This window comes from Stegodyphus dumicola, chromosome 7 (assembly GCF_044657685.1).
Source record: "Stegodyphus dumicola isolate Sdum_Otavi_A_Nest chromosome 7, ASM4465768v1".
NCBI lineage: Eukaryota > Metazoa > Arthropoda > Arachnida > Araneae > Eresidae > Stegodyphus > Stegodyphus dumicola.
Genome location: NC_140774.1, coordinates 116,844,039 through 116,916,127, shown reverse-complemented (window position 1 = coordinate 116,916,127; position 72,089 = coordinate 116,844,039). Strand labels below are relative to the sequence as shown.

The following is a 72,089-nucleotide window of genomic DNA, read 5'->3' as shown; positions in this document are numbered from 1 at the left end:
AGAGAATAAACACTATTATATCCCACATCACTTCGTGTTGAAGGACTCTAGCTTAACAACAAAATTGAGAGTTGTTTTCGATGCGAGCGCTAAAACAACCACAGGTGTTTCTTTAAATGATACACTAATGATAGGCCCAAAAATACAAGATGACTTAATTTGTATTTTACTAAGATTTAGACTTCATAACATTGCAATAACCGCTGATATTAAAATGATGTACAGACAGATAAAGGTTCATGAAAAAGATAGAGATTTTCAGAGAATATTATGGAGAGATAGCCCGTATAAGCAAATACAAGTTTGTCGTTTGAAAACAGTTACATATGGAACTGCAGCTGCTCCATATCTTGCAACCAAAGTTTTGAGTCAGTTAGCGATTGATGAAGGATTGAACTTTCCAAAGGCAAAAAATATAGTTTTAAGAGATTTTTATCTTGATGATATGTTAACTGGTGTAAAAGATAGTTCGGAAGGTATTGCATTGATAGACGAATTGCAACATCTGCTAAAAAGTGGTGGCTTTGAGCTTCACAAATGGTCGACAAGTGAACCGTCGTTGTTAAAAACCTCTGGCTTAACAAACACAGATAGTGACAATATTCATCGTGTAATAGAAGACAAACCATTGAAAGTTCTGGGATTGGAATGGCATCCGGAAAATGATGAATTCAAATGTAATGTCGGTGTAATAGAGTATCAAAGTGTTCCGGCTAAAAGAATTATTTTGTCATTCGTAGCAAAACTATTCGATCCATTGGGGTGGATAGCTCCGTTTGTAATTCTCGCTAAAATGATCCTTCAGCAATTGTGGAAATTACAGTTATCATGGGATGATCCTGTAACAGAAGAGATTGATCGAAATTGGAGAAATCTATGTAGAGAAGTTAAACTTTTGAATTCTATAAATATACCTAGGAAAATTCTGCTACCTGATTATTTTCGATGTGAACTTCACGGATTTTGTGATGTGTCTGAAAGAGGTTATGCAGCAGTTATTTATATCAAAACTTGCAATAACCCTGACATTAATGTTAAACTCGTAACAGCTAAAACTCGTGTAGCACCATTAAAATCTATTACGATTCCAAGACTGGAATTATGTGCAGCAGTGTTATTGGCACGCTTGATTCAGTCTGTAAAAGCTGCATTAGTTATAAATTTTGATTTAGTGCAAGCTTGGAGTGATTCACAAATCGTGTTGTCATGGCTAAGGTCTGATCCTAAAAAATGGTAAGTATTCGTATCCAATAGAGTTTCTGAAATACAATCCATCTTACCACCTGAGAACTGGAGTCATGTTGATGGAAAGGAAAATCGCGCTGATTGTGCTTCACGTGGATTATTTCCTGCAGAACTATTATCTCATCAGTTGTGGTGGAATGGTTCTTCTTGGTTAAAGTGCAGTGATATTGCCTTGTCTAAAAATATTCTTATAGATGAAGAGGCATTACCAGATGCACGTAAAACAGTCTCATTTGTAGTTTCTGAACCTGTACAGGAACTTGCTATTATATCAAATATATCTTCATTTCCAAAGTTACAACGCATATTTGCTTGGATATTAAGATTCATATCGAATTCTAAAGTAGCATATCTAGAAAGAAATACGTCTTTTTTTTATCTAGTAATGAAATTCAAGCTGCAACTTTCTGTATTGTCCGAATAATACAGCGATTTCACTTTTTTAAAGAAATTCAATGTTTGGAGTTGGGAAAGGACTTACCTACAAACAGCAACCTCCTTAGTTTGTGTCCAATTTTAGATGACAAGAAAGTGTTACGTGTAGGGGGAAGACTGAAAAAGGCTCAACTGTCAGAAAATGAAAAACATCCAATCTTATTACCTTCAAAACACAATCTGACAGAAATCATAATTAGACACTTTCATGTCAAATATCTGCATGCAGCACCGGAACTTCTTCTATCTTTAATTAGACAGCAATTTTGGATCATAGCTGCTAGATCTGCTATCCGAAAAGTAGTAAGATCTTGTATCACGTGTTGCAAACTTAGAGCTAAAACTGCAAGTCAAATAATGGCTGATCTACCGGAATCTAGAGTAACACAATCGCGACCATTTCGTCGAACTGGAATAGATTTTTCTGGACCGTTCATGATTAAACATCGTGCAGGACGTGGACAAAAATCATTTAAATATTACGTATGCTTATTTGTGTGTTTTGTAATCAAGGCAGTACATCTTGAAGTGGTAGAAGATTTGTCAACAAAGGCATTTTTAAGTGCATTGAAACGATTTATTGCAAGAAGAGGGAAACCATTTGAGATTTATAGTGACTGCGGTACTAACTTTAAAGGTGCAGACAAAGAAATCAGAAAATGTTTTTTGCAATGTAAGCAAAATCAAGAAATTCACAAATTTTTGTCTTTAGAGGAAATAAAATGGATATTCAACCCGCCATCATCTTCCCATTTTGGTGGACTATGGGAATCGGCAGTAAAGTCAATGAAATTACATCTAAAAAGGACTGTTGGTGATACTCTGCTGACCTATCCGGAATTTCAGACCTTGATAGCGCAGGTTGAGGCTTGTCTCAACTCTAGGCCATTGTGTCCAACATCGGCTGATCCAAATGATTTAACTGCATTAAAACCTGGTCATTTCCTAATAGGAACGTCTTTAACTGCCATACCTGAACCAGACCTAAATTATAGTTCCTTCAATCACACTGACAGATGGCATGTGAGACAGTTTATTTTTCAGCAAAGATGGAATCGAGAATACCTGTCTCAGCTTCAACAAAGACCTAAATGGCAAAAATGTCAAAACAATTTAGAAGTCAATGACTTAGTCCTCATCAAAGAAGACAACCTTCCGCCTCTTAAATGGAGGTTAGGAAGAATAATTGCTGTTCATCCGGGCTCAGATCGAAGAGTCAGAGTTGCTAGTATTAAAACTGGTCATGGTGTCCTAAAACGACCAGTCGTGAAATTGTGTCCTCTTCCTATTCAGACTAAAAAACTATGAACTGCTTCGCATATAATATTTTGTATTATTTTTCTTATGTTTATCTTTATTACAGAATAAGAAGTTTCAAAATCCTCCAACTGTTGAAATCCCCTGGGATTTCAACGAGGGCCAGGATGTTTATGTGAGTATCGTTTGCTTCATTTTATTGTTGCAAACAGCGTAAATTCCTTTTGTTTTTCTTCTTTTAGTTTTGAACTTTATGTGTGGCAACAAGATTAATTGATTGATAGAATTGTGTTTGTGACAGCCATGTAGAATGCCATGCTCATAAGAGAGCATTTTGTATCAATTATTTCGCATCGCTGACAAGTGTAATAAAATAAAAGTGTAGGAATACAGTCCATTTGTTGATTGATTATAGTTTGTGAAACATATTAAGTTTAAGAACATTTATTACTGGTATTAGCGTCGATATTTGGCGTCAATCTAAGGGGCACCATTTTCTACACTACAGTCTATCCATTTTGTGTATGTTTATAAATAAATGTTTTTGCTTTGGTGTATAAGGAGCTTCATTTATCCTAATATAGCTGTTAATTCATCGGATAGATGACGATTTCTTATGAATCCAATTCCTGAGCTAGCCATTGTTTTGAAATAAAATGCATTGCGTATCATTGTCTGGCGCCCAAACGTGTGGCACAATAACAACTAAAATACATTGAAAATGGAATTTACATAGCTGAAAACCTAATGAAAATGTCTAAGCACTTTCTATGCTTCATGTGCAAACGAAATTGATGAATAACGTAAATCAGAAATTCCAAGTATTAAGTCATTTTCAGTTCTGGAATTGCAGGCAAAAGCCAATTACCAATTTGAAAACTTGATCAATCTAGAATTGCAGCCAAAAGCCAATTTTATCAATTTGAAATCGTCAAAAGGAAGTGTCATCGATAATCCTTCAATGTAAAGATGCTGAAAAGCTGTACGAAGATTTCATTTCGTTTGAATGCTATAGAGATAGATATTTATTTAATTATGTTCTCAAATCAAAACTGTGTTGACGAATCCTTTACCTGCTGAATTACCCGAGAAGTGGAAGTTTAAACTGCCTAAGATCGAGGTAAAGAAATTTAGCAGCGAAGCAAAGGAATTTTTAATATTTTGGGAGCCAGGTCTCGAAGATTCATGAATATCAAAAAGAATGCAAATTCCACTGCACTTGCACTCCTCAGTGCACAGCCGCGCGATAAGTAAAGAGCTTTATGTCAACGGTGTCAAATAATCAGAAAGCAATCTCCTAACTTCGACAGAGTTATGGAAGAAAGGATTTACTTGCACAGATATAGTATGAAATGACCTTTTAAGCATGGTTATGCGTAATGTAAGCAGTGGACGCATGAAGACGGATCTTTCTACCTTCTAGGATGATTAAGAAATGAAGAGTAGAGCTTTAGAATGTGTTGGGAGAACTCGAGAGAAGTATGGTGATTTCTCAACGCCCTTTAGTTGAATCATGTCAGCCCAAGGAAATATTGATTGATCGGGAGTGAGAAGAAACTTAAAAGAAGCACTTCAAACTGATGATCGATCCCTTTGGAATTTGATCAGTTTTGTAAAACAAGAAGTGACAGGAGAAGAAATAATTGTGTTAGCCCGCAATGGGTTTAGTTCTCATCATATTTCTAAGAAAATGGATATATTAAATAAAAATGGAGATTCCGCCACCGCAGCTGCACTAGTATATACACTGAATTCTGAAAGCTCAAGTAAACACAGACTTAACTGTCTCTTTTGTGAAAAAAGGAATGTAATTAAAGAATGTTTTGGTGCTAGAAATATGACATTAGAAGCGGAGAAAAATATATTAATTGAAAATTCTGCCTGCTTCGGATGTTTCAGATTGGGACACACTTAAAAAATATGTCGCGTAAAAATGTTTATATGTACAATAATAAAAATCACCATTCTTTAATACATCCCAATCGCCAAAAAATTGACAAATGGAAAAGCTAGGAGTGATGTAATTGAAACCAGTACATTAACTTATAACTGTCGAATGGTAATGACTGATCTTTAAAATTAAGTTTAAAATATTGAACTTTTATATGCACAATACTGGATACAGCTTCTCAGTATTCCGGGGGGGGGCAGAAACTCAAACAAAAATTTATATGTTTATCATTTGTTATTTCGGCATTAGATGAATCTTTCTCCTTTCAGATCGAAAAACTTTCGGAAAGTAAAATTTCTGGCACAGTACCACAGAAGTATAACTGTCAAAGATTTTTCTTAAAGCCAAGAAAAAGTAGAAAAGTTTAATTCTCAAAGAACTGAGAAAAAGAGGAGTTGTTTTTGATGGTGATTCTTCAGATTGTGAAATAGGTCTTCTCTTGGAAGCGAATATTACTGGCTCTTTGTTTACTAATAAATCTGTTCCGTTGGAGTCAGAACTGTTTTTATTAAAATCTGGTTTGGCACATATGTTGACTGTGAAACGTGAGTCATTTGGCAACAGCAATGATGATGTTATTTTTAAGGTAATTTCGTTATATGTTTGTAACTCTTCAAAATTTGAAATAAAAAAACTTGTGTTCTTAACAGTCCATCGGGATTTCAGATCCAATAGAAAATAATAAAAACAATTAAAATATAATATAGTTTTGGAAAAGTTAAAAGTAATGTGAAAATGTTTTCGGAAGGTAGATAGAAACTTCGTCTACTTCTAAATCTGATGTGACAAATTTACCGATAAATAAAGATTTGGCTTAGAAGCGGCATAAAAGTATGTGCCAGCGAACACAGGGTAGAGAATTTTTCGAAGAATATACTACGATTTTCCAGGAATAGGAAAGATTGAGTATAATTGAAACGGTAACTGACACTTTTTGCTTCATAGGCCAGTAGTTAAGATGGACAATACTACTACAAAAACCAGAGCAATCTTTGACATAGTAGCCCGAAAAAGTGGTAAATGCTCTTTTGAACGACCTTATCTATAAGGGCCTGAACTTACTAGAAATAATTCCAGATATAAGTGATAAGGTTCGAGTTCATCCAACAGGGTTATTCTCATATATTGAGAGAGCATTTCTGATGCTAATAGTGTAGCCCCTCAATAGAGAGATTTTTTTGTATCCTTTCGAGAGTGAATAGACTGTTTACAGACATCGCAAAGTGATACATGGGGTAATGTCACGTCCATTTTTATTAGCAGCTTCGATTACACATTTATTAGGTAATGTGCTATTTGAATTTCGTGCTTTAGCATAAAAACGGAAAATTTCGTTTTATATACACAGTTGCGTTTTCGGCATTGCGAGATTTAAAGATGAGGAATATTTTATTCCTAACTCGAAAATAAAATGGAAGATCTTCGACTACGTTCCCAAAAGGAATATTGTCTATTCACAAACAACAACAAACTTCACAGCTTATATATAAAACTTATACTTAAATATTCGAGTAAAAAGACTTTGCTTTGGTAGAAGATGATATTTAGAAAAGACAAAACTGGACTCTAGTTAGGGTTATACGGTATTTTCTGCCTCCTTTTCTCATGCCTTCGTGATAAAACTAGAAGCACACCTTAAGCGTATTCGGGAGATCCGGAGTTCGAATCCCATGGAGTTCGCTGCTCATTTTTCACGTCTCCAGCACCCAAAAACCCTAATAACATTAACGGGTTACGAAACTGATTCCTGGAAAAGACGGCAAAGAACAGTTAGATTAAGAACGCAGTCTAATAATTTAGTACGTCCGATACAACGAGCATTCATCTAGAAATCCAAGAAAATGATATGTCCATCTTATCCTAGTGATCCTCAAAATCATTAGTCTTCAGTTTCCAGTAGTGCGGACGACTTGCCAACTCCCCATCATTTAGAAGATGCCAGTTAAACTGAACTTGATAAGCTTTACAGTTTTGAGTTGCTATCCAGCAACTTACGGGGGAGGATGTTCGGAATGGCATCACTAACGCCAAAAGACTGACGTCACTGAATGTGATGTTCTGTTCCGAGACCGAAAACAATTTTTTTTTCAGTTGAATGTTAATATGCATTTTCTTCCATTTTTGCATATGTACATAAATATGGACAATTTTTTAGTGTTAAAACTACATTAAGTGTTCCATTTATCACATGATAGCTGTGAATTCATGGTATGTATGAGGATTTCTTATAAATCCAATTTCTGAGCTAACCATTGTTTTGAAATAAAACGCAAATAAACTCGAACATAGTTCTAAATTATATTCACTCTTTACATTAAAACATATTAGCCATTTGAGCTGCTGTCATCTATCGTATTCGAAATATAGGGGTTTAAATTTAAAAGCAGCATTGCCTTTTAACTCAGGATTTAACTTTTAACCTGTTGCAGCATTGCCTTTTAACTCAGGATTACGTTACTGTACGGAATGCTACAGAGCTGGATTTTGTCAATGCTAAAATAATAAAGTGTGATATTTAGCATCATTATACCATACGTCACGCGTTCAGACAAGTATATGTCAAACTAACTTTTGGTTACCTTTGAGCTGACTCACATATCAGTAAAAAGGTAAAATCCTCCTGAATTATCTAAACGGAAGAAGGAAAAATGAGTTACAAAAGAACTAGAAGATTGTTTCATTACCAATGCATGTGATGGACATGGAGAAAATTGGAAATGCGGTTTATTGAGTTGCCTCTTGCAACTAATAAGCACTTCGTATAATAATGGGAAAATGAATAATTCCATCAGAAAGAAGCAAAAATATATTACTTTGTTAATGGATTATTTTACGATTGAAAAAGCTAGCACATGTAACACACATGTGTTTGAATGACTGCTTTGTAATGCATGTAAAATTCATTCCTCAGTAACATCAGATAATACTCAGAACATGAATCCTTCAATAACTAAAATGAAAGAGATAAAATATCAGTATTTAATTATGAAGTCTGTCAGCGAAATCAATAACATTGTTTACTGCATGTTGGCCACACATTAGCACGCGACTATAAATGTATTTAGTACGTATTGAAAGAAACAAGAAATCAATTTATCTACCACTCAAGCGTTTTATTTTTGTTATAGATCATTCCTGAGAAGCGATGCAGCAGGCAACATTCTGAATTGGTAAGAGCTTTATCCAATTAACTTCAATTTATTTTTCTTAATAAATAACTCTTTACTGGATAATTGTTTAACAATGAGTATTTACTTTTGATAATTACTTATTAATGAAAAATTTATAATAAATTTTATGGGAAAAATTTAAATCATCATAGTTCTAAACTATTTGGCAGTTCCATGATCTGCGACTTCAGCAAAATTTAGTTATTTTTTAATTGCAATGAATATGATAATTATCATATGCGTTGATGTTTGACACTGAGTGCATTATTTGCTTTAAAATGATTGAATTATGTTGTTCTTATGTCCGGGTAAGGTTTTTATGCCTTTAAATAATCTGCATGCAATATTTGCAGAATTATTAATAATTTAAAAGTTGTTTAAGGGCTCCTAAGCCTATTTTTTAACCATAGCAGCCATAGTTCTTTACATTTGAAACTTAGAAGAATAGTGAATTAAGTATTTCTGCACCTTCATTGTCTTTTTGCTGGTTTGGACCAAAAGGAAACTTATGTCCAAACCAAAAGATTGTACATAGAAAACCAAAAGATTGTACCCCGAAAAATCTGCCTTCTTGACTGCTTGCCGAATTGCTTGTTTTTGCTTACAAACTGTAATTTTAATTGTAAACATTGTTTTTTTAATTGTTTTAATTGTATTTGATGTTATATGTTTTTCTATATCTTTTAATTTTTAATTAAAACATTTTGAGTTTTTATGTATTTTTGCCTTGCAGCGAAATGAGAACTGAATTAATTGAATGAGAAATATATCTCTAATGAAATCTGAGGAACTAAGTTTAAATGAAATGCAGGAAAAAATACGTATAATTAATTTAATGTTCCGTACATGGGAGTCATGTGGTGTACATATCAGATATTTTGTATTTAGTTATTGTCGATTAAACGATTGCAGAGTTTTAGTTTGTATAGAATTAATGTCCTTTAGACTTTACTAGACTAGTAAGAGTTAACTGTTCTGCTCTGAATTAAAATTACAAACCCATATGAAAGTTAAAATAACCTATTTTATTAACTCTTTAAAATTAACGAAGGTACAACTTGTGCTACAAAACGAAATTCTACCATTTATGCGCATTTTAAATAACATAAACTGATAATAATAATTTAAATAACGTAGTCAGAGACCACACAAAACGACCTACTTAATTTGGCTCTAGTAACTAATAGCGCGCTTTTAAAATCGGCTAGCAAAAGCTAAGGTCAGAATAAACTGAGGGAAGGCCGGAATGAATAAGGTCAAAGTTACAGATAGGATATAAACTACGAGCGATGTTGCCAGAAGCTCTAACTCTAAAACATTCAAATCCCCAGATTAAATACTCAGTTTGCACTGTGGCGAGGATTACGGAAAGAAGAAGTTATAGTAAAATTTCAAATTACAATATTTGGTTAATTAACATAAAATGCTACAAGGTCGTAAAGGTACATCTTGTTTCTCGAAGAAATTGCGTTCTCTGAGAACAGAATGTTGTTAATGTTTCGAATATATTCTAAATTTTTGTTTGTATTTGTTATTTTTGGTTTTTAAATGATTACACATAAAAAAGATTTCATATATTCTGAAATTTGATAACATTTTATTTCATAAATTTCCCTAGAGAAGATTATCTTTACCCTCGTCACTTGTGAATAAAAATCTATACTATACTTTCTTCAGAATAATTCATTTTCTTCTACAAACAATTGTTTAAAATTTTCTTATTTTACTTCTCTTATAGCTTCATTCTGACCCAGAAACTGGTTCTATCAAAATTCTTGGCGCAGATGTAAAAGCAGAGCTATTATCAGTGGTAGTTTTAGTTCTGTGGGAAAATATACTTTTAACCACTTATCCTTTTTGATAAATCTTATATTTAGCATTTCTAAAAGAACAAAAACACGAATCTCCCTAACAAATTTGGTAAACATAACCTAACAAAGGAATAGAAGTATTCTCTGCTAAAGACATTCTGTTAAAAATGTTTTGGCAAGTTTTCCCATTAAACGAGGTGGGTGGCTACATAAGATGACTAAGAAATGAAACAATGTGTGTCTGGGCGGGTTAGTTACAACTAATTACATTACTTTCATGCACATTTTGATCAGTGACGGTCACACTGAAATTCCTTGCAATCATTTTACCTTTCATTCAAAAATAAATTTAAACCTCATTCTCTTTTTATCAGTAATCTTTATAATACTTTGTTGTTACTACACCATTACGTACCTGATTAAACAGTGGCGTATCCCGCAAACGCTTACCAGAGGTTAGGAACCAGTGGTCCATAGCATAGTTGCTCAGCGAGGTTTTGCTTTTTGCCCCCTTTCAGGTTTTATTATGTTTAAGAGTCCCTTGAAGTAAGTTCATCACTTTATAACTTTGTGACGTTTTAAATGTTTTGTAAGTGTAATTTGTAAGCACTGAATGAAAATAAATAAAGATTTACTGGCACCTATTGCGCTTGCTCCGTATTAAATTATCACTTAAATTCGACCATGCAGTACGCAAAAAGAATAGAACGATTTCCCAGATAAACTAATTATCAATAATTAAGGAAAAATCACAAAAATGACGATTAGGTAAAACATTACAAGTAGAACTTAATGAACCCACAATATACTTTATATAGTAAGGATAAAATAACACGAAAAGAAATTACCAGACAATTACGCTGTTATAGAAATTAGCATATATACTCGTATATAAAATGAACAAATCGAATGTGTCAGTTTGGTATTGAAAAATTACCTTCATCATCTCCTCTAGAAACAATATAGCACATATAGCAATGTATGGTGCTGTCAATTATGAGGTCTATCAGTTCCGTATGAATTGAGCCATTGCTCTTGCAAACCAGTTGTAAGTGTGGTAAGGGTCTGAAGAGGAGGACTGAGAGTGGCTATGCGTCTTCCTAAAGCATCCCAAACACGCGCGATGAGATTCAGATCCAGTGATCGAGCTAATCACTCCATGCACTGAATTGTTTGCTGTTGAAGATAATTATCCACAATGTGAGCCTTATGCAGTCTAATATTATCATCCTATAGCAAAAAAGCATCATCTATCATCCCGGCATAAGGGCGCACATAAGCATCAAGGATGTCATCTCTTATAGGCCTGAGCATTCACGAGGAAAGGCAGGGAGTCTGCACATCTACCAAAAGAAATACCACCCCAAACACAGACACTGCCTCCTCCGTATGCATCTCTTTCAGGGATGTTTGATCGATGATAACAGGTTCCAAATCAAATTACGCTTATTATCGCTTTGTAGGCTAAATCTGGATTAATTCGTAAAAAGAACAGCTCTATTAATCAGTCGTCTAGTGCACATGCCAACGTGCTCACCTCAAACATTTCCTTCTATGACGTGACGTGAACAGTACGTAAATGGTTGGTCGTCTTCCGTACAGACCTCCTTCCTGAAGCCTTCTACATACGGTTGACATTGACACCAACCTTCCGGTGGCTGCAGCAGAGAAAATTCTGAGTGAGTTGCTGTTGGCCCTCCTTGGCTGAACCTCCTGAATGCCGAATCTGTGATTAAAAATTGTTGCCAAAGTCATCATAGAAAGACTCCCATTTAGCCACATGGGCACTTCTGTCTAACTCTGTCCTATTTCAAGTTTCCCAATAGCTCTCTATTGCAGTTCTACGGGTAAATGATGCCTGGAGGCCGTTGTTGCGAATTGGCTATTCCAGATTTCTTATCTCCGTATTAAAGAAATCAGCAGGATTTCTTTGAAACATGCAATTTTACGTTCCTCGTAGTTGACGTATTCCTATTGCAGCGCCACTAATTTGCACACTGCAGTTTTACTCAGCAATTCTTATTTGAAAACGTAGTCAAATTTTGTACGAACTGGCTTAATTTTGAACGAGTTATCGCTACTTTTGTGATTTTTCTTTAATTTTTGGAAACGAACGAGCAAAATATTCAAAAGTTTCTGCCACAAAGCACGTGACCGTATAGAACGGCATACTACTCGGATGTATGTCGAAGCAGCTACGTCGATATCAAATCACACAAGAACATGCTATATGGATATCATTACAAGTATAAATTTCTGGTTACAGTTTAAGAATATCAGACTGATAGTTTGAATTTGCTATTTCTTGTAACGGAGAAATGAAAGTTTATGCAACCTGGACCAACTTATATAAAAGTTCGAAAGACGTGACTTGGTATGATTCTTACAAAGATGTGAATGAGTTTTATTTGCATAATCAATGGAATGTTCAAGTGCTTCAAAATGAAATATTGTTTCAAAAGTGTTTAAGCAACCAAATTTTCTAAGCATGCTCTTATTGTCCAGTGTTTGAGTAATATCATCCATGCTGTGAAACTCTGGTCTATATAGCTTCAGTGATATATAGTTTCCTCATATTTTGATCATGAGCCAGTACATTTCCTGTCACTGAAATTTAGGTGCAGTATTAATACCTCCAAACAATTTTTGCTCAGTCTTGCTACCAAACGTGCAGTATTGCTACCTACAAACAGTTTTTTAAATATATATTGCATTCAGAAATTACAAGTTTATTTCTTTTTAATGCAGTCCTTAGCAGTATAACTACTTTGCGATTGAGAATTCATAGTACTTAAGCATTTTCTTTAAAAGTTTTTCATTAAATACTTTGTAAATTAATTTCAGAATTTTTTTCTAAGAACTTATTACTACATCAATTTCAGAAAAGATTGTTCAAGAAGACTCTTTTGTTTTCGACTTAATAGTGCAGCCCAAAATATGAGATAATTTGTAACCCATTTTCATAAGAGCTTTACATTTTGTTCAAAGATGTCATTGTACGTTTCAGAAGGCTAGGTTATTTGAATACGGCAATACTATGCGAAGGTTATCGGCTTAAGGGGAAGGGGTGAATTCGTGGAAGACTTTCTAAGAGAAAATTCATATTGGCGTTTACATATGGAGAAAAACACGAAAAAGATCTCGTTCGCTTGGGTTGGAACCTGAGTTGAACTTCCAGTAGCTGTTTTAACCCTTCGATTAGTAGAGCTATGTTTTCCAGTTTCATCTTGTTATAATCGAAAACATAACAATAAACATGTTTTCGCGAAAACGTGGGTTTTGAAGGTTTTTACTAAATTAAACTTTTTTTCTTTTTTGTATTACATCTTGGAATACCACCACAAAAATGTTGGTTGGAAAAAAATATATAATCAGAAAACTGGTCTAAATTAACTTATGGTTTCCATCTGGGATATTTCAGGAAAATTTGTGTTGTTGACTTTTGAAGTTGCTGATGATATTTTACAAAATTCATTTTTTTAAAAATAATTCCTAGTAATACTTTAATTATTTTCATTGCTATTATGCTGTATTTCTATTATTTTTAGTATATCCTCATACGAATAAAAGAATTCGTTTCAATGATTCTGATATGATATTCATGTTTATGGTTATATTCTCCAGAGCTTTGCCGTACTTATTTAACTAGTTACTTAACTACGGCAAAACTCTGGAGATCTATCTGCATTAGAAGTGACGCAGTTACAGAAACCCTTCCCAGAAAAACAGGCTAACGTTATACATAGTTTGAAAACTATGAAACCCTCTTCGGAGAACAGATAGATTCAAACTGTCGAGAATTGAGTCTACGATATAAGAGTAGTAATTACTAATCTTATCCATTTGGCCATTTATAAGTCTTTGTAATGCATCAATTAAGTGCTAAAACACAATGAATGAGGTACTACAGACAATGACAAAAATTTTGTCGGCAACAGATCAGAACTAGCAAGCTGATATACAGCTGTTGAGTAGTAGTGTTATGTTTGCAAACACAGAAAGTGGTCATCTTAAACAGTTATGGCCCTTGGGAGGTCTGATTACTGGTCTTCATGACACAGTAGCTTCCTTATGATACTAATTTCACAGGCAAAAAATGAAAGAATAATTGACATTTAGGGATCGGACTACTTCCAACTGACGTTGCCCACTTTCGAAAGACAGCATGCAGTCCTATAACTTGTAGAGACATTAAGTATATTTTTGGTAGCAGGAAAGATGAAAAATAGCAACCGCTTTCGCCGGGAATCGAATCAGGACCTCTGGAACACTGGGCCCAGCGTGCAGAACCACTATACCACGAAAGCATGCCAGGAAAGTGGGAGAAATAACTTAATATACTCCCCTTTTTAAAGGGCAACTGAGGTTTTTAGGGGACCCAATCGCCAAATCGTGGGTGTGGAGAATCTTCATCCAACACCCTTTTAGTTCGAGCGCCACTGTAGAGATATTAGGTATATTTTTGGTAGCAGGAAAGATGAAAAATAGCAACCGCCTTCACCGGGAATCGAACCACGGACCTCTGGAATACCGGGCCCAGCGTGCAGAACCACTACACAACGAAGGCACACTAGGAAAGTGGGAGAAATACTTTATAACTTATGTAATTCAGATGGTTTTCATTTTTCAGGTTTGACTTCTTCGATTGCGATCTGTAATATAGAGTTGTAAGTTCTCCAAAAAACAGATTTTATTAATATCATAAAGCCTTTCCATTTGAAAAATTGCTGGCATACAAAATTTTTTCTGTGGTTTACTTTTCGCGAAAGTACCTCCTACTGTGTGCACAAATTTTGTGGCCATACCTTGTTTCTCATGCGTTATAGACTAATGATTTCTTTTGTTGCTTAAACCTTTGCAGACCAGTGTATATTGCTTCACAGTATTTCATTCCGTTAAAAAATTAGCTTAATTTAAGAATATAACACAAATAATCTTTATATAGGAAACAAAAGTTCTAATTATTAAGTATTTTTATGTGTAGCTAGTAGCAGTTTGAAGTCTTTTACTTTATGGACACATGTAAAAGTATGACATTAAAAATTTTTTGCTTATTGAGCTAGGAAACTGAATAAACTCGAACACAGGTCTAAACAATATTCGCTCTTTATATTACAAAAATTAGCATTTGAGCTGCTGTCGTCTGTCGCATTCGAAATGAATAATTAGCAAGTTATAACGTGTGGAAAAGATGCTATTCCAATAGCAAAATATCGTTTCTTTCATCACTAAATTGTTTTCCCTACATTTTCATGTTTTGATTGTAGGTTTACCATTCTGAAACTACTATAATTCGCTTAGCTGTCAAAGGATGTAACATTCTTTTCATATTGTCAGAAGAAATCAATAACACTTAGTACGCGGAATAAGATGCGTTTGAAAATTATTATGATTTATTTACCTGTCAGATAGTACCGCAATATTTCAAAGCATCAACAAAAGAATAACTAATGGAATGGTGGATTATGGAATCAATAGTTGGTTGAAAACTAGCAATTAGTGACACAAAAATAAAGGTCTGTTAATGACACATAATATTGTTTGTAACAATTTCATGACCAATAAATTTTCAGAAAGGTATATTTGTTTATTTCATAATTTATTTGCTTTTTGTTATCGAGAATTAGACGTAGCAGAGAAAATTAAAGAAAAAGAGGTAAAAAATGCTATGTATAATTCGATAAATTGGTTATACACAGATTAGTTATACATATATATGTTTTTTCTTAATAATATTTTTACAGATATACATATAAAAATGATTCATGAAAAACTTTCGCTTAGGCATGAATGATTTTCAATAAATATATTGAATTAAAAATCATGTAATTCAAAAATCGATTATATGGTCTCTCATTTCCTATTGTTTTTACTTTTGTATTAAGTTGAAAACTTGCCAGGACAGCTTTGATACTGCTGCTAGGTTACGTCATTTCAGTAATGCAAAGTACAAGACAGCTATCTGCTTAGTGAGAGGGATGCCTTCGTGGAGGACTTCCTAAGAGGAATTGGACCGCAGTCACTTTTCACGTGGAAAAAACCACAAAAGCCAATTATCCAACCAGCTTGTTCGCCTAGAATCGAGCTCGGTTCCAGCTCCCAAGCACTCAGCGGTCTAACCACTCGGTCACTAATGGAGCCTTAACACTGTTGCTGCGTCAACTCTATTTTAGTAAAGGCAAGTCGATATCTGCCTTTTATTATAACTAAAAGAAAGAGAAATTATGCAAAAAATGTAACAGATTTGCTGTCAAAATCCCTTAATCCATTAGAAATCGTATTTTAAAATGCATTTTGGAAATATTTCCGAAAGGAAAAGAGTTTCTTTTGGAATTTTGAAGGATTGACTTAGTATTAGACAAACTTTCACTCATCAAGCTCCAATTCTGAAATGCGATTTTACACATTATATTGCTTATACGTTTTCTACGTTGTTTCCTAATCCTTCGTAATGTATTGTTTCTTAATACAGAGATATTAGGATCACTGACCACTTAGATATATTGTACAGTATAATTACTCGTATCCTGCACCCAGTTAACCATCAATATCAAAATAACGGCACTTTTAACGGTTTAAATTTAAATCTCTGAATTAGAACGATGAGATTAAAATTATGCAATAGATTTACAACTTCAAGATTTAAATGTAGAAAAATATTTTGTTACATTTCTGCCTCCCAGCTTAACAATCGTTATCCAACCAATGAATTATCCATATTATAAAGGTGAACTGATAAAGAACTTTATAATCATCGATGACTGAACTTTGAGGGTGGTTTACGTGACCGAAAATTCGCATTGAAAGATGCCATATTTGCTTTAGCTCTTGCCTGAAAAAAATCTAGAAAATATTACTTTACGTTGCTGTTGATGTAAATTGTGGCTTATGATGATATTTGCAGATAACGAGTTGAGTGACGTAGATTCTCTTAATTATAAAACAAATCCGGAGGCCGTTTCTGACATTTTGGATTTAGTTACATTTTCAGAGAAGACTAGTATTCGTGAAGAGGAGGTACCAAACTGGATGGACGTAGAAAATTCTCTTCTCGTCACGCTTTCTCAAGATAACGACAAAATAATAGGACATGTAATGGGAAAGCAGAAAGATAAGGCGGAAGGAAGAGAAGATGAAAATGAAGACAATATGCAGAGCAAGGAAATGACGTGGAAGGAAGCGCACGATGAACTGCAAACTTTCATAAGGTTTGCCAAGAAATGTGCACCTTTGTTAGCAGATGGTGTTATGATGTTACATAAAGCGAATTTTTAAAATTCCGGGGACAATGCGGGGACTGTGGGGACGTAGGCAGATATTGAAGTTATATGTCATTACACTAAAATATTCATAAGTTTCATGTGTCATGCAAGGTAATTTTAAAAAGTTAATTTTTTTAATATAATAACTTCTGAGTGTGTTTTAAAAACAGATCCAAGGGACTTTCATTGCATCATAAAGCCTGAACAGGTAACTTCTAGAGATAATATATTCACTTATCCGAAAAAATCTCTTATCCAGAATCGGTGAGTACCCATTTCTGCCGGCTAAAATAGATTCTATTATATATCTTTTTTAAATCTTTAATAGAAATATTTCTATCTTTGTATTAATTGCTAAATGTTATTGTTAAACATTAAATAAAAAATCTTCTAAGCTGTATGCTAGACTAAGACACATTTCAGTATGAAGGCAAAAATTTATTTATTTTTATTATTTTATAGGGGGAGCGTCCGTCATTAAACGAAATGCATTTTAAAGTAGCTGTTGCACAGGTTTGAAAATTTTGATTATTTAAACTTTTTTTTCTATTTCTGGAAAGAAAAATTATATTTATTTATTACTAAATTAGACGAATTTAATAGCTGAATCTAAAATATACATTGCAAAAAATGCTAAAAAAATTTATGGATTTCAGCCCGTATTCTCAAATATGTTTTAGCAATTAGATAACACTAGAAGTATGCTTTTAGTGAATTTAGAAGCTTAAAATATGCTACTTAAGTCAGCGTAGGAATGAATATTAGGTGAATTTTTATGACGATTATTATAAAATATTGTACAAATATTCACTCACGTTTCCTACATTCAATATCGTAATTTATTTTTCAGTGTAGAAATACTTATCTCCTTAGCTATTTAGTAATATATAGACATAAATGCTTTATGCGAAAATTCATTTTTTTAATGTTAATGACAGAATATACAAAATATTCTATGCATGCTTTAAATAAAATAATTGAACAGAAATAATACAATAAATAATTACTTTGGACTACCATTTCTGTTCAATAAAATTATTGAACTGAAATAAATCAAATTAAATATCATTTTATGTTAAAAATGCTAGGCTCTAAGGTGATTATAACATCCCCCTCAGTCACGACTGTTATTGTATAAGGATTATGAGAATCAAACTGTTTCGAAGCTATGAAAAATATTTTTAAGGAAACATATATACTGAAGTTCTTCATTCAAGCAGTGACTTAATAAAATTAGGTACAGACAGTGCCTTGTATCTTGAATTTATCTGGAAGCATTGCATTTCGATGAATTTCGAGAAAAGTGTTTTAAACGCATTTGAAACACGGCTGTTATTAATTAATGCGCAATGTTTTGAAATTTTGTGTTTCGTACTTCGTGTGAAAATACTTTGAAAGTGTAATAGGTAAAATAGGTTGAACAGTTAAAAAAAAGACTAAATAACTAAAACATAGATTGAATAGTTATAAATAGAGGAACATCTGTTTTTATCAGAAAGTATTTAAGTCTGCTTTATAAAGGAGGTCTCGAAATTTAAAACCATCTGTTTCCTTTTCTTTTCGTGATGTAAACATCACGTTAGCATTCTCAACGTCTATAAAGTAATATGGTAGCTAATCAGATGGAAAAAAAGCTTTCTATATACTTGAATGAAAATATACTTTTATAAAATTGAATATGCAAAACCCTATTTTGTTCACTGAACAAATAAAAATCTCCCTTGGCACTGGACTAGCCATTCAGCACATCAGTATACAACTGTGGCTGTTGGGATAAAAATGTCCAGATTTAACCCCATTGTATTACTTTCTCATTCAGCACACCAGTACACAACTGTGGCTGTTGGGATAAAAAAGTCCAGATTTAACCCCATTTTATTACTTTCTCAAGAAAAGCTGTGAAACTCTGTTTCTGTTTCTCTTCTTCCTACACATTTGGACGATCTTACAACATCACTATAGTTGATTTAGATATGGGCATGCTGAAATGCGTCTTTCCTCCTCCTATTAAGAGAGAACGAAAAACACTTGCCCTACAATTTCCTACTTGGATTAAATTAAAAAAAATTGGATGGCCGTGGAAATTTTATGAATAAGAAGGAACTCACTTCTGTTTCTATAGTGTTCCTTACATGCAAAATTATTGGGTTAACGAAAGTCTGTGCCCATAGACGTACCTTTTCCTAGCCTCTGAGCCACTGTGTGATAAATGTTTTGCACATTTTCTATGAGTTGTGTGATGAGTTTTCATTAATATTTTAATCAAAATAAGGTGATATCATCTCGTTTGCAAAACCAAATGATTCTGACTTTTTAACAGTGTTCGTGTCTGAGTTTTTCAATTTCAAGCAACATAAGTAGTTTAATTAAAAAGACTCAATTCGCAATGGAAGTAAAAACTGATTTCACGATTTCTGAATTGAAAATTTTGGAAGGGTTTGACATAGATAAAAAACATTTCTAAATTTTGGATAGCTAAATATTGCATCTCAAATATGCTATTGCATCTATGTATTTGCCTTTTTTTATTATAAGATAAAATATATTCTATTAAAATTTTTTTGTTTTATTTATGAAGAGTAGAATGGTGTATTTTAATCAGTGTTTTGTTTATTGAAATTTCAGTATCTACCGTTCCTGCAGCTTCATGAGAATAATGGCAGTACAACTATGTCTGGATCACTAGCTGAAGCTCTCGATGTGCTGGCTCGACGCTTAAATTTCACGTATGTGCTTGTCTTCAGGTCTTTTCACTAAAACAATATTTATTATTCTTGATGCAAGTCTGTAACAAAGATTTTAAATTATCTTCTCGATATTTATTGGCAACGAAATCAGTTTCAGTTGATTTATACCATTGATCGGATCGACAAAACTGATTTTTAAGAACAATTTAATATTTATTGGATAAATAAACATTTTATTTATTTATTTATTTATTTAGTATTGTAACAGACCTATTTAAGTGTAATTGAACTATTTTATTCATGTCATGAACTGTAACCGAACTATTTTATTTAAACGCCATCTCGTGGCGATATGAAAAAACGTCAGTCGACCTCCAGCCGCCATGATGATAGCTTACTATGTTATGTTATTCTCAATGTTTGATGTTCCATTTGGTATATGTTTCATTTTTATGTATATTTCTTTTGTTTGTAACCGTTCCTGTGTGCTCTGTTAATAAATCCTTTTAAAGCTAGCCGGCATTAGTGTCTATTGAGGAACGGCTACATCACATTGGCGCCCAACTAAATTTGAATCCAAAATGGCGCAACAAAATGTTTAGAATTTCTGTTTGGCTTTAACAAGCTCTTACTCCCGAATTTAACTTTTAGTTGCTGGAGATCGGCTCAGTTTCTTTTCAGGTGTGGACTACTGGTCAAATATTCTGGAAACCAATTCTGGAATTAAAATTGTCATACCGTGCTGCTAGCACATCGAATCATCAACTGGACAATTTCAACGGAAAAGATAAATTTCGTTTACATTATCGTTTAATCTGAGTTTAAAGTTCTTTTAAACTGATTATTTATTATAAGCTGCTTCTTAAAGCAAATATAAATTCTTTACTGAAATCTCATTTATTGAGACTACTTAAGAGTATTAAACGAAAGCAAACGGCTTTCTGTTAACCAAACGTTATTTCTTGAATTGTAATTTGTTATTTTAAAATGTTAATGCGCATAGTAAATTAATTTATGAATATTGTTTCACTGAATACATGTTTTGATGTTAAAGTTTGAATATATTTATGGACGTTGTTCATTGGAATTTATTAGAATTTCGCTTCTGATTTACAGCAGCAGATGTTTTCCCCCCGCGGAAATGTTTAGACTAGCGATGATTTATGATGTGTTTACGTCAAATCTTTTATTATTTTTATTTCCTTTGAGTGCTGTTGTTCCTTATTAAATGTTTTATTCTACATAAAATAAAATATTGTACTTGTTGATTTATCTTTCGACGAACATTTTGAGAAAATGATTATAGTATAATACTTTAAGAAAATACGATTGTTTTCCTTTAATGAATGCATGTCTTGAAAATATTTCTTGAAGCGAAAGAAAATAATTATGAATAACATCGAATGACCATTTAAATAAAGTAAAAGAGTTACTAAGTGTGTGTTGCTTAATCAGCTTAATATTTTTTTAAGATTAAGATTTCGAAGAATTCAGCTTAAATATAAAAGCTTATGGTAAGACATTTATGTATGTTGCTAAGTAGTAAACAATTTTTGAGCAATTTATTATATGTTATTTTCTTGATATAAGTTGAATTTATGAGGGCATTTTATGATATTTTTACGACTCCGAAATAATAAACTTTGTGAGTATTATTGTTTACATTTATAAATACTGTTTAATAGTGGTATATAAATGTATGAGTAACATTGTTTACATTCATACATGCTGTTTAATAGAGGTATATACATTTTACTTAAAGGAATTATTAATTCTAAAATACTGTATTGTGAATAAAATCGAAATAACAACAAATTCAACTTCATCTTTTCCCTCCCCCCTGACCTCTCATATAATTATGGCTTACCTTGCCAAAGCGCGAAAAGAGGATTTAAAAACTCTCGCTGCAGAACTGGGTTTCACTGTAAACGACACTATGCGAGTAATAGATCTTATTGTCAATTCTGACACTTATGATGAGGCTTTTACCAGGAATCTTCTGGAAACTTTAATCGAAACTAGACAACAAAAACAACGTGAAAGCAACGATCTGGAGACACGTCAAAGAAAAGAACAAGAACTTTTATTAGAATTGGAACGTTTAAAATTAAACCTGGCAGCTGCTAGCTCAAATCCTGGCTATGCCGCCTTTGCTTCAAATGCAGCTATTGGAACAAATATTCAACAGCTAATCCCTAAATTTACAAGAACTTCTGACATTGCAACCTATCTGCAAATTTTTGAAAGACAATGTGAGAAAGTTAATATAAAACAAATAGATTACATCACTCATCTCCTACCTCTTCTGCCTATAGACATTTCGCAAATTATTTTAAGAGAACCAAAAGACAAATTAGAAGATTATTCTTACATCAAGAAGATTCTGCTACAAAGATTCAAATTAAATGCTGAATCATTTCGAATTAAACTTACTACACACCAAAAACACCCTGGGTCTTTATGGAAAGATTTTACTTACGAATTAAACAATTATCTCGAAGAGTGGCTCCATAGTCTCGATGTTACAGACTTTGAATCACTCAAAGACTTGGTCCTGACGGATCAGCTTAAAAGAAGAGTCAGTAGTGACGTTAAGGAGCATTTTATTGATACTTGGGGAAAAATAAAGAGTTCATCTGAATTAGTACAGAAATCGGATGATTATGAAGCTGTACGTGTTAAAAATACGAATTATAAAACTGAACTTCCTGGCAGGCGGAACTATTCTTACAAACGGACTAATCCATCCAAACACAAAGTAGAAAATCGAACAGGTGACATACAGGGAACTCATAAAACCTTTTCAAATCGTGTTCAGCAACAAACAGAGGAAAAGCGACCTCCTTTAACATGCTATGGGTACGGAAAAACTGGTTTTATCAAGTCTAAATGTCCAGACTGTAACCCCCCAAAGACTTCAAATTCATCAAATTTTGGCACTATCCAAATCCGATCCTGTTTATCTTCCACTCGGACTGCTGTATTTCCAATTAGTATTGGTGGTGTTTCCGGTACAGCTTTCGCCGACACTGGTGCTAGTCACTCAATTGCAAGTGAATCCCTCTATCATATTCTGCAGAAACAAGACGCAGTATTTGAAAAGACAACACTAGAGGTGTCTTTCGCTGATGGTTTGGTATCTGAAAAAGAGGTACTTCGCACCGAACAAATCATTCTTCTCGAAGGCAGAGAGTTCAAAACTCCGCTCCTTGTGTTGCCTGATGCCAAGAATTACTCGACTTTGTTAGGAACTTACTTTCTTCAAAAAGCTAAATTTGTTTTAAATCTTGGCTGAAAATAAGTGGAACTTTTCTGATGAACCTCGAAGAAAATATAGCTTCGTGAAACCTCATCAATCCCAAGTACTGGAAGAAACCCCAGTTGTTGTAAACAACTGCCAACTACGAGAAAACGAAGGACAACAATTAACTACAGCCCAACGGCTTGCAACTTATGCATTGCTTAACAAATATCACACTGTCTTCAAAGTAGGGGGAGAAACCACTAATCAAAAGCCATCTGGCTTACTTCAAATTCCAGTCTATGCTCAACGTTTTGAAACCTTGTCAATTGATCTTTTCGGTCCCCTTCCTGAAACACCGTCTGGTGAAAAATGGATTTTTATTGTGCAGGACTGTGCTACGAAGTGGACAGAACTATTTGCTTTATAGGAAGCCACGGCCAGAGAATGTGCCACTATTCTTTTGGAGGAAGTCGCCCTTCGATTTGGGTTACCTAGGAAAATAATAAGTCATAATGGTACCCAGTTTACTAGTGCTGTTATGCAACAACTATGCTATATCTTGAACATTGATCAAAGTCTTACTCCTGTCTATCACCCACAATCTAACCCAGTTGAAAGGAAGAATAGAGATCTGAAACCACGTTTAGCAATACTTGTTGGTAACGACCATCAGTCATGGAAAGATAAACTGCCATTAATAAGGTTTGCTTTGAATACAGCCAAATGTGATTCAACTGGACATTCTGCTTCTTTTCTTCAATTTGCACGAGAGTTACGAACCTTAGATGATGTAAAGCATGATATAAAAGCCGTAATTGAGAACGATAATTTTGTTCCCGAAATTACTCCATACTTGAAACGTTTTGCAAGAAATGTACAACAGGTACGAGAAAGAGTCGAAATGCATCAAGATAAGCAGAAACGATATGCTGACAAAAAACGAAGAGAAACACCGAAATTTGTTCCTGGAGATAAAGTTTGGGTCACCCTCCACCCAATCAGCAAAGGTCCACTGAAGAAAACTGCTAAATTCATGCCCAAGAGAGATGGTCCTTATGTAATAGTGACTATAAGATCTCCAACCACTTATGATATTGCCGATCCTCATGAACCAGACAAAATTCTCGGCAAGTATCATGTTTCAGCCTTGAAACCATATCAAGATCGAAATAAGCAAAACTCAGCTCGTGTAATTCCAGTGGTTCCCTTAAAGAAAAGAGGACGCCCGAAACGTGTAATACCATCCGAATCTGCACCTGTTGCACAAGGTGCTGGTGACGCAAAATCTACTCCTCGTTAAACTGGAGCCCGTCCATCTGATTCTCCGCCCGCTGCATAAAGTAGACAAATGTCAGTTCCTGACTTCTTGCCGAGACGTCTACGAAGTCAGAGGGGGAGGATGTAACAGACCTATTTAAGTGTAATTGAACTATTTTATTCATGTCATGAACTGTAACCGAACTATTTTATTTAAACGCCATCTCGTGGCGATATGAAAAAACGTCAGTCGACCTCCAGCCGCCATGATGATAGCTTACTATGTTATGTTATTCTCAATGTTTGATGTTCCATTTGGTATATGTTTCATTTTTATGTATATTTCTTTTGTTTGTAACCGTTCCTGTGTGCTCTGTTAATAAATCCTTTTAAAGCTAGCCGGCATTAGTGTCTATTGAGGAACGGCTACATCACAGTATTTATTTATTTATTTCGTTACAACAGTACTTGGAATAAATATACTTAAGAAACAAAAATAATTGCAGAATCATAAAATCATTAAATGTAATGCACATATTAGGGCATACTGCATATTTTGCAACACTTGATTTAACTGAATATAAAACAGCCACATCCACAGCCCATTTGATAATACATTAAAAAAAAAACCTTCAATAAACATTATACCTGACAAATCGCGCTTTTTAAAAATTTTTAAAATTTAATTTTGAAAAATTTTTAAAATGGAAATATTTTGCAATAGGATTTATAAGAATGCTCCGTAATTTATATAATATCAGATTAAAATATACGTTTTAGGAAATTTCGTTGTTTTTGTTTAAATTTGATTCAAATGGGTGTTTTGGTTCCTTTTTATAAACATTTTTATTTTTATATGCATTTTTAAACATTTTTCATAGTCTGATTGTTAAAAAAAAAAAAGACTATTTGAAAATTTGTAGTAGACCAACATTATGTTCTGGTGACAAAATAAAAGAAACGCATTGATCATTTAAATGTAGCTTTCATGAAATTAGTAGTAAGAATCTATGCTTTTTGCCTTAAGTATCATCGATTATGGATTCGCCAAAGAATTACTTTTTTTATTATATTGTGACTGGCATTTGATTTTTCTTCTAATGAATTAACTGTTTGGAGTACAATTTTCAATTTAGTTTCACCAGCGTTTCTAAAAACTAAGCCTATTTCATACTTCATTTACAAACGAACAATATCTTACAAACGAATTTATTTACAAACGAAGCTTAGCAATACTTTCCTTATTTCTCCTTTATGCCAGCTTTTTATCCCTTACTTCGTTAAATCGTTTCAGGCGTGTATTCTCCCTGCATGATGATATTTTCAGGCTTATAAGTTTTCTTAAAGCTTCTTTTGCTTGGCTTCTAGTTGCTTTGCTTTTTTCCCAAGTAAATAAGTACTCGAATTTGTCCAACTTATGCATGTCCTTCTAAAACATCCCCAAATGTTAAGAACGTTATCATCAAATGAAATTATTAGGAAATACAAACTTATAAAGAGTTATATGGTAAGTTTTCGAGTATAGCATTTCATTTTTGATTTAAATGTTTTTTTTTTTTTTTTTTTTTTTTTTTTTTTTTTTCAGGTACACATTACACAGAGTTCTGGAAGACGCATGGGGTGTAAAAGGACCAAACGGATGGACAGGAATGTTAGGAATGTTAGAGAGAAACGTAAGTATGTTTCGAAAAATTACTGTAATGGATTTATAAACTATTAGTACCATATTTTACATAATTTTAAAGCAGAATGAAATCACAGTACTAATGAATGCTAAATTATGTTTCATCATATCGTGTAACGACGCAATTTATCAGATCAAATATATAAATACTGTTTGAACAAATTTGTAGAGAACTGAATGAATGTGATGAATTTTTTTATTATAAATGTGTTTTATAAAACCCTACTAATTTTTGTAATACTGTTGTAAAATAGTAAAATTCTAATATTATAATAAATGCAAAATGAATTGATATACAATTTCGTTCTTATTAAACTTGAAAATTAGACAAAAATTTAGACTCGATTTGTAAAAGTAGCCAATATCCTTTACACGTAAACAAAAAAGCAGTTATAATGTATCATACTATATATCTAAAAAGATTAATACAAATGACATTAAGAACAAAGATTTTAGTAACTTAATCTTGAACTATTATTTAAGCTTCATTACTGATGTGATCCTTGAGATTACATCATTGAGCTCAATATTTTGAAGTCATCAAGTTAGAGAAATAAAATCGTAAGTCATTCTTTCCAGAAAATAATAATTCTGAGACTGCTAAAAACTTTATAGAAATCTTCATTGAAAGGATTCCAAATTCAACTGACGAAATCTTCATAGAAGATATTTCAAATCTAGCTGAAGAAATCTTCATTGATGAATTTCAAATCCAACTGAAGAAATCTTCGTTAAAATGATTTCAAATCCAACTGAAGAAATCTTCGTTAAAATGATTTCAAATCCAGCTGTTTTTCTCACTTCGTATGGTAAAGCAATAGTTGAATAACTCTTAAGAGTCCTTTTAAATAGGTTGTTATATTATCTTTGATTACGGTAGTTGGTAAGTTGAAGCTCAGATTTCGACAAGAAGTTGTAAAGTATCTCATATGTTTCGGTCTGATATTTTTCACTACCTGCTTCCTAAAACTTACTTTTTTATCATAGTTTCAGTTTTGCCAGGCGCTTTGAAAACAGTTATGTAAATATTCTATAATTATGAAATGAGTTTACTTATTTTTTTTAGAAAAGCATCAAGTAGAAATGTAAATCTTTGAAGCCGTTCACTATCGTGAAATTTCGAGCTTACTGAAATGGTCGGACTTCAAATAAATGTGAGCCTGTCATCTAAATTCAAGCAGTCTATTTATTACTTTCATTCTCAACAGCCAGAATAACTCTTTATATGGAAGAAACTAGTTTATCTATCTTATCATACAATTCTTTAAAATGTCTAGAGTAGAAGTTCGCGACGGACTTGTTATTGACCCCAGAGGATCGACGAAATTTTAAAAGGGATTAATGATGGTCATACAGCCGGAGTTGAAAGCCGAATATGCACTGGCAATTAATCGGTTCAAAATTCTCCCGATTATAACAAAAAAGAAAAAGGTTTGGCTACGTTTTGGAATATAAAAACCTTCGATAGAAATACACCTAAATCAAAGTTATCACCGAACTAATAATCATTGATGTTTTTCTTTTCTTACCGCTTACAAAGTCCTCTCCAAGAATGCAGCCCTTTCGATAAGAAGATAGCCCTCGAGTGCTTTGCCATAATCAAATGCAACAAACAAACAAACAAACAAACAAAAAACTAAAAGGATTTATTCAGGTCAATAATATACTACGGAAAACAAAAAGAAAATAGTTGAATATTTTTCAAAGATGTGATTTAAACGTTAAGCAATTTTATGATAAATATTGCAAAATACTGCATCATATGTCAAATGCCGCCATCGAATTAATTAAAATCAAACTTTTGTGCAAAAATCTGTGATTTAAAAACATGCATACATTTGTAAAATTAATAATAATTATAATAATAATACAAAAAACAAGAGAACATAAACCTAATAATTTTTTTTCAAAACTTTTGTTCATATTATAAGTCTAAGTGCTATTTTGAAACTGTTTATGAGGTATTATTCGTATTCTGAATATGTATTAGTATGCTATGTAATTATAAAGAAAAGTGTACGGCAGTGGTTGAAGAAAACCATTCTGATAAAAGAGTTTAATGCAAAAATAGGTTGGGAATCCCTAACCTAGAGTTTGTTGCTATGCATTTAATGAAATTAATGACTATTACATGTTCGTCGCTTCTCTCATTGAATCTGGTAAAGACATGGAACCTAGGCATTGCTTATACATACAGCAGTGGTTCGAGGGTACATTAAGAATGTAATCCTTTGCACATCTTTCGGTGAGAGAATATCACAGTAAAAAAATGCCTCAAACTTATTAACATATATGCATTTTGCAATAAAATGCAAAATAGAATGATTTAATTCATCGAAGTCTTCTATCTGTACGGGAAAAAAAACTGACTATTTTTTATTCTCTACCTTACTAATGATTGAATATCTCGACACGCCCTTGTTTCTCAAAAAAACTGCATTGCTTGAGAAAAGTATGTTGTTAATAACTGAACATGTTCATTTCCAAACATACATTGAGAAAGCTCTTTGACACAAAAGGCTATCAAATGTTTAGCATCATACAGTTTTTACCACTTTTAACGATAGGATAATTTATTCTGTAAGACGCTTCAACTGCGTTTTCGTTGTCTTCTGAGCTGATTTCAGATAACATTAAGATATTAAGACTTTTAGATAGTCGCTTAATATGTTTATTCTTCTTTGTTTGTAACTGGAATATTTGATTTTTACATGATGCAAGAGTAACGAATAGTTTAATACTTTTCATTAAACTTTCCCGCCCAAAAGAAAACAAAATGAAGGGTTCATATAAACCTAAGTGCAAAAGGGTAAGATAAATGCAGTAAAAAACGAAAAAAAAAAAAAAAAAAACCTGAAAGGTTTTAGATTTTAAATTACATCCAAGGGGCGTTTTTAACGTTTTGTGTGTTACCCTGATTTATTAAATATCATGTTTTTTGCACTTAAACCATAAAATTCATTCAATACCAATGTCGCAAAATAATTTTAAAATTAGAATATATTTAGAATTTCCTGGAGATAAAAAGTTCCCCCCCCGTCGTAGAGTGTTGCCATTGCTCGCTTTTAAATGTTGAGTTTGTTACTCAAAAATTCGTTAAAGTTTTACAAAATATGAAATTGATAATAAAACAAATTCCAAATTTCAAATTTAGTCTTCCACATGCCCATATTCGTAGGAGGATTACGTCATTCAAAATTCGGTAGCGTTGTTTTATCACAATGCGAGAAATATACATACATTTATGCATATGCTTCATTATTTAATTTCCTTAAATATAAAGGAGGACTCTAACATTTGGTGGCAACAGTTTGAAAAGTGAAACGGATATTTAGATTCAACGCAAAATCGCAAAACGGAAACAATAGTCCTTCAGGGACAAAGCCCCTTTGGACTAAAAAGGTTGCGTTTGTCTAAACACTTATCGATTTTTGCGAAAATAAAAGCTAAACAATTTAACATCTGTAAAAGACTAAACACTATGTATTGATTTATATTTATTTTAAATAACCAATTTCATTTAATTTGCTATTATTTCCCGTAAGTCTTCTATCCCGTAATTGTAAATCCGAGAATATTTTAATTTGGCAGCGCGCTTGAAGGAATGCAAATTCTACGTTGAAGGAAAAAATTAAAAACCGAGGTTCAGAAAGAGAGTGTTAGGTTAGGCTATTGCCATCACCTCTGTTGCGTAAGCATCTGCTTCCAGAATTATTGCTGCTTCGCGTGGCTTAACCGCATTTACTTGGTGCGACTAGTTTTCGACAGGGGTTCGACATTAGGTTTTTTTTAGAAGCAGAAGTCCTGAAAAATGAGCAATGCCCTCGCCGACACTCGAACCTGGACCTCTCGAATACGCGCCAAGTGGGCTACCGTTACAGCACGAAAGTATGCAGAAGGGAGGGCGATGTTCTTAGAGGCGACCCAAGTAAGATCATAAGGTCTGTTCTTAGACCAGGTGGATTGGATTGTATTCTTCTCATTTGTAACCTTATACATGTAATGCATAAAGAAGAAACAGTATACTCAGTGTGAGCGCAGCTAAGTAAATTGATTTAGCACATTTCTATGGCAATTACGCTAATATAAGAAGCTCTTGCTCTTACTTCAAGAAAAAATTGAGATTTTCTAATATTTTTTTAATTTAAAATTGTTTAGCTCAAAGGCCGTTAGCCCCAAACGGCTATTAATTTCGTTTTGGTATTTTGCGTTGGTTCACTGTAAATGCCGCTTCAATTTTCAAATTGTTGCCACCAAATATTATAGCCCTGTATTATATTTAAATTAAATAATGAAAAATCTGCATAAATGTATGTATTTTTCTCGCATTGTTATAAAACAATGGTACCTAGAACCATCAAATTTTAAATAACGTAATCTTCCACTTAATATGGGCACGTGGTAGCCCGAATTCGGAACTTGAAATTTGTGTTATGGCAAAACTGTGCGGGGAAAAAAAAAAAAAAATCTCCAGCGCCGCGAGACTGTGTATCGGAAATTCTAAAGATATGCTCATTTAAAAATTATTTTGCAATATTGCTGTTAAATTAAATTTTATGGCGATTTAACTGCGAAGAACGTGATATTTAACAAATAAAGGTAGCACACAAAACGTTAAAAAAACGGCCCTTTGGGCGTAATGTAAAATCTGAAAGCTATAGCACCTCATTGTTTTCTTTTTTGCAATTATTGATTATTGTGTCTCATCCCAGGTGTACGCGTGTTACATATTAGGAATTACTGTACTACAAAAGATAGAAAAGACGTAGATGCGCTAGCTAGCGTATAAAGTGTTAATAAAATTAAGTGCATGTGTTTGGAAGATGATGAAAAGATGAAATGATAGACGTTAACGATTTCTGTGGAGTTTAATTAAATTGAACCGTGCTTTACTTCAGAGCAAGAATAACTCAAGAACTCGAGAATAATGTCTTTTTTATTACGGGTGGGGTATCTAAATCGTAAAATCCCATGAATTTCAGAAAAAAAGATTCGAAAATTCAAATCTTCCTTTCGTCATTCTAATCTTTAGATTCCTGACCTAAAAAATTGTTAAGAGCTTACCTCAGATCTTTATTTATAACTAATAGACGTGTTTATTAAAAAAAAAAAAAGAAAGAAAAAGAAAAAAAAAAAAAAAGAAAAGAAAAAGAAAAGAAAAGAAAGAAGAAAAGGAAAAAGGGAGACTGATTTTTGCAATCTCCGGATTTTTATTCGAATTAGAAACTTCGAAACTGCAAAATTCAAAGTACCTTGCGGCCAGCATAAGTGTCCTTTTCTTAAAGTTTTGGAGAGATTAATATAGATCAATTTTAAATAGGATCTATATTGGCTCTTGAAATAACCCTCTTCCCTCCTCACTCGTTTTGATTTAAAAGGACTCTGAGAAAAATGTAAGAACTGATACCGTTACTCAAATCTAATCCAATGGAAAAACACGCCAATGTAAAATTTAAAAATTTTTCTGAAAACCAACCTTATATTAGATTTTGAACAAAATTTTCTCGATTTCGTTGCTGATCAGATGGAGATCGGTTTTCTTCAGGAGCTTAAAAGCTTTGCAAAGCTGGGCGCAGAGATATGCTTGGTTTCACGAAAATAAAGAAGTGGAACAAAGCGAAATCAGCGAACGAACATGACGCTCTCTGTCAATGGACTGCTCTGTGTTTATTTTCATCTGTCCCATAAGTTCTGTATAAATATGGTTAGGAATGACAAAATTTCCATGTCTTCGCCTTGGTATGGACATGTTCAATTACGTAATTACGTCCCCGTCCTCCATCACCTGTCTTTGCTTCTCCTCGGCAAAAGTGTATCTCGTCAGGAATCTGCTACGTCCAGAGTTAATGGTATTATTTTACAGAGACATTTATGTCACGCCTTCGACAAAATATTCGCGAGATATATTATAATTCCAAATTTCAAGAGGACTTAGTCCCATCGGCTACTCAATTTGCTCTCTGGAAATCATAGGCTCCATTATAAGATTGCTTTATTGCCTAATTTTAAACGTTACTGATATATTTTTTGTGAAATTATGCTGAGGAAATTCAGTCTCTAAATTCAAAAATTTCAGTTATGTTCTTTATTTACAAAATTTCATTTATATCTTTTAAATAAGCCGTCAAAACACTCAAGCTTTTTTATTTTTAAAAATTAGATGCATTTTAAAAAATACAGTATTTTAATACTGCAGTTAAAGTTGCAATTCTTTTTAAAAATTACAATTAAAATTTTAAATTTGTTGTATTTTAAACTCAGATTTCAAATTTTGTTCGAATTAAAATTTTTTCGATGCCAATTTTCTTCTTCTTATTATATATCTTAAAGGAAGAATTCTGGGTATCGGATTCAGATTCACAAGAATTTAGCCCAGCTAATTTTTACCCATCAGAGACTCATGGCTTTCACACAGGTACAAAAATGTTTATATTGCTCTTAGTAGGGAACTGCATACAAAATAAATAAATACCTATTTTATTTTAAATATTTATTTATTAAAAAATTCATTTTCTTTTATTTTACTTCCCATCCCATTTTCACATTTATCATTTTCTTGAAAACTCTATGCTGGACAAGTTGCATTTATTTTTATTATATATTGCAGTATTCTTTAATTTTCTCAAAAAATGCAATAAAGTGAAACTTTAATGTAAAAAATATGTACAATAAATATAAAAATAAAATCTGAAAGGTTTCATATTTTAAATTACGTCCAAAGGAGAGTTTTCTTAACATTTTGTGTGTTACCTCTATTTCTTGAATATCATGTTCTTCGCACTTAAACCATAAAATTCAGTTCAACAGCAATATCGCAAAATAATTTTAAACTGAGTAATTCTTTAGAATTTCCGATACAGAGTCTCACGCGCTGGAGATAAAATGTTTTTTCTGTACAACGTTGCCGTTGCTCGCTTTGAAATCCTTGAGTTTGATAGTCAAAAATTTGTTACAAATTTACAAAATATGAAATCAATACTAAAGCAAATTCCAAATTTCAAATTTGGACTTCCAAATGCCCATATTCGCAGTAGGATTACGTCATTCAAAATTTGATGGCTCTAGGTACCGTAGTTTTATCACACTGCGAGAAACATACATACATTTATGTCTTCACTATTTAATTTCTTCAAATATAATACAGGGCGATAATATTTGGTGGCAATAGTTTGATAAGTGAAACGGACATTTAGAGTAATTTGACGCAAAACGAAAACAATAGTCCCTCAGGGAGAAAGCCCCTTTGGAGTAAAAAGATATATTCAATGCAAAAAGATATGAGAAATAATCAACAGCAATCACCTAACATGAGCACTTGAAAACTGAAAAATACTGCGAGACTCACACTGCGAGAAACATACATACGTTTATGTCTTCACTATTTAATTTCTTCAAATATAATACAGAGCAATAATATTTGGTGGCAATAGTTTGATAAGTGAAACGGACATTCAGAGTAATTTGACGCAAAATCGCAAAACGAAAACAATAGTCCCTCAGGGAGAAAGCCCCTTTGGAGTAAAAAGATATATTCAATGCAAAAAGATATGAGAAATAATCAACAGCAATCACCTAACATGAGCACTTGAAAACTGAAAAAATTTTCCCTGAGCATTAAGCTTCAATCTTACGTCTTATTATAAGAAATTTAAAGAATAATCAACCGTAAATTTTATAAATTCGCAAAACTCTGGTTTCGAAGGTATTCAGGTGCAGAAGTGAAAATAACGAAAGATGAGTTTGAGCTAACGCGATATCCGTGAAAACAGTACACTCGAAAATTCGAAAAAGTTTCATTAAAAAACGATAGCATAGCTGCTGGCGCCATCTACTGATAAAATATGAAAAATACCTATGAAATTATTTATTTAAAAGCTAAGGCTAAATTCGGATTGGAATTCGGAGCATTAATTAGAACTGAAAGATTCTTTATGAACGTGAAACGCCTCTAGTAAATTTAGTTCGCTAAAGGAACATGTATTTTGAATAACGTTGGCTGAGGAATCTGAAAAATTGATTTTTTTTAATAAGCAATGTTGAGCAATAGAGGATCTGCTTGTTTCTTATTTCCTTACATTCCTTCATGTTCCTTAGCGAAGGTTTAAGGCTCTCTGGGTTACACCAACAAATATTAACCACTGGCAAGGAATACTGTGTATACCCCAGGATTTTATAGTCGGAAACTAATCTTTTAAATATGAAGCTGTGAATTTTAGTGCTAGGAATAATCTGTTATTCGGCACTTTACTTATAATTTAATTACCTCTTGTTATCAAAGTTGTAAATGAGAGGAATAAGACCCGATGCATCTGGTCTTATTATCAAGGTAAAACGGCTAATAACACATAATAATTACACTTTGCAGTATATTCTTTTGCTATACGCGACAATCAAAGAAAAAGTGCCGGTGAAAATTCTGATAACTATCACATTTATATACGGCTATGATCATGCACCTAAAATGATATTTAATATTCAAAAATAAGAGAAAATATTGTGAATGGTAATATTTTTTTAAAAATAGATTTACTATTTGGTAAGTATAAATAATGTATATATTATAATTTCTAGTTCTCTATTATCATTATAGGAAGTTGACTTGGCATTAGGTCCATTTTCACTGTCATTTAGCCGGTGGTCTTCATTTCCGATGTCGCTGCCCATGTACGTGGACAACGTGCAAATTTTAGCACCATCGTTTCAATGGGAACTAGAATTATTCAGTATGGTCAAGATATTCAACTCTAGTGTAAGCTATAGTAGAAAAAAAAACTTATCATTATCTTTTATGAATTGTTTTGGAGAAGAATTCAATTATATTACTAATTGGCCACATTAATGTTCGAGCTATGCTATATGTTTAGTTTGGTACAATTTTCTGTAGCCGAGGTATTTTTTTTAATTTAATAGGCACGAGGAAACTAGATAAAAAGTATAATGGGCGCAAAAGCAAAAAAATAGAATAAAAACAGAGCAATTAAAATGCAAAATGCTGTAATAGGAACTGACTCGAAGCACATATGTTCATGAGAGGTAAAGCCTAAGTTTTCTGAGTCACAATTAGGTTTCCGATTTTACAATTTACATACAAGTATTATTTAAAGAGTTTAGTGCAAGAAAAATAAAGAGACGTATAATGGTGCTCAGCTTCGCTGCGACACTGTAGATAGTAATAGATATAATTAAATAATAATATTATTTTCAACACTCGTTTATAAGCAAAACGAGTGATGAATATTCTTTGTGGAAATGCTGGTATGGCATTAACGAAAACAAGTTATCTACACCTGTGAATAGTTTATCATACATTTTGATCTAAAAATTCTGATTCTAATTTCAAGCTAAATAAATTTTGCTATTATTGAAGGTTTGCTCTTTGCATTATTATTAAGACTATTACTATCCTGCTATTTAACGTAACTAGGTATATTTCGTTGGATGCGGTAAGGTTAAATTAAATGCTGGAATTCAAAATATATCGCAATCACTAATGAAATGCTCAAATAGGCGGTATTCCCCTCCATATGAGCATCGTTATTCGAAGAGACGGATTTATTTAATCAAAAGTATATTAGCGCTTATTATGCATTTAAATTTACAACCAAACTATACATAACTTATTTTGCGCACAAACAAAATAAATCTGATATTTTGCACATTTACCCTGTAACTTTTTTATTTAACTTGTAGTCATTATAAAAAGAGAATGCGAAAAGCTCTCGCTATTGTAATTGATAAGATATTTAATTTTAAAATCCGAGAGTTTGGTTTATAAGAATTTATATAAGCTGAGAGAAATTAAAAGCCGAAATTAAAAATCGGTGATACCAATCATATCTTAAAATTTAAGCTTGTTTCCTGAAGGAAGTATGACCCCTCCCTTACAGAAAATATTTTTATTATTTCCGAAGTTTCAATCACGGATCTTCCTACTTATGCATTAAAAGATTTCAGTGACGAAGAAATTAAAGGAAGAGCTCAGAAGTGAAGTCAACAACGAAAAGGGGGATTTTTTTGTTTATGAAAGAATATGTTGAATAAATGAATGAGTGCAAATAAAAAATAAAAAGATTAGATTCGATAACAAAGAACTTATAAAATATGGACAAAGATATGGATAATATGATGCTTTCTATTTTCTGACTTTATGGATTTTACGAAAAATCTCTTAAATATAGGGTGTTTTATACTAAATGGGACAAAAATAAAGCATACTTGTGAACGTTGCAATTACTTCATTTTGATAAATCAAATTTACAATGGAACTATAGTTATCCAAGTTCTATGTGTGCCCCTTCGGTGACACGGCAAATATCTATGGAGTATTCCAGTTCCTGCCACGCTCGTGATAGAATAGCCTTTGTTAATGATTCGATCGCTTCTTATATCAGCTGTTTCTGTAGCTGTTAGTACTACTTTAACAAAAACCCACAGAAAAAAATCACAAGATATTAGATGTGGGGATCTCGGTGGCCAACGAAGCAATGTCATATCGTTTGACCCAGCAAGGCGAATTCAGCGTTGGGGGGTAGATTATCGTTCAAGTACTTTCGTATTTTCTATGCCAGTGTGGTGGAGCACTGTCTTGCTGCAGAATTAGGCATTGAATCATTTCCTCCATCTAAAGGAACAACAACTGTTGTAGAATATTTTGGTAAATGCACATGTTAATCGGTTTCTCCACGGAAGGAAAAAACACAACTGTTGAAAATGGCGCAGAAAACATTCACCTTTGGATAATTACGGTCATGTGTTCCATTAAACCATGTAGATATTCCGTGCCCTAAAATCGTAAATTATAGGAATTAACTACACTATGACAGAAACGTGAAAAGTGGCTTCCTCAATAAACACGTCTATTCGCAAAACTATCTACCTCCAGCTCATCTTGCAAATTCTCACATAAAACTTTTTGTCTGTTTGTTTGGTTTTTAATTTCTGCACTACCTGAATGGTGCATGGCCGGAATTATAGACGTCTCCGTAACACAGCCACACCGTTACATGAGGCACATAGAGTTCAGAACTCGCACGACGCATTAATTTTACGGGACTTCGTAATAATGTTTCATGATTTTTTTCAACCACTTCGGTTTTGGCTGTTGTTTGTCCTGGGCTGGTTTTCTCACATAAACCGTCCGTGTCCAGAAACGGGTTCACTCACCGTTTGATGTTGTCACGATGCGGTGGTTCTTTACCACTTTTCGTGAGAAAATATCTTTGAAGACCAATTAACGATGATGTTTCGGTGCATTCCAAAACACAGTACGCTTTCTCTTGCAAGGATGGCGCCATTTTGATTAACAGTGCGTCTAGTAGCGATTTCTTAACCAGAAGATTTTTCACTGTTACGAAACAAAATTTGTACAGTTTTAGTTTCAGAGCTAGTTTGTTTTGCCTTAACCTTTTAACTGTCATGCCCGAGATTATCTCGGGCACAGCACTGGTGTTCGAAAATGTCACGCCCAAGTATTTCTCGGGGTAATTTTTTTTTGAGTGCATCGTATTGTCATACCCGAATATATATCTGGAGATGTTTACTTCGGCTACATTTGGTTTTTCCAATAAAAAAATTTGACAATTTGTGTACCCAAAATCATCAAAATAACTTGACAGTTAAACGGTTAATGAATCAATTACAAAATTTGTACTATGCTATTCTTGTCCCATTCAATATCAAACACATATTTTATAAAAAGGACTCAATGTAAAACCTAAAACGGAATATGAAATAATTTGGAATAATTTTATATAGATCTGAAACTGAATATAAAATGACTTTATAAAAGTAAATATGTCGAAATGAAAACAAAAATTATAAATTTGTAAAATTAGAACATTATTGACCGCAGTACCTTAGTAGTATAAAAATGACAGTTCTGCATCAGGAGGAGCTGAGGGCGTGGTCAATGACGTCACACAGAGTGCGGGGCCAAAGGCATCGTCAGCACACTAGGAGGCGTGGTTTCGAGTGGAGTTGAGTTGTTGGTAGATTGCTGATTGAGTTGTAGACCTCCTGCTTTTCATTTAAAGTTAGTTTTTTAAAAATTGGCAACGGGAAATATTTTCTGCATCTTAATTTTGATGAAATGGCGATGCTGCCCTCTATTAATGAAAAAGTGAATGATATGTTTTAGAAATATATTTTTACGTCTGGTGTTAAAATTATTCAATGCGCGGCTCTGAAAACAATGTAAAAGAAACAAATATAAAAAAGACTTTCCTTTAATGAAACTACAAGATAATTTTTTTTATTACTCAATTTTATTCTGATGCTTTTATTCTTTCTAGTTTTTCCATGAAACTTTAACTTATTTCTCATGTTTTCTGTTCATAATAACATATTCATTTACTGTCATATTTTTTTTAATACTTAACGTTTCTAATTTGTAATATTTTATTTAATTTTCACATATTATTTTTTTAACACCTTTCATACCATTTCAGCATACCCTGATTTTTAACTTATATATTATATTTTACAAACGTTACCGCACATGCTGTTTATTTGTTACACTACTTAATTTTAGATGCAATTTCACACTTTTTTTTAACGTTATAATGTTCAATATATTCTGAATTTTAACTTCATTTACTTTTTTTAAACCATTCTAGTATTCTACACACACTTTAACTTAGTGGTTTGAAATTCTATTTAAAAAGAAACGTTTATTTTTCCTGATCTTGGTTCTTTTACTAAATTTTCTACGGAATTTCTAATTTCTTTCACATGTTCAACAATATCTTCCTTACATTACCGAATATTTTTTTTAAAAACTTAAGTCTATAACTGTTAATTGCTTTTCTTACGTTCATGATTTCCCTTCTGTGTTTATATTTCTTAATTTTAGTTTAACTTATTTATTATAATGTTTTTATTTCTGTCTCATCACTCGTAATTCCAACATTTTATGCCTTTTTATTCATTTTAACAATATGAATTGTTTTCATTTACTCCATATTCAAACATTTCCTTACAATTTTTAAAATACTTGTTTTATTCTCCGATCATAATAAATCGTCTACAGGTTTTACTCAGAAATTTCCATTCACAACTTTACAGTTTAATACCATTTATATGTAAATGTATTTCTTTCTCATATAGTATTACGATCTTCAAAGTGTCTAACATCATGTTCAGTTCTAAATCTCGATTACCTTTAAGTGTATTGATAATTTTCATTTCTAATTTTACAACCACATTCAGTGTTCCATCGACACATACCAAAATATTTCTTACATCTTCTGATATTTAGTCTATGTCATATTTCAGTACTTCAAATGAATTTACACTGCTCTCACTATTATTTTTTCATGTTTTAGAGACACTGACTATACTAATTTTACTACTTTTCCTACACTAATTGCATCTATGCCAGCACTCATGATAAACTAGCAATTGTTTTGCATCACATGCATAAAGAAATTCTTAAAACCAACTTTTTCAATATCGTACTCAAATTACTGTTTTCCAGATGGGAATTACCAGTATTCTTTGGTTTTACTCTGTTACATCTTTTTAAATTTTAACATCTTACTTTTAATTCTAACATACATCTTTTGAACAGTTTTTTTCTTTTAATGATAGCCTTACCTTATTTGTTCAAATTAATTCTTTAATTCACCTTCTTTACTACCTTTCAGTACCTTCATAATTCACTATGCAAACGCAATGTCTTTCATTGACATTCTGTTTAATAATACTACAAGTTTCCTTAATTGATAAAAAGCGAATTATTTCTCAGTTCAAAATAGAACTACTATATTTTCGCACAAACATTACCTTCATCCATTCAAGACGCCCCTTAACCTGTAACTGACGTAGCGATAGGAAAGGAGACTCTTATCATATGCTCTTTCGACATTTGAGGTTTTTAGAACTTCTTGGGCAAGTATATCAGTACCATCAGAAAATATACTTGACATTTTTATCCAGTTTAAAGGTAACATATTGTTATAAGAAGGGTTTTAGTTAAATTTATCAGAGAAATAAACACATTTTGTGCTAAATAGGCATAAACATTTAGATTCAGAATATTTCTTTTTAATCCGATGTAAGACTTGAATTTCATTCATGATACGGATTGTCTCTTGATTTTTTTGTTTACCTTACACTAATAGAAAATTTTTATTTTACAAGTTCAGCTTTTAACGAAATAGAAATAAAAACTACGATACACCTGGTGTTTTTAAGAAAAGGAACTTTGATATATTTCTGGAAATGTAAATGCTTTTAGAGTTTTCTTTCAATAACGTTGATTTTCATTACTTTACTAATTTCAATAATTCTCTTATTAGCTAATATGAATGAAAGATTGTCAAAAATGTGTCCCAGTATAACTTTTACGAACATACGTACCTTTACCAGCATACAGATATTACCGATTGAAATTAAGGAAGATACATATATTTTACTCCAATCTACATTAAATTAAAAAAATATATTTAAACTTTCATACAATCCAAAGAATAAACGAAAACTCAATAGATATTGTCATGTTTGTATATATGAGATAAAAGTTTTATGAATGGTATTTAAAGTAATGTTTAGAACTTCATAAAAGCGAACATTCACTATGTTAATACACATATCATCAGTTATTTACATAATTCAATGTAATATTAATCATTACATGTACTATATACATATATATTTAAAGTTTAATTGTCTTACAATTGAATAATTAACTATTGAGAGAAAGAGGTTCATATCTTACACTATTTAATTCACATGGAACAAATTTTTCCATCAACCACATTGAACCGCGTTTATTAAATTCGCCAAAGCTCTTTTATTTCTGCATTTTCACACTCACGACACATTTTAAATGTAACTATTGATTACCATTTCAAACACCGATATCATAACTCAGTGTAAAACTACATCATAATTCATTTTTTCCCTACTAACTACAATTTTATATATTCAAGAAGTACATCTAAGACATGATCATTTTCTATGTTCTAGTAAATCGATTCAATTGCGAACATACTATTAAGACTTGCGATTTTAGAAGACTTGCATGTATTAACGATGTCAACGTTTCTTCATTTTTATAAGATTCACATCAAATCATGTCGCATTCGAATGTGGTGTAAGAGATCACTTTTTCTTTTAAACACTTGTTGTTAAAAAATTTTATCAACTTTGTACTATTAAAATTTTTTGATCATTAAATAGATAAGTGAAAGTTCACTTACCTTCTAAATAGGGCTGCCCTGAACTGCCTTCTTTCCTTCTTGTCGGTATCCGTCTCTATGATGAACTTCGAACACAGCTATAAACTTTTTAAGAAATTTTAATTCGTATGAAAGATATCTACAATATATTTACAAGTTATAATGATTACAAGCATAATTTATACGGAGACGGTCTATCGTTATACATCTGTTAGACGCGTCAGCCGTTCAACTGACTACTTTTTTTCTCTTTCGCCAGAGGGCGTTCGTGGAAGTAAAGTTCTAGTAAGCAAACGCGACACTCCCACCTTGAGGTCCAGTATCAACAGAGGATGAACCTCAACTGACCTGTAGTTCAAGTCTTTTGAGTTTTCGTCATACGTCGAGTTCTGTACCTCACTAGCATATCCGACTCAGGTGTAAAGTTGAGTTCAAGAGGTATGAGGTTCTTAGTAGGTTTTATAATCTCCCCTTGTGCAGTTTTCCGTTTCACTAATCTAATGTGTCCGTCGTGGGATGGAAAAATTTCCACGATTCTAGCTAAGGGCCAGTTTATCCTTTTTTCGTTGTTGGACACAATTACAAGATCACCAACTTTCACAGAAGATGGTTCGCGGATGAATTTTGAGCTTTGTTTTAGTTGCCCTAAATATTCTGATCGAAATCTTTTTCGTAAATCTTTTCTCAATCTGGCTCTGTAGAGGTATCTTTTATTGATGGATTTAGAATCCAAAAGATCTAATTCAGGAACTCCAGTCTCTGGAATTTCTGTTAGAAACATTGCTGGGGTGAGAGCTCTTAAATCCTTTACGTCTTCTGACAAATACGTGAGAGGACGGTTGTTCATAATGCTCTCGCAATCACAAATGATTGTCAACAATTCTTCGTAGTTCAGAGAAGAGTTTTCTAGTACCTTTCGAAGAATTCTCTTTAGTACTCTAATTAATCTTTCCCACCACCCTCCCCACCATGGCGAGGAAGGGGGTATAAATTTCCATTCAATTTTCTTAACTGTTGCATTTTCTAAGATAGAATTCCAATCTATGGTCTTAAACAAATTATTTGATCCAACAAAATTGGTTCCATTGTCGGAGTATACAGTGACAGGTCTACCCCTTCGAGCGATGAATCGCCTGAATGCGTGCAGGAAACTTTCGGTTGATAGAGATGAGACTAGCTCTAAGTGAACTGCTCTATATATTGCGCAAGTAAAAATGACGATCCACGTTTTTTGGCCTCCTTTTAAAATTAAGGGACCCGTCAGATCAACACCAATAATCTCAAAAATTAAAGCATCTCTTATTCTGTCTTCAGGTAGAGGCGCTTGAGGAATCTTATATGAATCAGAGTGGAACCTTCGACATCGTACACAGTTTTGGATAACCTTGCGTACGGTCTTCCTACTCTTTATGATCCAATATTTTTCACGCAAAGCGCACATAACGAATTGTACTCCAGCGTGACTTAGCGTTTCATGTTCAGATTTGATCAGTTTTAATACTAATGGATGTTCTGAGGGAAGTAAAACTGGGTAACGAAAGTCAGCATCATCGTCTCTCTGAAAGATACGTGTCTTCACTTTTATAAGGCCATTGGAGTCCATGGTAGGTTCTAAAGCACGTATTCTTTTATCTTTCAATCCTTCGAAAGATTCTCGTTGGATGAGTCGGAAAACCACTGTTTCAGCTCCTTTTAATTCCTCGACTGAAATTCTCCCATGAGTTCTTTCAGATGGTGTTGTTGTAGCATTTTTAATGAATCTAAAGATCCAAGATACGACCTTTATGATCTTTTCGAATTTTGAAATATTGTCAAAAAGGTTAAATTTATCTGTATTCGTGTTATTGCTGGCTGAAACCACAGTTCGTTTTCTCTCTCCATTTACTATATCGAAGTCAGGATGTTCTCCATCTGCAATAGGCCACTCTTCTGGAGGTCGATAAATCCAATCTGGTCCTTTCCACCATTCGGATTTCCTCAATTCTTTTGCAGAGCAACCGCGTGATGGCAAATCCGAAGGATTAAACTTTCCGGGAATGTGATGCCAGTGATCTGGGTTACTCAATTTTCGAATCTCATTTACTCGATTGGCTACATAAGTGGACCAATTTTCTTTCTGTTTTATCCAAAAGAGAGCATTTGTGGAATCCGTCCAGTAAAATACTGGAACCTCTTTTAGTTTCAAGTCTTCTCTTATTGTATGAGAGAGCCTGGCTCCAATAGTGCAAGCGAGTATCTCTAGTCGAGGTATGGTGAGTGCTTTTAGGGGAGCAACTCTTGCTTTATATTGTATCAATTGACAAGTGACTCCACTCTCACCGCTGTGTCTAAGAAAAATGCAGGTCGCATACGCGTCCTTGCTTGCGTCCGAAAATACATGCAGAGTGGTACTTTCGTCTATTTTGGGAAGCAATCTAGGAATTTTGATGTCTTTCAAATATTTTAACTGAGATGACCATGTGAAAAATTTCCTTGCTAGATCATTCGGCAGATTAGTATCCCAGTTAATTTTCTGTTTCCAGCACTCTTGCAGAATCAGTTTAGGCATGAGAGTAACTGGACTAGTAAACCCAATTGGGTCAAAGATTTTACTCAATTCGGAAAGAACAGATCTTTTGCTCGATACAGGGTTTTCTTCATGTTTTACGTGACAAGACAAAGTATCGTCAAACAAGTCCCATTTCAATCCCAATACTGACACAACATCTTCATAATCTTTATCAGAAAGGTTTAGAATTGAAGTTTCATTTTTAAGTCTATTATGTTTCCAACCTCTTAGGTCAAATTTTGCAGTAGCCATTATTTTTCTAGATCCTTTGATAAATGAGTTTAATTCTTCAATTGATTCCACGCTCGCTACGCAGTTATCCACATACATGGCTTTCTTTAGCTTTGAAGCTATTTCCTGATGACGTTTTGGTACATTTTCCAAATGGTAGTTAATTGTGGCAGCGAGTAAAAAGGGGCTGGCGTTTACGCCGAATACAACCCTTCGGTGCCGATATATAGTCAGTTTTTCAGGCTGTCCTTTCTCCCACCATAGGAACCGGAGAAAATCTCGATCCGCTGGGTTCACACCTATCTGAAGAAATACTCTTTTTATATCCGAAATTACTCCATACTTCCCCTCTCGAAATTTTATCAAAATTTTGGGGATCAATTCAAGATAATTAGGACCCTTTTCCAGGCAGTCGTTCAGAGATACCGAATTTTTCTCCTTTGCAGATGCGTCGAACACTGGTCGAATTTTGGTAGTCGAGTTTTCCCGAAACACTGCTCTATGTGGCAGATAATGCCCTTTGATCTTTTCTGCTTCCGAAATATCGATAGGTTCAATTATTCCCTCTTCTACCCAATCCTTTAAAGCAGTTTCGTAGGTTTCTAAGGAATTCTTAGTCTGAAGGGTTTTCACGCAAGACTTCAGACGCTTTTCTGCAAGGATTCTATTATCTGGCAACTCAGGATGAATTTGAAGCCATGGAAGTGACACCTGATATCTTCCAGCGTCATCTCTTTCTAAAGTACGGATAAAATAATTTTCTGTAGCCTTTTCTATTTCTTGTTTTGTTTGCGAAAGAGCTGGTTCAGTTATTCCGATAGAATCAAGAGACCACAAGTCACAGATTTTTCTGTCACTAATGTGTAGTGATAAAAGAACTTCATTAAAATTCTTTCCCTTTACCTTTGTTCTCCCTAATATTGTCCAACCAAGGTGTGTATTCATCGCTACTAAACTCTCCGTTACGTGTTTTATTTCCCCTGTAAAGAGTTTTCCGGCATAATCTGCTCCTACAAGCATGTGTATTTCGTTAGGATGTTTTTCAAATAAACAAGAATTCTCATTAGTTACATCACTGGGAAAAATTTTGTAACCTCTTAGTTTCTTTATGCAGTCCCTATCCTCCAATTTTGGAATATGTGAGCATATGGTTTTTTGGCTCAAAACCTCCATTTCGCATGTGAATCCTGTTTCTGGATTATTTAACTTAATCAGATACTTGTTGTGATTTTCCCTTTTTTCTATCCCTCCAAAAAGCCCATGAGTCACACTTTCCTGACCTAAAGATTTTAGTTTTAATTTCTCTGCAAGAAATGTGCTGATATATGATCTGCTACTTCCGGTATCCAGAATTATTCGTATAAAATTGCTTTCACCATCTCCGTCAACATTGACAATTAAAGTTTGCAAGATTACACTTTCATAGGATGAATTATTCGTTAAGGCCTTATTTTCAATTTGTTCTTCCTTAATTTCTCCGTTTTCGTTTTTAAAACACATTATAGTGGCATGTCGTTGTTTACATAATTCACACCTTATTCTAGAAGTGCAATTAAAACTAAGATGCCGTGGATGTAAACAGCGATAACATATTAATTTTGCTTTGCATTTCTCCCTTTTTTTCTCAGTAGACCATAAAGATGCTTGTTTACACGTTATAGACTCGTGATCAGAAGAGTCGCAGAAAAAACATGGTGTTTGTCCCCCCCCCGCAAACTTGCGTTCGTCAACTCCGAAGCTGTGTGTTTCGCAATAGGTCTGGTTTCACTCAGTTTGTTATACTTTTGCGGCGCCGCCTTTGGCTGGACCGTCTGGAATGTACGTTCCCGCGCAACTAATTGCTCAGAAAGAAATTCCACTAGGTGACTCAAATCGTAATTTGATTTCCGAACTGTTTTATTATACTCCAAAACCAAATCTGGGGGCAATGTTTTAAGCAAAATAGGTGTTAATAAAGCTCCATATGTTTCTGAGGTCATATTTAATGATTCAAGACATCGAATATGTTTCTGTATATAACTGAATAACTTACGGAAATTTTGAATGTCATTAGAATCCTTTAGAGGTCTTATTTTCAGTAATTTATCTATATGGGCGTTGATCAGTACATCTTTATTTCCAAATCTTTCTGTGAGGAGTTTAACTGAAGTTTCGTAATTTTCTTCGGTTAAATCGAAACCGTCAATGGTGTTATAAGCAGTACCTCCCAAAAAGGATTTTAAATAATTAAATTTGCTTATAGCGACAAGCGTTTTATTTTGGTGTATGGCTGATGAAAAAGTGTTCCAAAATGTCAGCCATTCGCAGCTCTCGCCATAAAACTTCGGAATCGTAAGTTTAGGAAGCTTCACATTATGACTTTCGATTTTAACGTTTTCTATAATACTTTCACTTAACTGTTCAGTGCTTCGTAACACATTAAATTTTTGTTGTTCTATATTAATTTCTTTCAATTTTTTGTTAGCTTTGTATTTAAATGTAGTTATTCTTTCACGATATTCGTCAACACCGTTTAATTCCTGGTCAAGATAATTTATGTCCATTAATTTTTCTATATCGGCATCTATTTGTTTCAACTCGTTCGATTTTTCATTTAAGAGTTCTAAGGAAATTTCTAGTTCCTCTGCATTCACTTCTGTTTTTGGTAATTCAGTTTCGATTCGGCCAATTAATTTTGTAACGGCAGCCCTTATGTGGCCGCGTTTCCTTTTCAATGTATCGATGAATTCCGTCATTGTTTAATATTCAATAATTCAACAAGTATCAGCAATTCACTAATTATTTATGCTTATATATTATCTATATAACTGATATCAATTTAGAGAGATTCAATAGTTAGGAAAACCGCAGTTACTGGCAGTCCCTGTTCGGGCGCCATGTTAAAAATTTTTATCAACTTTGTACTATTAAAATTTTTTGATCATTAAATAGATAAGTGAAAGTTCACTTACCTTCTAAATAGGGCTGCCCTGAACTGCCTTCTTTCCTTCTTGTCGGTATCCGTCTCTATGATGAACTTCGGACACAGCTATAAACTTTTTAAGAAATTTTAATTCGTATGAAAGATATCTACAAAATATTTACAAGTTATAATGATTACAAGCATAATTTATACGGAGACGATCTATCGTTATACATCTGTTAGACGCGTCAGCCGTTCAACTGACTACTTTTTTTCTCTTTCGCCAGAGGGCGTTCGTGGAAGTAAAGTTCTAGTAAGCAAACGCGACACTTGTAAACAATGGATGCAATTTATAAGAAGAGAAGTATCATGCTGTTTCAAAACATCATCATCAGCATATTTCTGTTTCTTTTGACACCGGCAACATTTAAAAAAAAAAGTTTCCTGAGATATTCTTCAAATTCTGTTTTACTTGAAAAAATGTCCGAACATTCAATACGATGTAAAGATTCATATTGTTTTAAATTCTTATGCTCACTAAATATTTTTTATCACGATTTACTCTTAAAAGTAACTTTATAAGTTTTCATATCCTTTTTACATGAAAAGAACTTGTGATTATTCACTACAAAATTCTAAGACGAGAAGCTTCGCGACTTTTCAAACTACAAACTTAAATTTATTAGGACATACACTACATCTGATGTTTCTTTCATGAGATTTCAAATATCTCTTCAGATTACTCGTATTCAAGAAACCTTACAAATATATCACATAAGTTCAGCGAATAATCGCTTCATAAACTCTTAAATTTTCAACACGAGTGAATCACTTGAAGCATACACTGCACTGTAAACATACAATACTTAAAAAAATTGTTATAAAAAATAAAAATACATTCATTTTACCAAGAAGCTTTTCTTTTTAAATACATTTATTTATTTCCAAAGAACAAGTTTCTGTATTATACATAAAATATACTTAGAATTTTCTTTCATTAGTTAATATCAAATTAACAACAATATCCACTTACTGATATTTGATATACATGTTTGCTTTAAAATTAAAACTAAAATTTCAATATATTTCTATTAAAAAAAACATAAGGAAAAAAAATACTCATAACATCAACCAAAGACAGAAATTTAAATAGAATAGCTGTACTTATATTAGTGCATTTTTATAATCTTCATAACATTTCGATTCAAAAAACCTATTACAAAATAAATGAAACATTTTTTTCTGCCTTAAAGAATCTCTTATATTTTTAAAATTAATACATAAAAATATATCTTCACCAATATATATAATTCTATCCTCAACGCTTATTATAATGCAATCATGTCTTGTTTGTGAAGGATGATTTACAATGCAACCTTCGCATTTATATAGCTTTTTTATCACTGAATTTAATTCAGTTTTGATAGAGTTTATGAGTTCTTTAAAAAGTTCATCATCATCACTTACCATATCCGAACAATTGTTTTTACATTTGATTTGCAACGGTAAAATAATTTCAAAAATACTTTTATATAAAGTATTAGATACATCAGGAATAATTTCTTTCAATTTTTTTAAAATATCACAGTTTACTTTTAGGTATGTAGGTTTTAGTTTAAAAGAATTTTCATCTTGTTTAAAAACTTGTTGAAAAATACACTCATCTTCTTTGTTGAAAACTACCAACTCATTATTGCAAATGATGCTGGCACTCGTATAGACAAGATTAAATTCATATATTTTTTAGGAAAATTCTTGCCATGTTGCAGGAGTTATAACAACACCGCGTGTAGTAGGGTATAATATTTTATTTTGTTCCACACATTCACGTAGATGAATGTTCATTCTGTTTTCAAACTGATTTATGGACACAAAATATCCCCAACCAAGAGTCCACTGTGCAATCAACTTCGAACTTTCTTTTTTCTGTCCTCGATTATTCGGCATGAAGATATTTTCAGGAACAGACTTCATATAGTGGGCAAACCAGTCATCCTCTGGAAGTTCATCCTCATTATCTTCCAAGCGTCGTTTTTTAATTTTCGAAATTTTTATGTTTCGGAACCAGGCGAAATTTCACATCTCGAAGCGTGGACTTAACTCATGGAACTCTCCTTGTAATGAAACCACCAACGAATCAATTTTGGATGCACGGAATACCCTCTTAACCTGACGTTAAAGATCCTAGAATTAGTATCACATTCCGAAACATAAAAATTTCGAAAATTAAAAAACGACGCTTGGAAGATAATGAGGATGAACTTCCAAGGGATGACTGGTTTGCCCACTATAACTCTATCAAAACTCATAAACTCTATCAAAACTGAATTAAATTCAGTGATAAAAAAGCTATATAAATGCGAAGGTTGCATTGTAAATCATCCTTCACAAACAAGACATGATCTGTTCCTGAAAATATCTTCATGCCGAATAATCGAGAACAGAAAAAAGAAAGTTCGAAGTTGATTGCACAGTGGACTCTTGGTTGGGGATATTTTGTGTTCATAAATCAGTTTGAAAACAGAATGAACATTTATCTACGTGAATGTGTGGAACAAAATAAAATATTATACCCTACTACACGCGGTGTTGTTATAACTCCTGCAACATGGCAAGAATTTTCCTCAAAAATATATGAATTTAATCTTGTCTATACGAGTGCCAGCATCATTTGCAATAATGAGTTGGTAGTTTTCAACAAAGAAGGTGAGTGTATTTTTCAACAAGTTTTTAAACAAGATGAAAATTCTTTTAAACTAAAACCTACATACCTAAAAGTAAACTGTGATATTTTAAAAAAATTGAAAGAAATTATTCCTGATGTATCTAATACTTTATATAAAAGTATTTTTGAAATTATTTTACCGTTGCAAATCAAATGTAAAAACAATTGTTCGGATATGGTAAGTGATGATGATGAACTTTTTAAAGAACTTATAAACTCTATCAAAACTGAATTAAATTCAGTGATAAAAAAGCTATATAAATGCAAAGGTTTCATTGTAAATCATCCTTCACAAACAAGACATGATTGCATTATAATAAGTGTTGAGGATAGAATTAAATATATTGGTGAAGATATATTTTTATGTATTAATTTTAAAAATATAAGAGATTCTTTAAGGTAGAAAAAAATGTTTCATTTATTTTGTAATAGGTTTTTTGAATCGAAATGTTATGAAGATTATAAAAATGCACTAATATAAGTACAGCTATTCTATTTAAATTTCTGTCTTTGGTTGATGTTATGAGTATTTTTTTTTCCTTATGTTTTTTTTAATAGAAATATATTGAAATTTTAGTTTTAATTTTAAAGCAAACATGTATATCAAATATCAGTAAATGGATATTGTTGTTAATTTGATATTAACTAACGAAAGAAAATTCTAAGTATATTTTATGTATAATACAGAAACTTGTTCTTTGGAAATAAATAAATGTATTTAAATAGAAAAGCTTCTTGGTGAAATGAATGTATTTTTATTTTTTATAACAATTTTTTTTAAGTATTGTATGTTTACAGTGCAGTATATGCTTCAAGTGATTCACTCGTGTTGAAAATTTAAGAGTTTATGAAGCGATTATTCGCTGAACTTATGTGATATATTTGCGAGGTTTCTTGAATACGAGTAATCTGAAGAGATATTTGAAATCTCATGAAAGAAACGTCAGATGTAGTGTATGTCCTAAGAAATTTAAGTTTATAGTTTGAAAAGTCGCCAAGCTTCTCGTCTTAGAATTTTGTAGTGAATAATCACAAGTTCTTTTCATGTAAAAAGGATATGAAAACTAATAAAGTTACTTTTAAGAGTAAATCATGATAAAAAATATTTAGTGAGCATAAGAATTTAAAACAATATGAATCTTTACATCGTATTGCATGTTCGGACATTTTTTCAAGTAAAACAGAATTTGAAGAATATCTCAGGAAACTTTTTTTTTAAATGTTGCCGGTGTCAAAAGAAACAGAAATATGCTGATGATGATGTTTTGAAACAGCATGATATTTCTCTTCTTATAAATTGCATCCATTGTTTACAAGTGTTTAAAAGAAAAAGTGATCTCTTACACCACATTCGAATGCGACATGATTTGATGTGAATCTTATAAAAACGAAGAAACGTTTACATCGTTAATACATGCAAGTCTTCTAAAATCGCAAGTCTTAATAGTATGTTCGCAATTGAATCGATTTACTAGAACATAGAAAATGATCATGTCTTAGATGTACTTCAAAATGATCATGTCTTAGATGTACTTCTTGAATATATAAAATTGTAGTTAGTAGGGAAAAAATGAATTATGATGTAGTTTTACACTGAGTTATGATATCGGTGTTTGAAATGGTAATCAATAGTTACATTTAAAATGTGTCGTGAGTGTGAAAATGCAGAAATAAAAGAGCTTTGGCGAATTTAATAAACGCGGTTCAATGTGGTTGATGGAAAAATTTGTTCCATGTGAATTAAATAGTGTAAGATATGAACCTCTTTCTCTCAATAGTTAATTATTCAATTGTAAGACAATTAAACTTTAAATATATATGTATATAGTACATGTAATGATTAATATTACATTGAATTATGTAAATAACTGATGATATGTGTATTAACATAGTGAATGTTCGCTTTTATGAAGTTCTAAACATTACTTTAAATACCATTCATAAAACTTTTATCTCATATATACAAACATGACAATATCTATTGAGTTTTCGTTTATTCTTTGGATTGTATGAAAGTTTAAATATATTTTTTTAATTTAATGTAGATTGGAGTAAAATATATGTATCTTCCTTAATTTCAATCGGTAATATCTGTATGCTGGTAAAGGTACGTATGTTCGTAAAAGTTATACTGGGACACATTTTTGACAATCTTTCATTCATATTAGCTAATAAGAGAATTATTGAAATTAGTAAAGTAATGAAAATCAACGTTATTGAAAGAAAACTCTAAAAGCATTTACATTTCCAGAAATATATCAAAGTTCCTTTTCTTAAAAACACCAGGTGTATCGTAGTTTTTATTTCTATTTCGTTAAAAGCTGAACTTGTAAAATAAAAATTTTCTATTAGTGTAAGGTAAACAAAAAAATCAAGAGACAATCCGTATCATGAATGAAATTCAAGTCTTACATCGGATTAAAAAGAAATATTCTGAATCTAAATGTTTATGCCTATTTAGCACAAAATGTGTTTATTTCTCTGATAAATTTAACTAAAACCCTTCTTATAACAATATGTTACCTTTAAACTGGATAAAAATGTCAAGTATATTTTCTGATGGTACTGATATACTTGCCCAAGAAGTTCTAAAAACCTCAAATGTCGAAAGAGCATATGATAAGAGTCTCCTTTCCTATCGCTACGTCAGTTACAGGTTAAGGGGCGTCTTGAATGGATGAAGGTAATGTTTGTGCGAAAATATAGTAGTTCTATTTTGAACTGAGAAATAATTCGCTTTTTATCAATTAAGGAAACTTGTAGTATTATTAAACAGAATGTCAATGAAAGACATTGCGTTTGCATAGTGAATTATGAAGGTACTGAAAGGTAGTAAAGAAGGTGAATTAAAGAATTAATTTGAACAAATAAGGTAAGGCTATCATTAAAAGAAAAAAACTGTTCAAAAGATGTATGTTAGAATTAAAAGTAAGATGTTAAAATTTAAAAAGATGTAACAGAGTAAAACCAAAGAATACTGGTAATTCCCATCTGGAAAACAGTAATTTGAGTACGATATTGAAAAAGTTGGTTTTAAGAATTTCTTTATGCATGTGATGCAAAACAATTGCTAGTTTATCATGAGTGCTGGCATAGATGCAATTAGTGTAGGAAAAGTAGTAAAATTAGTATAGTCAGTGTCTCTAAAACATGAAAAAATAATAGTGAGAGCAGTGTAAATTCATTTGAAGTACTGAAATATGACATAGACTAAATATCAGAAGATGTAAGAAATATTTTGGTATGTGTCGATGGAACACTGAATGTGGTTGTAAAATTAGAAATGAAAATTATCAATACACTTAAAGGTAATCGAGATTTAGAACTGAACATGATGTTAGACACTTTGAAGATCGTAATACTATATGAGAAAGAAATACATTTACATATAAATGGTATTAAACTGTAAAGTTGTGAATGGAAATTTCTGAGTAAAACCTGTAGACGATTTATTATGATCGGAGAATAAAACAAGTATTTTAAAAATTGTAAGGAAATGTTTGAATATGGAGTAAATGAAAACAATTCATATTGTTAAAATGAATAAAAAGGCATAAAATGTTGGAATTACGAGTGATGAGACAGAAATAAAAACATTATAATAAATAAGTTAAACTAAAATTAAGAAATATAAACACAGAAGGGAAATCATGAACGTAAGAAAAGCAATTAACAGTTATAGACTTAAGTTTTTAAAAAAAATATTCGGTAATGTAAGGAAGATATTGTTGAACATGTGAAAGAAATTAGAAATTCCGTAGAAAATTTAGTAAAAGAACCAAGATCAGGAAAAATAAACGTTTCTTTTTAAATAGAATTTCAAACCACTAAGTTAAAGTGTGTGTAGAATACTAGAATGGTTTAAAAAAAGTAAATGAAGTTAAAATTCAGAATATATTGAACATTATAACGTTAAAAAAAAGTGTGAAATTGCATCTAAAATTAAGTAGTGTAACAAATAAACAGCATGTGCGGTAACGTTTGTAAAATATAATATATAAGTTAAAAATCAGGGTATGCTGAAATGGTATGAAAGGTGTTAAAAAAAATAATATGTGAAAATTAAATAAAATATTACAAATTAGAAACGTTAAGTATTAAAAAAAATATGACAGTAAATGAATATGTTATTATGAACAGAAAACATGAGAAATAAGTTAAAGTTTCATGGAAAAACTAGAAAGAATAAAAGCATCAGAATAAAATTGAGTAATAAAAAAAATTATCTTGTAGTTTCATTAAAGGAAAGTCTTTTTTATATTTGTTTCTTTTACATTGTTTTCAGAGCCGCGCATTGAATAATTTTAACACCAGACGTAAAAATATATTTCTAAAACATATCATTCACTTTTTCATTAATAGAGGGCAGCATCGCCATTTCATCAAAATTAAGATGCAGAAAATATTTCCCGTTGCCAATTTTTAAAAAACTAACTTTAAATGAAAAGCAGGAGGTCTACAACTCAATCAGCAATCTACCAACAACTCAACTCCACTCGAAACCACGCCTCCTAGTGTGCTGACGATGCCTTTGGCCCCGCACTCTGTGTGACGTCATTGACCACGCCCTCAGCTCCTCCTGATGCAGAACTGTCATTTTTATACTACTAAGGTACTGCGGTCAATAATGTTCTAATTTTACAAATTTATAATTTTTGTTTTCATTTCGACATATTTACTTTTATAAAGTCATTTTATATTCAGTTTCAGATCTATATAAAATTATTCCAAATTATTTCATATTCCGTTTTAGGTTTTACATTGAGTCCTTTTTATAAAATATGTGTTTGATATTGAATGGGACAAGAATAGCATAGTACAAATTTTGTAATTGATTCATTAACCGTTTAACTGTCAAGTTATTTTGATGATTTTGGGTACACAAATTGTCAAATTTTTTTATTGGAAAAACCAAATGTAGCCGAAGTAAACATCTCCAGATATATATTCGGGTATGACAATACGATGCACTCAAAAAAAAATTACCCCGAGAAATACTTGGGCGTGACATTTTCGAACACCAGTGCTGTGCCCGAGATAATCTCGGGCATGACAGTTAAAAGGTTAAGGCAAAACAAACTAGCTCTGAAACTAAAACTGTACAAATTTTGTTTCGTAACAGTGAAAAATCTTCTGGTTAAGAAATCGCTACTAGACGCACTGTTAATCAAAATGGCGCCATCCTTGCAAGAGAAAGCGTACTGTGTTTTGGAATGCGCCGAAACATCATCGTTAATTGTCCTTCAAAGATATTTTCTCACGAAAAGTGGTAAAGAACCACCGCATCGTGACAACATCAAACGGTGAGTGAACCCGTTTCTGGACACGGACGGTTTATGTGAGAAAACCAGCCCAGGACAAACAACAGCCAAAACCGAAGTGGTTGAAAAAAATCATGAAACATTATTACGAAGTCCCGTAAAATTAATGCGTCGTGCGAGTTCTGAACTCTATGTGCCTCATGTAACGGTGTGGCTGTGTTACGGAGACGTCTATAATTCCGGCCATGCACCATTCAGGTAGTGCAGAAATTAAAAACCAAACAAGCAGACAAAAAGTTTTATGTGAGAATTTGCAAGATGAGCTGGAGGTAGATAGTTTTGCGAATAGACGTGTTTATTGAGGAAGCCACTTTTCACGTTTCTGTCATAGTGTAGTTAATTCCTATAATTTACCAACATAATCACTATGCCAACATAATCACTATGCAGGTGAAGGCTGCGAATTTTCAGAACATTTTTCCCTTGTTTCCAGTAATTCCAGCGCAATATGTCTTTGAAAATTATTGCAGGGTTTAATGGAAGTGCAAAATAAATGGAAATCGTGCAGGAAGGATGTTTGGTGATCGTTAAAACTTTATACATCAGTACACGAAAAATAAAATCACAATAATTAATATGCCAGAAATAAATGTGCTTTACCGAAATGAGATATTTACAAAATATCATATTCTAGAAGAAAATGTTGCGATCCTAGAAGATTGCTAGAATGGATTAATTGTAACAAGACGTAGCAAGTAAACAGCCTGCATAAGTGGGCAAAAAAAAAAAAGAATGCAAATAAAAGTGAAAACTTTAAAGCAACTAGTTCACTCAGGGCACGAAATAATTTAGTTCAACGCGAAGAAACAAAATTTTCGTAAAGGTTTCCGAAAGATTTTGACAGCGAATTAATAAGTTTCCAGAAATGTGTTACTGAACTACGAAGACAAAAACACTATTTGCTTTCATATATTGGAAATATGAATGAAACTCTAATAAAGCTTCATATGACAGGAAATAAAACATTTGATGTGAAGAGAACAGAAACGGTTCACATAAAAACAAGAGGTCACGAAAATTCTCACCTCACCGTAATGCTTTCCAGCTTAACGTGTATGGTACAAGATTAACCCATAGTTATTTTTAAAAGAAAGACGAAGTAGTGCAATTTCGGAAATGGTGTTGTCGTTCATATTCATAAGAAAGGATGTATTGAAGAAAACGGTGTAAAACTGTGGATAAGTAATATTTGGCAAAAACGTCCTATTGCCTAAAAGAATCCAGAAAGTCTTTTAGCTTGGGACGTGGTCAGATCCCATTTATGGATAATACGAAGAAATTGACGAAAGAATGTAACACAGACATGACTGTTATTCTTTCCGAATTAATGTCATTAGTTTAGATAGATAGATGATACGTAATAACACATAAAACCATTCAAAGGAAATTTAAAAACGACAGTGGAATACGGAAATGTTGTAAGGTGAAAAAAATGAGGCCAAATGAGTCGTGCCAATGTAGAAATAGTGTGTAAGTGGATAATAAAAGAGTGGAATTTAATTAAATCCGACATAATCCATAAGACATTTGAAAAACGTAGTACATCTAACAATCTAATAGAAACAGATTCTAGAAAAGAGCTCAAAAGAAGAAGCGTACCGAGGAATGAAAAGGGAGAGCTTATTTTTAAAATATCCCAGTCTAAGGACTCTTCCTAAATCAGTCGTTGTGACAGAATTCAGGCTGTGCACGAGGCACGACTATTTCCAAGCTCATTTGCATTGCTTTGGTTAATTTAGAGCGGATAGCCCCACATGCTCACACTGTCTGGATGGAAGAATGGACGGAGAGCATCTGCGAAGCTGCAGTGTGTTTGCTAAAACGCCAACGCCACAGCATACAGTCACGTCCAGTCCTAGAGAGCTCGTTCTCGAATGGCGGAACTGCTAAGGCATTTGCTAAACTAAACTAAACAATCTAGATGGAGCGGATGATGATTATTTATTTATGGAATTAGAGTAACAAAGTCGGTGAAGATGAACACAGATGATTGAACATTGATGTTGTGCATGAAGATATAAAGGAAGGTAATATGACGAACCTTTCATGTCACCCGATAATGGAATTTTTTAAGTTGATGAGGTTTGTCGTTTCTTTTAAATAAACAGCATTTAAGTACATGACATAATCTTTCTCTTATTTTTAAATCTGTCATTTTTTACCTGCACTCGTAAATTTCAATCTTATTTTTGTATTAAAAGTAAGCGTTATACGTCGGAATATACGGTATATCTTATCTTACATTTTTAAGTATGTCAATATAATTTAACATGTAAATACACTTAATTTCCTTTTAACTCTATTTTTGAAAATTAAATAATGAAAGTATACTTTATACTAACGTTTTCCTTACAGTTTCTTCATATCTTTCTAGGTTTGGATTTCCATATTCATTTCTGCCTTTGCTATAAGCCTTGTGACAACCATTCTTGATAAACATTATGATAGTTCTTGTTCTTTCAAATATAGATTTTTCAAAAATTTGTGGAAAGCTTCAACATTTCTACTGCAGAAAGGTTCGTAGTTAATTATCTTTATAATATAATCTCCCACATTTTTTTTTTAAATTTGTAATTCATTATACATTCAAATATATACACTGGTGATTAGTATTGTTTTTATTTACCTACAGTTATGATATATGAACCAATACACTGGTGATTAGTATTGTTTTTACTTACCTACAGTTATGATATATGAACCAATACACTGGTGATTAGTATTGTTTTTACTTACCTACAGTTATGATATATGAACCAATAAATATATCTAATGCAATTTCTCATGGCATGATCAAAATTCAAATCTTGTTATCAGTATCTAATCAATTTCTTTCCGAAGTGAGAATAATTTCTGCATGCCATCTTACCAGATTTAAATTGCTGATCTATAATCCGGAAAAAACCCCTAATCCGGAGTCGCCGAAGTCCCGATGACTCCGGATTACTGACTTTGTACTGTATTTGACTTATTTTTAGACTCTTTCCTGAATCTTTGCCACAAACGTTTAAACTATTTAACGAATTTAAATAGTCAGTGTTCAAATAATCAAAGATGGTTGACCGTGTTATACTCTGCACTATTGTATATATTACTGCTAATGTTTGTATTTTATTCAATTTATTTTACCTATTTATTTATTTATTGCAGGCAGATCGCTTAGACCTAAAGGTTGTCCTTATGTCATTCTTGGCGGATTTTGGATGATGGGAACCGTCGTACTCGCTTATATTTTCAGCGCAATGGTGCTGACGAATCTCTTTCTGCGTAAAGCCCGTCAAATAGATTCAATCCATGATCTAGCTGCTGCAAGAGATATTCAACCTATTCTCCTGCATGAGTCATCAATATTTGGCGTTTTCAGTGTAAGATGTATTTCGTTATCATATATTTTCACTGCCGCATTACTTATTTTGTCATCTCTTTAATATATGAATAAAAGCACAGAAATTAAATAAACATGTACTTGATAAATTCATACCTCATCCAGTATAATGGTCAGAATTTTATGAAAACATAAGTGATATAGAAGCCATGACAAATTTTTGATGTAATGATGTAATGTAAAGAAATTTGACTCGAAACTCGATTTAACATTATCTCATTATATGCGTTGTGGTCAAAATATACAACATTTATCATCCAAATTTAAATTGTCCGTTAATACCAAACTAAGCTATTTAAAAGCAATAGATGCAATTATTAATAATGTTATTTTTTACATTTTAATGGCACAGATTTAAATAAAAATGCATTTAATTCAAGATATATCTAACTAAAATCATTAAACATTTTTATAGAATTACGTTACATAAGCTCCTATTAATTAAAAAAGGTACGACTATAAAAAGGGGCATTGGACACACAATTCACATATAGGCTGCGTCGTTGAATGCAAATGGGCAACCAAAATTAGCATAAAACGCAATTCCAGAGACGTTGCCTTAAAAAGGGGCATGCCGAACCTATGCATCAGTTCGCAAGCAACGATAGTTCCATGTAATCCAAGATAACTAAACGAAAAGCATGAGGCAAAGAACACCATTTGCACAATGAAATCTATTGGAGGGCTGTCGGGATGGTGTCGGCTGGGGCAAGACAATCTCATGTTGCGAGAGACCTAAATGTGCATCGTAGTGTCATCAAGAGGCTGTGCAATCATTACTAAAGGTATCAACTTCGCTGTAGAGGACGTGGGTTTGGAGCCGGATGATTGCCAAAACGGCAGACGATCTCTTCCTATAGCTAAGTCCAAGACGCCGCAGATCACTAACTGCTCAATATCTGGCATCGCATCTCTCTGCTACTGCGGGACGGTTGGCATCCTAAGGTGTGTCACACAACTGCATGAAGGTGGATTGTATGCCCAACAACAAGTGGTTTGTGCTCCTTTGTCCCCATCGCATGTTAGAGCGCTGCTGAATAGGTCTAGTGAACATCGCAATTGCAGACCCTAAGACTGGAGTGACGTACTCTTTACGGATGAGTTGTCAGAACTCAGCAACCAGCAGAGTGCTATTTGTCAAATTGTCAAAGAATTATGAATAAGTAAAAAAAAAAGTGGATGCGCGCAGGGAACATATGTCCTAACACGTCAGGTCTGAGAAGTCCCCAAATCTTTTTTTTTTTTTTTTTTTTTTTCCATAAAACAAGGAAAAGGTGCTTGAAAAAATGCTGTCCCAGATTGTCTTAATCGATACCATGTATGCACTTAAAGACCGATGAAATTTGGAAACAAGTCACAATTATGGAACAAACCCGATTTTAGAAATTTTTACATGTGTAAAAGTACAGGTTTGAAATGAAAATACTATTTTATATTTTATAGCATGAGCATGAAAATTTTATTTAGAAAATTTTTCTCAGAATCAAGTAATTAGCCTCAAGTGTTTCACTGCATTCCGCTCGCTTTTGTAACAAGAACATTTGCCATTAATCAAATGATAATGGAGAAATTTCTTTAATAAGACTTCCAGGTTTTATGCAATGTTTTGATGACCTTCTAGTTATGTTAAGAAGTACTTTCCCTATTTCAGTATTTTTATATAAATAATAATTTTTCCAAATATAAACAAAGTTTTATTAGGTAGTATTTGATACTATATACTTTACCAGAGTACGAATATCTTCAGATTTGTCAGTGGAGTTATACACAAACCAAGAACGTTGGAGAAACTGAATTTTCCTGTCCATAGATTAACGAGATGCATGCATTGTTAAGTTTTTCTACCAATGAGCAAAATTCGAACTATTTTACCAGTTACCTACTCTTCACAGCTATTAGACGCAATAATGTCCGCAAGTCCTTACCCGGCTTTATTTTAGCAACTATTCGTGGTAGGCATATATTTTCAGTGACACAAATCATGTAAATAATGCAAATATTTATATTTTGGCATTTTTAATTTCAAAGAAATCAGTTTTGTAAAACTTAAAAAATATAACTTTTTATACGCTTCTCTCATTATCTTATTTTTGCTACTAATATTATGCGTTTAAAGATTTTTTCAATGCTCAATGCACAGTCGTCTAAAGAAATATAGTAAAGCTAAACGTATAAGTTTCTAGATAAATATTCCGTTTTTTTTTGCTTTTAAATGATCCCCAGAACAGGCAAGCTAGTAGTTACATTATTTTAGTTATGTCACTAGTGATATTTCGCTTTTTATACAGCAAACTTCTAACAAACTTCTAACAAAAGAAGCAGAATTACCTTAAGGATATCGGTAAAGTTGAAGAATAACCTGAAGAAATGGTAAAGGGCCTTTAGTTTCTCAGTCTAGTAGTCAATGGAGAAGGGAACGCGCTTCTGAACAAACACATCATGAAAAAGAATCTGCTTTAGAATCACCTTTTTGCCTATCACAACTGAATGCCATACAAAGAAGCTATGAATATGCATCAGCTTTCTTATTCGTCACCTGGGGGATTCTCATTTAGAACTGGAATAGAGCTTGAGAAATTCGTATGATCGCCTTTCATATGATCCTTATGCAAACGACACGCACATCTCATGCGTCTTGGCCGTGGTCAAATTCGTGGATCTAATTTGAACGTAGGTTCATATTAAAAGGATTAAAAACAACAACAAAATTGCTGAGATGTAAGAAAGTTTTGGTGGGATATGCAGGTGATTAGGATGCAGAAGTGAAATAAGAAGGATCACCTGTTAACAATTTACCTTACTAGCTCTAACTAAATCGAGTAGTTTATACGCAGTATATCTACAAATTCTGCATCTACTTATATCAGTATCGGATGTTAAGGCTTGCCATTTACTATGGATGAGTACTAAGAAACTTAGTAAACTTTCTTTTTTACTAAGAAAAAGCTTACCGACTACCAAAAAACACCGTTTTCTTTTCTACCTCATAACTCCTCGTAGTTATTAATAACATTTTGCAAATGTGTTTCAAACTCATGAGCTTTTTCACAATATGATCAACTGCAATCACTCAGGAAAACAAACGTCTGAATGCTAATGTCACTTTTTGTCGTTTTCCTTTGAATTTCTTTTAGTTAACAAAGACAGGTAATGCAAATTTTCTCCAAATCGGGTTCTTCAAGTAATGAAAATTTTCACAAAATCGAAATGCCACAAAATATTCTTGCGGAAAGATTAGGATAACAGTCAATTCCTTGAAGAAAAGTTCTCTTTCTCCCTGATTGTAATCTAAATATTGTTCTAACAAATTATACCGCGCTTTCGAACCAGTATTAAATGAAATAGTCTGAAACTCTTCTGAGTATATTCTTTAACATTAAAACTTTTAATAATTTTTTGCCTTTATCACCTATAATTTATTTCAATGTTTCTTTCTAGGAGGGAAAGGTAGACGTGTATCAGTCGTTGTTCGAGAAGATTAGTCATAATCCTGACAGCATCATGAAGTATGATGACATGAGCACTATTGGGATGGAGCGTGTTCTAAAGGGGTGTTTCGCTCTTATTACTGATGAAATGGATTTAAAAAGTTTCTTGTCTAAAAGGTACAAAGATGGACTTCCTTGTAATTATCGCTTGGCGAAATATCCAGTCTGGACATTATGGAGTTCGATAGCATTTAAAAGCAGCTTTCCTAAGAAATGGATTCGGAAAATTAATCGATTGTGAGTTGCACATAATACATTTACTAATATATCATGTAACACTAACAGGAATTTAAAAATACGTAACTTAAAAAACACAGATAAACAAAAACCAAATAGTATAATACATAAGTCTGTAAAATATGGACATAAATTAGTTCAATTTAAATTACACTTAAATATCACATGCACCTCTGAAAGTGAGATTCTTTATTTATGATATTAATGGTTGCATGATAGTATGTTTTCAAAATTTATGCCTTTTTCATTTTCACCTAATTTGTAACTGATACCATGGGACACATCCATATTTCAATTTGGTATTATGCTCTGACCACTTTAACATGTAAATAAAATATTAACGCGTATCCTATTCAAAATATTTGCTCAATGGAACAACTGAAAATTATATAGTCAGAAAGTGCATTTATTTACGGTATTCTTTAAAAATATACCTGTATGTATCCAGTTTAATAATATGTATGTACTTCTTGTATTTAAAATACAGTAATAGTTTGTAGGATTCCCCACTGTGAATTTCTAAGTTACTGATGGAAGTGAAGAATTTTAGGAACTGATAAGCGAATAATCGCTTGAGTTCCTTGAGGAAACAACAAGATAGAAGGGTAAAATAACCCTTTATTATTCCAATTAAAGTTTAACAAAACTCCGTCTTGGAGTTGTACAATAAAGCCGACACTTGGGCTTCAACTTAAGAAACTAAGAATTAAACTAAGCTAATCTTAACTAAAGAGATTTAGCCGAAGCTATCAAGATTCTAACAGAGTTGGCCCCTTCACGCTAATTGACTGCGAAGCTATCAAGGGCCTAAAGTACGGCCGAGCGTAATAATAGCTTACGAGAGAGTAGCCTAAAAAGGCGGAAGCGTGAAGCCAGAATATCTGGTATCTCTCACTAAGACTGTAGAACTTCGCGGTTATATACTGCTCTTCCTCATTAACATTCAGACTTGATTCTAAAACTACGTTCTGGCCGGAAGTGATAAGTTGAATACCGACCGGAAGTGGTAATAATAATAATAATAATAATAGTTCCTTTTCTACTTAACTTCCGGTCAGTTGAATACTGGCCGGAAGTGGTAACAATCGACAGGAAAGGAAGTTTAACTCAAAATTTAACTGCTAATAAAATTAACATAATCCTTACAAGTTAAAAGATTTGGCGTTATATTAGAAGAGGTAAAATGAGTTAAATAAATGAGTTAATTCTATTTTGAAATTCAGTGCATATACTAAAATGGCAAACTATTTTACACAATGTTCACTATCATATAGCTCCACGTTTTGTTCGAATAACAGAAGCAATGCGCTTTGGAAGAGATTTGATGAGGTACTCAGAGCGAGATGTTGATACTGTGATCCAGCAACCCTACAATTTCCGCTGCAAATACGTCGTAGATCACAGAGGTGAATCAAGAGAGTAGAGACTGTTGCCGCTCCTTCCACATATGTTCGAGAGGATCCGTAGTTGGAGAACATGGAGATGAAGTAAGCACTGCATTCTAGCCTCAGATATCTATAGGGTGGCATATTATCAGCTTGAAAGAGTACACAATTCTGGCGAACAACAATCATATCAAGGGGCGTCACATATGATTAGCTAGCAGTTCATTATGGCCTGAGCTCGTCAGAAGTTCCTCCAGTATGACACAAGGACCCACTGAAGACCTAATAATTTTCCCAGACAGTTTGTTACATTACAACTACCGGCCTATATAACGTTTGTCTGACACAAGGGAGGCAGTACTTCGTGCAGCTTGCAGTCCACACGAACTCAGCCATCTGCCTGCAGCAGCTGGAATCTCAATTCGTTGGACTATATCAGCGATTCTCAACCGGTGGTACGCAAGAGAAAAAGAAGTAATTCGCAAAGAAACAAAGTATCTTTAACTATTAAATTCAACAATTAATACCCCAACATTTTGTTAAATGTTTTCTCTAACACTCGTAAATTTATGCGATCTGAGTTTTGTCCATGATCAATACCTGCTCATAGACGTCAACAAAATCCGTTTTTATTTTCACAAATCTTCTTTTAGACATAGACATAACACAATTTGTCATAAATCATGTTTTCGTGAAAGGAGTAATAGAAATGAATGTAGAACTTAATAGGAAATAAAAATAAATTCCTAAAAAAGATAATAGTACCTTAATAATTCTTTTAGAGTTGATCGATTTATTAGCATATCTACATTTTATTCGCCACTATTTCCGGGATCATATTGACTTATTTTCAAATAGACTAATATTATTTTTACCTCAATGTGCTGTCTCTAACAGCAGGTATTTTGTCTTCTTGTTGCTTTGTATTGCTTACTTTCTTATGCGATTTGAGAATATCGTCGTTTGTTTTTGAAGAAAACGTAATATATTGTGTATTTGATATTTGTGAAAAAAATAATAAAACAAACCTAGATTTTTCAAAATGAAAGAAAAGCTAGGATTGATTAAGCGGAAAAAAGATGATTCACAGGGGATGGATCCAGGACAATCTACTAGCACTAAGAATATTGAAAAGAACAATTGTATATAGAAAATATAATGAAAGTTATTTGGGTTTACTTGGAATGGAGATGAAATTAGACCCTCAACCTAAATGTGTTGTTTGCGGTGAACTATTATCCAATTAAAATATGAGACCATCGTTTCTTAAAAGATATCTTGAATCTAAGCATGCCAATTTAAAGGACAAACATGAAGAATATTTTAAGAGGAAAATATTGGAATTGAAAAATAATGAAAGGTTTTTAGTGAAGAAGCTTTGGAAGCTAGTTATCTAGTAAGCCTAAGAATTGACAAGACTGGGCAGGCTCACACTATTGGAGAAAACCATATATGACCAGCAGTTAAAGATAGTTTTAACATTATTTAACGGAAAAGCTGCTAACGACCTTAATAATATTCCATTATCAAATGATACACTAAGTCGACGAATTAATGAAATGAAAAAATCTTCTGGGAGACTTTCTAAAATATGTCCTTTTAGAAATAACTGCAGATTTGCCGGTTATGCAACTGATGGTTATTTCTAAGTGACAGCTAGGAAATAAACGCTTGTTGACTTTCTGAAACAAACCTAACAGAAATTTCCGCGAAATCCATCGAATTGTTTGAAGTGACAACTACACATATTTCCAAACTGATATTTCTCAAGACTGTTGATTATGCTGAGTATCGATTTGCGTAAATTTGGATAAACCTTATTCAAGCCTCTAAGAGTCACTTAAAGAAAATGCTGAAATAAAAGTTTGATATGCCGATTTATTAATAACGGTATATTTATAAAATTACAAATGAAAAAATAGCGATTATTATATAAAGCACTAAGATAAAAAGCTACCTTATATTCCGTTTTCTAAAATATTATACGTAAATACTAAAAAAAATATAGACGTTTGAAGGTTCGAAATGCCAAAATAAATCTTACATTATAAAATATGTTTAGTAACTTAGAAATTCTTCCAGTTTATTAAAATATCCATATACTGAAATCTCCTTATTTGGTGTTGTTACGATATGCCCAGCTGAAAAATTGTATATAGGTTAGGGTTGCCAGAAAATAGCAGAACGGGTTGCCAGAAAATGGCAAGGAAAGGCTGGGTTGCTTCATTTGGCGTGAAATCGCCCAATTGGTAACATTTGGCGACAAAACTGGAGATATGGCATAGATGGATGGAGAACATTCTAGAACGATTTCATAGCGGTTTGGCTCAGGATGTTCTCGAAGGCAGGATGAAAGCTATATAAACCTTGTTGGAACGCGGAGTAGCACTGCCTCGTACAACTACCGGCCTACTAGTATTGAGTTGGTCGTGGAATGTATCGAGTGTATCGTCAGCATATCGGAATTGGCGCATCGAGAGTGTACATCGTTGAGGCTACCGAGTGTATCGTCAAGTGCATCACGAGTTGTTGCCTGGAGAGTCTCGAGAGTACGTTGAGTTCCGAGAACAACCGAACCGAGTCGGGAGCTGTACTCTAGTGCTTTGTCGTGAAGCTGTCTAAACTGTTACAGCCTGATAGCCTGATCGTAGCTTTTCGACGACTGTAAACGTATTTTTGGAGCTTTTCTCAGTAATACTGGCTAATAAATTGTGTTTTCATTCTTTATCAAATGTTGTCCCGTAGAACGTGACAATATTCTCTTTTGAGTAATTACCTTTTTTTCCTCTAAAATATTTGAACTTCCCGCAACAAATCAAACAATTGATTGTTATTCACAATCAATCTACTGCATATTCCTCTCACCTTTCTTTGCAACATATCTCCAACAGCTTTGTCAATAACGTTTAACTATGCTTCTAAATTTAATGTTTTTACTCATTTTTGGGAGGGCTAGAGACATTACAATCTAAAGTTGTTGAAATATCTTAGGTTTCTTACTTAAAGTATATATTTTAAGTCAAAAACCCAAGATGATCTAAATTTCATATGAAATTTAAAATAAAATGAAGTTAAAAAATACATATACACAGTTATGCGCAACCCTTCAAAATAAAAGCGAGCGATTGCAATAGCCTCAGACATAGAAAGACTTCCGTGGTGCAATCTCAAAGTTGATTTGCTATATATTACCAGCGGAAGAGATAGGAAATGGGAGCATTAGTATACAAGTACTTTAATTACATACAAGTTCACCATATGGTGAACCACGTAAGGAAGCCTATTTGATAAAATGGATTCTGCTGGAAAAGTATAAAGTTAATGAATCATAAATGATCAACTACACTTTTACAGTTATGCGCTTATGGTAAAAACTGCAAACATTATTCATAATTTGTTTATTAAATAAAATAATTAAATTAATACCGAAGCTAAACATTTTAATGGCCATCTTAATACATATATGATTGTCTCAATTGGGTAAGGACTGCTCCTCTTAAAGAGCAATGTCATGCTTTTTAATATCAGCAAATTATATTATCAAAGATATTAGTCATTTTCAGATATGCCTCATGAAGGTTCATGCCCCGAAAGGGTTCATCGTATTAAAATAAATATGATTAAAACACTTTCGAAGTCTTTTTATAGTAACCATCTTTTTAGGCTTTTAAGTTAAACGTACGTTAATTCAAATATCATTTATTTTAAATTCATATATCCAAAGGTATCTTGTTTAAACTAAGTTTCTATATGCCTTTCATGTCAGTAGCTGTTTAACATACCTTAAAACATTGCTTAATTTTAAAAAGAAGTATCGTAATTATTCAATTTTTTGTAGTAAAGTATTCTTAACGTACGAATAACACATTAATTGGGAAATTATTCAAAGAGCCAGTTGAGTTAGTCCATTATTCATAAAGAGCTAATTATACTTATTTGAAAATTTAAATTTTAAAATTTTGCAAAGTCATAAATTAATTAAGCCAAGTGTTGTCAATTTATGTATAGTATGGAACTAACAAAATGCTGAATCTTTTTATTTCTGTCTTAGGTTGTTACGTACAATGGAATCCAATTGGTTGCAGCATCGAATGGAGAACGAATATGTTGGATACACCGAATGCCTTACAACTGGGAATTCTAAAGTAGAAAGCTTAGGTTTGGCACACACAAAAGACGCTTTTCTCTTTTGGAGTATAGGATGTATACTTGCTGTTATTGCATTGTTATTAGAGCTTTTCATTAAACCCCATTAGAATATTTTATGATTATATCAGCTATGCGTTTAGCAGACACTAACAGATAAACATGAAAGGGAGGGAGGCGATGGTGCCGCTGCGCTGATGGGGCTACTCCATGTAAGGATGGTAACTGAATGGTTTGCGATGTGTTTAGATTGCGTATTACTTACTGCATATAACATAGATAGATAATGGATCATAGATATATAATAAACATATTGATAATCATAATCTTATATATTTATGATAAATATTAGTACATATCTATTATAAATATAGGAAAAGCTCTATGAGCAATGCAAAACCTTTTAATAACGACATTGACAATTAAGGCATTGAAGGCATTTAAACAATTATTTTATGCCAAGTTATTGCCCTTATAATGTGAGGATTTTGCTAGCGGCAAGAGTCTCTCTAGTGAAGTGTTTAAGAGCATTGTCATGACGTGATGACCACGCATGCGCAGTTTAGCCGAACGGCGTGCAACGCCTCTCTCTCATGAGACTTACTAGAGAAGAGTAGTTAGTAGGTAGTAGCGAAGTAACGAAGGAAACGTGTTGTATGTCAGTACGAAGTTATACTTGTGTGTTACTCGTTTGTACTTATTATTTTTATTTGTATGTTAATAAAGTGTTGTGCCGTTAAAATGGCTGTTTTATGCAACGCACACAATACGATACGTCTACGGTAGGAAGTAAACACATATCCAGAAGCTACACGCCCAAGAAAAAGAAGAATATGACAGTGGTGTCAGAAGTGGGATATGTCATTCTGCAAAGTTCACGGATAAATGCGTAAGTGAGTCTTCAGAAAGGTAAGAAATTTGTTGAATTTATTTTGTGGTAAAGTGGAATTCAAGGTTACAAAAATGGCTGAAGAGCTAACGAAATCTAAGAAAGAACGGAAAGTTATGCGTTCAGCTATTACTAAAGTAACAAATGCTATTGAATCATTAATTGCAGCCGGTAACCTTGAAGACCTTGAAGAATCACTGGAAAGTTTAAAAGTAAAAGCTATTTCTTTGAAAGCGTTAGACGAAAAAATTAAAACTTTGACTGATGTTAATGACATTGAAACCGAAATCGAAAGTGCCTTGGAATACGAAGAAAAAATTGCGAAATGGAGCTTTAGAGGCACAAAATTATTGAAAGAAAAAAGAAATAGCAATAATTCGCTAGTTTCTAATGGTTCTTCTAATGATAGTAACAATTTATCTATTTCTGGTGTCGATAAAAGTTCTGATTATAATGTTAAATTGCCGAAGATTATGATTGATAAATTTTATGGAAATGCTGAAATGTGGCAGACATTTTACAATTCTTTTGACACGGCAATAAATCAAAACGAAAAACTATCTAAAGTAGATAAGTTTAATTACTTGCTTAGCCTGTTAAGCGGTGCAGCTTTAAAAACAATAGAAAGCTTTTCTTTATCTCCAGAAAACTACGACGAAGCTTTTAAAATTCTCAAAGATAGGTATGGTCGAAAAGATCTCCTTATTAATTCTTACATGCATAAACTTTTAAATTTACGGCCTGTCCGAAGTTCTAATGACATTAATTCTTTGAGGGAATTATATGATACCTGCAACGTACAAGTAAGGTCACTAAATTCGATAGGGGTCAAGACCGAATCGTATGGAAAGTTACTATACCCTTTGTTAATGAAATGCATACCTCAGGATATAACGCTTGATTTTGCTCGTCAAAACGCAGATGAGGAAACTTTTAATGTCGATAACCTCATGAAATTTCTAAAACGGGAAATTGAAAGTCGCGAACGAACTTCATTAAATCTATTTTATTCTAAGAGTCACGCTAATTCTCTTGGAAGGCATTCACAACCAAATGAAAAGCGAAACAACTTCCACACTCTGAATTCATTCAACGCCAACAAATTTGGCGCCAGCTATTCCCCTAATGTAAGCAAAATTGCAGTTGTTCGAACTTTCCCTTGCTTATTTTGCGAAAGCGAAAATCATGCTTCGGAAAAATGCGTTATGTCTCCGGAAGAAAGGAAAAAAAGTTTAAGGGCTTCTAATCGGTGCTTTCTTTGTTTCGAAAGGAATTGTAGAATAAAAATTTGCCCTTCTCAATTAAAATGTTCAAAATGTAATTCTAAGTATCATAATATATTGTTGCATGAAGATAAGGAAAGGGTTGCTAAAGAAGAAATTAAGAATAATTTCTTCCGTAACTGCGCCGTAACTGCAAAGATTTCTTCTAAATATTTTACTGCGAATCAAGAGTTTAAAGAAATAATAGATGACTTGCCAACCGTTAAACTTATATGTGATGGTAAATTAATTAATGCAGTAGCAGATACAGGCACTCAACTAACCGTTGTCAAGACCGACATTGTACCAGAAAAATACCGTACGCCACATGGAAGTGTTATCCTCACGTCAGCTTTCGGGCAAGCTTTAAAAGCTCCTCTCATTAACCTACCTTTAGTAATATATTCTGAAAATGATAAATTTATGTCACCTATTTTTATAACATGTGCAATGGTGGATAAGTTATGTAATGATTTACTCTTGTCGTTAAGTGCTTTTAATGAGTTAAAAGGTAGATGATAAAAGAAAGTTTAATTTTGAATGTAAAAATGTAAACTTTGCTACTGATAGTTTCGGTGAAATGCCTTTTCATGAAACTGAAAATTTTGACGAAATACTTATCCATGATAGGGAAAACCTAATTAATGAAAAATGTAATGAAACTGTTAAGAAGATAATAGAATGTTGTGCGCTTGTATATGAAGATACAGGTAAGGATGATTCCAAAGGTAGCACGGGACACGATCAATGTGTTTCGGATTCAGAACTGTTTCGAGTGCAACAAATAAATGACCCATCTTTAAAAACATGCTGGCAAAATGTTAAGAACGGAAGTAATAACTTTACTGTTATTGACAACTTTTTGTATCATAAAGATAAAGTGCTAGGAGAAAGAGTTTACCAGTTGGTCATACCAAAAGAAAGAAGAAAACAGATTTTGGACTTAGCTCATTCTAGCTTATGGGGAAGCCACCTGCGAACCAAGAAGACAGCCGAGCGTTTGAGATATTCGTTCTATTGGCCTGAAATCAAGAAAGATGTAAATGAATACTGCAGTGCTTGTACTTCTTGTCAACTTCAAGCGAAAAAGCTTCCCTTTGATGAAGTTCCGATTACGCCAGTAACACGTCCTAAAGAACCATTCCAGGTAATTAATGTGGATATCCTAGGACCTGTAGAGCCAAGCTGTAGAGGTTACTAATATGTTCTGTGTGCTGTTGATCAATGTACAAGGAGGCCCGAAGCGGTGCCATTGAAGAATTTGAATGCCAAAGCAACATGCGATGCATTGTTGCAAATCTTTTCACGTACAGGAATTCCTCAAATTGTTGCTTCAGATCAAGGAACTAATTTTACTGCTTCGTTGACCCAAGAGTTTTTGAAAAGGATCAGATCGTCCCCAAGGTTCTCGACTCCTTATCATCCAAGTTCAAATGGCCTGGTAGAAAGATTTAATGCTGTTTTAAAGGGAATGATACATCATACCGTTAGAGAACATTCGAAAGATTGGGAGAAACATCTACCGTATTTACTTTGGGCTTACCGTGAAGTTCCTAATGCTACGACTGGTGTTAGTCCGTTCCAAATGCTTTATGGAAGACGTCCTAATGGCCCGTTGTCTATTTTGAAATCGTCATGGACTAATGAAACTCCTGTTCCTCATGGACAGTTAAGTTCAGTTACCGATTATCTGAATGATTTGAAGACGAAATTGGAAAAAGCTGCTGAATACGCAGGACTTACAGATGTTGGAAAGCAACAAGCTTATGCATTCTACCGTAACCGAAAGACTCGTCATAAAGAATTCAAGGAAGGTGACAGGGTTATAGTTTTAATCCCTGATAGCCAAAACAAAGTTTATGCCAGATGGACGGGACCTGCTACGATCATCATCAAAAGGCATACTGATTATAGTTACATAGTACAAATGTCTGACAATTCATCGAAGCACGTTCACGCAAACAAGATACGAGAGTTCAATACCGCTGTGAATAATGTCGGTGTGATATATGATACAGATATTGATTTCGGCGAAGTTGAAAACGTTCCAAGAATTGTTCCACGGAAAGCAAAAGAACACTATTCTAATGAGGAATGTGATTTTACACACCTTGAACCGCATAAGAAGAAAGAACTTATGAAAATTTTAAGAAGGCATAAGAACCTTATGCCTTCTTAAAATTTATTCCGAAAATCGCCAATGTGGGAGAACACAGCATCAGACTGAAACCTGGAAGTATGCCAAGAAAGCAGAAACCGTATCGAATACCTGAAGTTCTAAGAAATGAAGTTGATCGACAAATAGATGAGCTATTGCAGCTAAAGCTAATCGTTGAATCAGGAAGTGAATATGTGCATCCAGTAATTTATGCGTTAACAAAATGGAAC

At 32.9% G+C, this 72,089-nt stretch overlaps 1 protein-coding gene across 3 annotated transcripts; it reads left to right on the top strand.

Annotated features, from left to right (window-relative positions):
• Positions 1–16,935: 16,935 nt before the first annotated feature.
• Positions 16,936–68,314, top strand: LOC118197120 (glutamate receptor ionotropic, kainate glr-3-like). 3 transcript variants are annotated; one of them, XM_085820739.1, is made up of 9 exons: positions 16,936–17,395; positions 17,594–17,644; positions 19,757–19,857; positions 25,905–25,992; positions 34,594–34,752; positions 57,284–57,425; positions 58,060–58,274; positions 61,733–61,899; positions 67,456–68,314. In XM_085820739.1, exons 2-9 carry the CDS (start codon positions 17,618–17,620, stop codon positions 67,658–67,660), a joined length of 1,104 nt encoding a protein of 367 aa, XP_085676865.1. In that variant the 5' UTR covers positions 16,936–17,395; positions 17,594–17,617; the 3' UTR covers positions 67,661–68,314. The 3 variants fall into 3 exon arrangements, with proteins under 3 accessions (XP_085676865.1, XP_085676864.1, XP_085676863.1); XM_085820738.1 differs by having other exon boundaries at positions 16,955–17,242; positions 61,733–62,019; positions 67,456–68,310; XM_085820737.1 differs by having other exon boundaries at positions 16,959–17,395; positions 61,733–62,019; positions 67,456–68,309.
• Positions 68,315–72,089: the final 3,775 nt, after the last annotated feature.

Excerpts from the sequence above, each read along its gene's own strand:
- LOC118197120 (XM_085820738.1), top strand. The coding sequence starts at position 17,618 with ATGCATTTTAAAGTAGCTGTTGCACAG. Across the intron at positions 17,645-19,756 it reads TTAAAGTAGCTGTTGCACAG|TATCTACCGTTCCTGCAGCT; the intron begins GTTTGAAAATTT and ends TTGAAATTTCAG. Across the intron at positions 57,426-58,059 it reads AACATTTCTACTGCAGAAAG|GCAGATCGCTTAGACCTAAA; the intron begins GTTCGTAGTTAA and ends TATTTATTGCAG.